The sequence below is a fragment of the Rutidosis leptorrhynchoides genome, chromosome 3, assembly GCF_046630445.1.
Source record: "Rutidosis leptorrhynchoides isolate AG116_Rl617_1_P2 chromosome 3, CSIRO_AGI_Rlap_v1, whole genome shotgun sequence".
NCBI lineage: Eukaryota > Viridiplantae > Streptophyta > Magnoliopsida > Asterales > Asteraceae > Rutidosis > Rutidosis leptorrhynchoides.
This window is the reverse complement of record NC_092335.1, coordinates 469675001-469735000: the sequence shown is the minus strand read 5'-3', so window position 1 is coordinate 469735000 and position 60000 is coordinate 469675001. Positions and strand designations below refer to the sequence as shown.

At 34.0% G+C, this 60000-nt stretch overlaps 1 protein-coding gene across 1 annotated transcript; it reads left to right on the top strand.

The window, feature by feature from the left end:
* Nucleotides 1–1360: 1360 nt before the first annotated feature.
* On the top strand, nucleotides 1361–25280 carry LOC139901652 (uncharacterized). The gene is made up of 3 exons (XM_071884342.1): nucleotides 1361–2340; nucleotides 24340–24406; nucleotides 24498–25280. The coding sequence occupies exons 1-3, from the start codon at nucleotides 1361–1363 to the stop codon at nucleotides 25278–25280; spliced, it is 1830 nt and encodes a 609-aa protein (XP_071740443.1).
* Nucleotides 25281–60000: the final 34720 nt, after the last annotated feature.

Sequence of the window (60000 nt, the reverse complement as noted above, 5' to 3'; positions counted from 1 at the left end):
CTTATATATATATATGTATACTTATATATATATACTTATATATATGTATATATACTTATATATATATATACTTATATATATGTATACATATATATATATATATATATATGTATACATATATATATATATATATATATATATATATATACATATACATATATATATATATATATATATATATATATATATATATATATATATATATATATATATATATATATATATATATATATATATAAGTATAAGTATTATGTTTGATTATGTTTATTGTTGTAAAAATGTTATTATGTTTATTATTGTTGTATAAATTAGTATAAGTATTATGTTTGACATTTGGTTATTTAGTGGTTAATTTCGTATTAGTAATACCTTAGGTTCGAAATTAACCAATCCTATAGAATACCGGTCCAAGGTTAATTTATTAGAAATTAACTTTGAAAGGTCCCCTTTTTGGGACTGCTTTTTGCGTGTTTTGTCTCTTTTAGGATGTGGATGTGTATAATGAATTTACTAGTTACGAAAAATTTGATAAACATTTTCCCTTTACTCCTACAAATATGCGTTTAATACGACATATTTGGGGAGTTTAGGGGAAATGCTGCCGAATTTTTGGTAACTAGTAAATTCATTATACGCATCCATAGTTGAGACAAAACATTCAAAGAGTGGGTTAGGTTGCCTTCCATAGTTGGACTACCCGACCTTAATTATATATATAACAAGTTATTGTACTATAAAAGTTTTTTGTTGTTGTAAACTTGATTTAATTAGGTAATATCTATGACGATTGATAAGAGTTGGATTACTATACGACATCAATTTGACCCTGCATTCCGTGTTGGTCTCGAAGCCTTTATTGAGAGGTGTAAAAACCATTTGAATCATGAGGGTAAGTGTAGTTGCCCGTGTAAACATTGTGGTAATACGAGAATACATAAACTTAAAGAAATAAAAAAACATATAATGCAACATGGGTTTGAACCCTCTTATAAAATATGGTGGCATCATGGTGAACAACCACAACCGCCAGAAGTACACAACACACCAGACCCTCTCAGAAATTTTTTGCACGATATTCAGGGGGAAGAACCCCCTAGTGTTGATCCGGAGGAAGGACCGGATGACGATAAGACTATGAATGACACGACCGCTACTGATCTGGAGGATTTAATTGATGCCACCCAAACCGAGCTATATGCTGGTAGCAAGATGTCCTCGTTCGAGTTTTTAGCCAAGTTAACACACATTAAGGTCTTGAATAAATGGACAAATACTTCATTTGACCAATTGTTAGAATTACTCAAACAATCACATCCTGAAGATAACACAATTCCCATCATATTACGAAACTAAGAAGTGGATGAAAAAGATCGGTTTAGGGTATGAAGCGATACATGCTTGTAAGAATGATTGTTGTTTGTTTTATAAGGAATACCAAGATTTAGAAAATTGTCCAATATGTAAGGAGAGTAGATGCAAAGCTGAACGCACAACGGGGAAGAAAGTTCCTAATAAAGTTTTGCGTTATTTTCCTATAACTCCACGACTAAAACATTTGTACAGTTCCAGATACACTGCAAAGGATATGACATGGCATACTACTGGACGGTGCACGGAAGAGGGTAAGATGCGTCATCAGGTAGATGGTCGAGCGTGGAAAGAAATTGACAAAAGATATCCGGATTTTGCACGTGAACCCAGAAACGTTCGACTAGGGTTGGCTGCTGATGGTTTTAATCCACACGGCAACTTGTCTACTGCTTACAGCATGTGGCCAGTAATATTGACAGTGTACAATACGACGTCGTGGATATGTATGAAAGAAAGTTCTTTCATGTTGACTTTGTTAATTCCTGGTCCAAAATCACCAGGAAAAGATATTGATGTTTACTTGAGGCCTTTAGTTGATGAATTGAAGAGTTTATGGTTCGTAGGAGTTATTACGAGAAACTCAGTTACAAACACATATTTTCAAATGAAAGCAATGCTTATTTGGACCATAAACGATTATCCTGCACGTAGTAGTTTGTCTGGTTGGAGTGGCCAAGGTTATAAAGCATGCCCTACATGTAACGAGGACACTCCTTCAATGCGTGTTCAAAACAAAATTTCTTATTTCGGCGCTAGACAGAACCTAGAAATGGATCACCCTTACAGAGAAAACACTCAATTCAATGGTAAGGTTGATCATACCCCTAAACCTAGAAAGTTCAACTGGAAAATGATTGAAAGCCAACTTAAAGATATACTGCCAGTTGGTAATCCCGGGAAAAATCATAAGAATACTGGTGAAAAAAAAAATATCCCTCTAATTATAAGTCTCCTCACAACTGGACTAAAGTTTCCATTTTTCGAGAACTTGAATATTGGAAACATCTTTGTAACACCGGCCATTTTTTTTTAAAACACAGCGGAAGACTTTAATAATAAACACAATATAAGTCACGACATTACTTTAAACCGTATAATTAAGTTTAAACTTACACAACAGTGTTACGTTATTACAAAACATTATTTAAACAAAAGTTCACATCAGAGTAGGGTTGTCAAACATGTCTTCTGCATCCATACCCATCACGACTAGCAGTACCTAAACCTGCAAAGGGGGAAACATGTGGGGGATTAGCGTACCGCTAAGTGAATGGAATCTATCTAACAGATATAGCTTAAGCCACACACAAGCTATATACTAACAACAACACTTGCTAACTACCAACTAGCATACAATCAGACAATACGAGGATCGGCGGCTTGTACGAGCACACGACTCTCAGCTGATCGGGCCTGAGTCTACCGATAGTCCCTGCTAATCAATTCACATTATAGTTATCCAGATGCAGGGGATGCATCGTTCACACTATACTCCACAATCAGTAGCCTATGGACCCAACCTCCCCTAGGCACGGTTGACCTCATACGGACTCTAACCTCTCCTAGGCACGGTCTTGAGTCTCCAGTCTCCCTAGGCCTGACTGGTGCCATTCACACAGTGTACACATAATTCACATACAACATCAGGCAAACGATATTATTCCATCATAGCAATTCCTACACTATGCATGGTAAAAGAGTCAACCCCAGTAGCATGATATGCTACTTAAACTCTATCTGTAGATAGACCCACTCACCAATTACCAGCAACTGGTCAGTTATTATTTCTGAGCTTCCTCCTTGTCCTTATCTCATGAGAACAGCAAAAACCAAGTTAGAATAGTGTTCCTATCAAGATTAGACACACTGATAGCGAATTATAGCAAATTAGTAAAAAAATGCGTCCGCTAAAATTTTCATGCTTAACACTTTATGCACTTTCAAAATTTACATCCTGAACACCAAAATACAAACGGGCAGCATAACGGCTAGAAAAAGGCACTTTGGTAAAATATTCTGCCCTGGACACACAGTCGGTCAACTGACACTGACAGTCGGTCGACTGTCGACACAACCGGTTTACTGACCTTACCAGTCGGTCGATTCACTTGGTATTACATCAATCGGCCGAGGGTAAATCTCAGTCGGTCGGTTCACTCAACAATCGGTCGGTTCACCCTCAGTCGGTCGACTGTCGACCGATAGTCGGCCGACTGTGTTCATCTTCCTCAGAAACTGAACAAAGGCTACGGGCTTCACGATGAAATCCTCAAATCTCGATCTAGAGCTCGTTTTAAACACCAAAATCGACCACAACTTGTTCACTGCTTGTTATAGACTCAAAACCCACAACAATTTGACCATAACAACACTTAAATCACTTATTTTGACCCAAATTCAAGATTTTAACAAAACTCACACAAAACCATGAATTTAACAACGAATTAAACACAAAAACACATGTTACTTACCTTGATAGACTCAGTAAACGATAACAAACACGATTCTAACACCAATTTGAGCTCAAGATCAATGTTTAAGGATTAGGGTTTGGTTAGGCGGGAGGGATGAAGGTACGGTGTTTTAGTGAATTTTCTAGAAATGGGAAGAAAAAGAAGTACACTAGTCACTTAATTGGGTTTAATTCCCACACTGTGCAACACACGGGTATTTACCAGTTATCTGATATCTTTCGCACAAGATTAGGTAACCCAAACGAGGTCCAATTGAAATAAACAAACCTGTTCTGGGACCCTTGTCATAAACTGGTCACAACACAATTGTATTAAAACACTAATAAAATAATTAAAAATAAAAAGCACTTAAGACTAAGCACAAACCCTAAGGGCAATTAGCCCGGGTTTCAGTCTGTTACAAATCCACCCCATTAAGGAGATTCCGTCCTCGGAATCTGGTCTTGGTCAAACAAATGAGAGTAGCGGTTTCTCATCAACTCTTCCGTTTCCCACGTAAGATTAGAACCCAAACTATGTTTCCACTCGATCAATATCATCGGTATCTCTTTATTTCTCAACTTAGTCACTTTTCGGTCAACTACATGGACGGGCTCTTCCACCAAATTCTTATTCAAATCGACCCTTAAATCTTCTAAAGGAAGGAGTTGCGTTTCATCATTGACTTTACACTTACGAAGATAACACACGTTAAATGTATTATGAATACCGGCTAACTCTGGCGGAAGATCTAACACCACAGTTTGATCATTCAACACTTCACTGATCTGAAATGGACCAATAAATCTTGGTGCTAACTTACCACGTTTACCGAATCTGATAACCCCTTTCCACGGCGAAACTTTTAGATACACTCGTTCACCCACATTAAAGGTTACCGGACGTCTACGCGGATCAGCATACATTTTCTGCCTATCTCTAGCGGCTTTCAACTTTTCTCTCGCAATTGCTACTTTTTCAGTTGTCATTTGAACAATTTCGGGACCTGCAAACTGTTTCTCCCCCGCTTCTAACCAACAAGTCGGAGTTTTGCAACGAAGACCGTACAACGTTTCATAGGGCGGCATCCCTATACTCAAATGATATGAATTATTATACGTGAATTCGACCAACGGCAAATGCGTATCCCACGAACCACCGTATTCTAATACACAAGCCCTTAACATATCCTCCAAAGTCTGTATCGTTCTTTCACTCTGACCGTCTGTCTGAGGATGATAAGATGTACTTAAATGCACACGTGTACCCAGATTCTGTTGAAGACTATTCCAAAAGTTTGACACAAATCTGGAATCTCTGTCTGAAACGATCGATAATGGCACACCATGTCGACTAACTATTTCTTTCACATACAAATCGGCTAACTCACTTAACGAAGCTATCTCACGAGTAGCAAGAAAATGAGCACTTTTAGTTAGACGATCCACTATTACCCAAATCATATCGTGTCGTTTCTGAGTTCTTGGTAGTTTGGTCACAAAATCCATCGTTATATGTTCCCATTTCCACTCTGGAATCTGTAACTGACGTAATGAACCATAAGGTTTCTGATGTTCTGCCTTCACTTGAGCACAAATATGACACTTTTAGACATATTGAGCGATATCTGTTTTCATTGTTGGCCACCAATACACTGTTTTCAAATCATGATACATCTTATTACTACCCGGATGTACTGTCAAGCTGGATTTGTGAGCTTCTGTCATAATAAAATCCCTCAAATCTCCAAGCTTAGGAACCCAAACACGATTGTTTAAGGTCTTAAGTCCACGTGAGTCATCAATTAAGTCCATTTTTCGTTTGGTCATTTGTTCAGATTTAATATGTTCATCCTCCAAAGCACAGGCCTGAACGGTTCTTAAGTTGTTAATCAAATCTGAAGTTATATTCAAACGAAGGAATTTCACATTTTCACTTGACCTTTTATGACTTAGCGCATCTGCAACTACATTTGCCTTACCCGGATGGTATTTAATTTCACAATCATAATCTTTGATCAACTCCTACCACCGTCTTTGTCGCATATTCAATTCTTTCTATGAGAAGATATACTGCAAACTCTTGTGATCTGTACAAATAACACAATGGGTTCCATACAAATAGTGTCTCCAAAGTTTCAAAGAAAACACTACTGCAGCCATTTCAAGATCATGCACTGGATAATTCTTCTCATGAACTTTCAACTGTCGCGAGGCATAAGCGATTACTTTACCTTTTTGCATTAATACACAACCCAACCCAGCATATGACGCATCACAGTATACCACAAAGTCGTCTGAACCCTCTAGTAAAGCTAACACTGGTGCCTGACAGAGTTGCTGTTTCAAAATCTAAAAAGCCTTCTCCTGTTCATCAGTCCATCGAAAGGCTACATCTTTACGAGTCAACTTAGTCAACGGACCCGCTATTTTAGAAAAATCTTTGATAAACCTGCGATATAAACCAGCCAATCCCAGAAAACTCTTAATCTCAGTCGGAGTCTTCGGAGAATTCCAATTCATTACCGCTTCTATCTTTATAGGATCAACTTTCATACCTTCGGCACAAATTACATGACCCAAAAATTGCACTTCACGTAACCAAAATTCACACTTTGAAAATTTTGCAAATAGTTGCTCATGTTTCAACAAGTTCAAAACCTGTCTCAGGTGTTCAGCATGTTCACTCTCTGTCTTTGAATACACTAGTATATCATCTATGAACACAATCACAAACTTATCAAAGAACGGACGACACACTCTATTCATTAAATCCATGAAGACTGCTGGCGCATTCGTCAACCCAAACGGCATGACAAGAAATTCATAATGACCATACCTAGTTCCGAATGCTGTTTTCAGTATATCTGATTCAGCAACACGAACCTGATGATACCCGGATCGTAAATCTATCTTGGAAAAGAATGAAGCACCCTGTAACTGATCGAACAAATCGTCTATTCGAGGTAATGGATACTTATTTTTCACCGTTCTTTTGTTCAATTCACGATAATCAATACACATACGCATTGACCCATCTTTCTTTTTAACAAACAATACCGGAGCACCCCACGGTGAAGAACTCGATCGAATAAACCCACGATCTAATAACTCTTGAATCTGTGACATCATTTCATGGATTTCAGACAGTGCTAATCGGTATGGAGCTTTTGCAACTGGAGTTGTTCCAGAAATCAACTCAATCTTATATTCGACTTCCCTTACCGGTGGCAGACCTGGTAACTCATCTGGGAACACTTCGGAAATTCTGATACTACTGGAATATCGGCCACTGTTCTCTTTTCTTTCTTCGCATCAATCACATAAGAAAGAAACGAATCACAACCCTTTGCCATCGACTTTTTCGCTTTCATCATGGTTATCAACGGAAAATTATACCCGCCTCGCTCCCCTCGGGCCACTACACGGGTTCCATCAGTCGAACGAAAGGTAATCATTTTCCTATCGCACTTAATATTAGCCCTAAGCGAGCTCAGCCAATCCATTCCTAATACTACATCAAAGCTAGGAATAGGTAACACTAAACAAGTCACCGGGAAAGACTTTCCTTCGATCTCTATACAAACCTCAGACACATATGTTATGACGGGTGTGATCTTACCATCAGCTACTTCTACACTAACCGGCTTGGGTAACACAGTAATTGGTAATTTCGACTTAGCACAGAAATCTAGGGACATAAAACATCTATTGGCACCACAATCAAACAATACGCGAGCAGGTATTGAGTTGATTAGAAACATACCGGTGATCACTTCGTCGGTTACCACAGCATTTTCAACCGACATCTGAAAATCTCTAGCCTCTGCTGTTGGAGGGTTCTTCCTCTTCTGCCCACTCGAGGCAGTTGACCGTACGGCTGATTGAAACAACCCAACCCGTACTCCGTATGATATTTTTTTTTAAATTGATACACATTTACGTGCCAATTAAATATGTAAGCCATTCCACACACTTCATTAAAAACATACTACGAGTTTAATGTTTACAAAAAGGCGCAAAGGCCATTAACGAATATGATACAAGTTTGACCAACTACAATGATAGTTTATAATCCAAACGACCCCTTGAGCATGGTTTAGGAATAAACTACCCAAAACGTAGGTCAACTTCCAAAAGCTTCATCGTATCATCAACAAGGACACCTAGTACCCAATAACCCCCTTGCCCTTGTCCACACCTGCATCTAAAAAGATAAACAACGAGAGGGGTAAGCTAATGCTTAGTGAGTGCAACAATTATACGTTTACATATACAACCTACTTACTTGCAATCACTTACGCATTTACCGCATACATGCTAGCATTATAAGTATTCATACCATCACAAGTATAACACTAAACCTTCCACCATACGAGCTAGCATAACAATAGCATATAGTTTAAACAATATAATATGCTACAATCCACACACACAACATGGTTAACCAAACGATCGAGGGAACGGTGTTTAGAAACCGTCGGAGTTCATAACAACCATTAGTGCACTTAACACTTCGTACACTAACCCCACGGGTGGCATCTTAACACGTCGATACTTCACCCCGGGTGGTGCCTTAACACTTCGGCACTTCACCCCGAGTGGTGTCTTAGCACATCGACACTTCACTCGTTACATCTCTCGGAGTGGCATTTAACACATCGATACTTCACTCCCGAGTGGTGTCTTAACACATTGACACTTCACTCGCCACGTGAGGAGTGGTGTCTTAACACGTCGACACTTCACAACTCAACTACATAAATAAATACATCATATATGCACGCATATAATTATTCCACTCACCTTAGCACTTCGGTGGTGATTATGCACTTCCGAGCTTCAAAGCAAAGTACCTAATACATTAAGTACACATTCAATTACACAACTAGTGGAATTAACCACATTACACCTACTTGAGCATTTAATGACCCAATTCGCATTAAATGACTCAAACACACCACAACCGCCCTTAAATAGCCAAGACTCGACTTTAGTCACTTACAGCTAGTGAATTAAAGTCTACTAACTTCAACTAACACCAACTTAGGGTAATTTATACCCATTTCGCCCAAACTAGGTCAACTAGCCCATTTTGGATCCATTTAACACTTTCACTACCAAACTTGTCAAACATGACCCAATTAACATCTCTTTCAACTTTAACAAGTGTGTTAGTGATTAAAAAAATGCCATTTAACATTTATAACCCCAAATCATAAGACCAAACCCTAGGTTATGGCCATTTGGGCTTACTTTCACCAATCAAACCCAAAACCCACCCATCAAATCCTCAAATGGGTCATACAAGACCTTCATTAGCAAAACCCTAGCTTAGAACCAATTAAAACTCAAAACTTAGAGTTAGAACTTACCGAGTCTATCAACGTGTAGCTAGAGACACAAGGAACAACTTTAATTCTTGCTCTAAAGATCAACCCTCAATCCTTCACTCACAAATCTCACTTTCAATCTAAATGGGTGTTGAGTTTTTTGGGAGAGAAAATGAAAGAAAAGATAAAAGAAATTAAATGAAATGGGTGTGTGGTTGAGATTTAATGCTCCCACCAGATTTATACACCAAATTACCAATTTTCCCCTTGAGTTCATTTAATTTGAGCTAGAACCATATTCTGTCCAGCAGGACTGCCGCGGCGCAGCCAATTCGTCGCGGCGCGACGTAACAAAGGAAAATCGACCCTTCTTAAGTCCCTTTCTGATCCTGGTTTGCTCTATATGTCGCGTCGCGGCCCAGATTTTCGCGGCGTGACATTTGCCTTTGCCTGAACACTTCGACAACACTTAAGCCAAAGATCATTTTACACGACTTACAATTCGTTCATGCTTCCGATATATGTCTAAACATAGTATCTAAGCTTCACAAGACTTAACGCTAACCAAAACTCATATACAAACTTATATACGCACACATTAACAAGTACACACACACACACACACACACACACACATATATATATATATATATATATATATATATATATATATATATATATATATATATATATATATATATATATATATATATATATATACACAATTACGCCTAAATGACGAGTTACAAATGTACAAACGATTAAGTATGTACCTTTCGATACGTACGGGAAAAACGGGATGTTACAACTCTCCCCCACTTGAATCGGAGCGCGTCCTCGCGATCCAAGCCGCATGACAAGCCGGAAGATAAACCAAAACAAACTCTTCGGATTCCCATGTAAACTCGGAACCCCTTCGATGTCGCCATTGCACCTTGAAAGTTCTAACTTCCTTGTTCCGCAACATCTTAACCTTCTTATCAAGGATTGCAACCGGTTCTTCCGCATACTCTAGCTTGTTATTCAACGTAATTTCATCTAAAGGCACCCAAGTCGAGTCATCCGCAAGACACTTACGAAGATGGGAAACATGAAATGTGTTATGGATTCCCGCAAGTTCTTCGGGTAACTCTAGCCGATAAGCAACCTCACCAACACGTGCCAAAACCTTGAAAGGACCAATAAACCGAGGAGCTAACTTTCCTCTCTTTCGAAACCGAATAACACCCTTCCATGGAGAAACCTTAAGCATTGAAATGTCCCGTTCTTATTGATTAAAAACGTTCCATATTAATTGATTTCGTTGCGAGGTTTTGACCTCTATATGAGACGTTTTTCAAAGACTGCATTCATTTTAAAACAAACCATAACTTTTATTTCATCAATAAAGGTTTAAAAAGCTTTACGTAGATTATCAAATAATGATAATCTAAAATATCCTGTTTACACAAGACCATTACATAATGGTTTACAATACAAATATGTTACAACAAAATAAGTTTCTTGAATGCAGTTTTTACAAAATATCATACAAGCATGGACTCCAAATCTCATCCTTATTTAAGTATGCGACAGCGGAAGCTCTTAATAATCACCTGAGAATAAACATGCTTAAAACGTCAACAAAAATGTTGGTGAGTTATAGGTTTAACCTATATATATCAAATCATAATAATAGACCACAAGATTTCATATTTCAATACACATCCCATACATAGAGATAAAAATCATTCATATGGTGAACACCTGGTAATCGACATTAACAAGATGCATACATAAGAATATCCCCATCATTCCGGGACACCCTTCGGATATGATATAAATTTCGAAGTACTAAAGAATCCGGTACTTTGGATGGGGTTTGTTAGGCCCGATAGATCTATCTTTAGGATTCGCGTCAATTAGGGTGTCTGTTCCCTAATTCTTAGATTACCAGACTTAATAAAAAGGGGCATATTCGATTTCGATAATTCAACCATAGAATGTAGTTTCACGTACTTGTGTCTATTTTGTAAATCATTTATAAAACCTGCATGTATTCTCATCCCAAAAATATTAGATTTTAAAAGTGAGACTATAACTCACTTTCACAGATTTTTACTTCGTCGGGAAGTAAGACTTGGCCACTGGTTGATTCACGAACCTATAACAATATATACATATATATCAAAGTATGTTCAAAATATATTTACAACACTTTTAATATATTTTGATGTTTTAAGTTTATTAACTCAGCTGTCCTCGTTAGTAACCTACAACTAGTTGTCCACAGTTAGATGTACAGAAATAAATGATAAATATTATCTTGAATCAATCCACGACCCAGTGTATATGTATCTCAGTATTGATCACAACTCAAACTATATATATTTTGGAATTAACCTCAACCCTGTATAGCTAACTCCAACATTCACATATAGAGTGTCTATGGTTGTTCCGAAATATATATAGATGTGTCGACATGATAGGTCGAAACATTGTATACGTGTCTATGGTATCTCAAGATTACATAATATACAATACAAGTTGATTAAGTTATGGTTGGAATAGATTTGTTACCAATTTTCACGTAGCTAAAATGAGAAAAATTATCCAATCTTGTTTTACCCATAACTTCTACATTTTAAATCCGTTTTGAGTGAATAAAATTGCTATGGTTTCATATTGAACTCTATTTTATGAATCTAAACAGAAAAAGTATAGGTTTATAGTCGGAAAAATAAGTTACAAGTCGTTTTTGTAAAGGTAGTCATTTCAGTCGAAAGAACGACGTCTAGATGACCATTTTAGAAAACATACTTCCACTTTGAGTTTAACCATAATTTTTGGATATAGTTTCATGTTCATAATAAAAATCATTTTCTCAGAATAACAAATTTTAAATCAAAGTTTATCATAGTTTTTAATTAACTAACCCAAAACAGCCCGCGGTGTTACTACGACGGCGTAAATCCGGTTTTACGGTGTTTTTCGTGTTTCCAGGTTTTAAATCATTAAGTTAGCATATCATATAGATATAGAACATGTGTTTAGTTGATTTTAAAAGTCAAGTTAGAAGGATTAACTTTTGTTTGCGAACAAGTTTAGAATTAACTAAACTATGTTCTAGTGATTATAAGTTTAAACCTTCGAATAAGATAGCTTTATATGTATGAATCGAATGATGTTATGAACATCATTACTACCTTAAGTTCCTTGGATAAACCTACTGGAAAAGAGAAAAATGGATCTAGCTTCAACGGATCCTTGGATGGCTCGAAGTTCTTGAAGCAGAATCATGACACGAAAACAAGTTCAAGTAAGATCATCACTTGAAATAAGATTGTTATAGTTATAGAAATTGAACTAAAGTTTGAATATGATTATTACCTTGTATTAGAATGATAACCTACTGTAATAACAAAGATTTCTTGAGGTTGGATGATCACCTTACAAGATTGGAAGTGAGCTAGCAAACTTGAAAGTATTCTTGATTTTATGTAACTAGAACTTGTAGAATTTATGAAGAACACTTAGAACTTGAAGATAGAACTTGAGAGAGATCAATTAGATGAAGAAAATTGAAGAATGAAAGTGTTTGTAGGTGTTTTTGGTCGTTGGTGTATGGATTAGATATAAAGGATATGTAATTTTGTTTTCATGTAAATAAGTCATGAATGATTACTCATATTTTTGTAATTTTATGAGATATTTCATGCTAGTTGCCAAATGATGGTTCCCACATGTGTTAGGTGACTCACATGGGCTGCTAAGAGCTGATCATTGGAGTGTATATACCAATAGTACATACATCTAAAAGCTGTGTATTGTACGAGTACGAATACGGGTGCATACGAGTAGAATTGTTGATGAAACTGAACGAGGATGTAATTGTAAGCATTTTTGTTAAGTAGAAGTATTTTGATAAGTGTATTGAAGTCTTTCAAAAGTGTATAAATACATATTAAAACACTACATGTATATACATTTTAACTGAGTCGTTAAGTCATCGTTAGTCGTTACATGTAAGTGTTGTTTTGAAACCTTTAGTTTAACGATCTTGTTAAATGTTGTTAACCCAATGTTTATAATATCAAATGAGATTTTAAATTATTATATTATCATGATATTATCTTGTATGAATATCTCTTAATATGATATATATACATTAAATGTCTTTACAACGATAATCGTTACATATATGTCTCGTTTAAAAATCATTAAGTTAGTAGTCTTGTTTTTACATATGTAGTTCATTGTTAATATACTTAATGATATGTTTACTTATCATAGTATCATGTTAACTATATATATATATATCCATATATATGTCATCATATAGTTTTTACAAGTTTTAACGTTCGTGAATCACCGGTCAACTTGGGTGGTCAATTGTCTATATGAAACATATTTCAATTAATCAAGTCTTAACAAGTTTGATTGCTTAACATGTTGGAAACATTTAATCATGTAAATATCAATCTCAATTAATATATATAAACATGGAAAAGTTCGGGTCACTACAGTACCTACCCGTTAAATAAATTTCGTCCCGAAATTTTAAGCTGTTGAAGGTGTTGACGAATCTTCTGGAAATAGATGCGGGTATTTCTTCTTCATCTGATCTTCATGCTCCCAGGTGAACTCGGGTCCTCTACGAGCATTCCATCGAACCTTAACAATTGGTATCTTGTTTTGCTTAAGTCTTTTAACCTCACGATCCATTATTTCGACGGGTTCTTCGATGAATTGGAGATTTTCGTTGATTTGGATTTCATCTAACGGAATAGTGAGATCTTCTTTAGCAAAACATTTCTTCAAATTCGAGACGTGGAAAGTGTTATGTACAGCCGCGAGTTGTTGAGGTAACTCAAGTCGGTAAGCTACTGGTCTGACACGATCAATAATCTTGAATGGTCCAATATACCTTGGATTTAATTTCCCTCGTTTACCAAATCGAACAACGCCTTTCCAAGGTGCAACTTTAAGCATGACCATCTCTCCAATTTCAAATTCTATATCTTTTCTTTTAATGTCAGCGTAGCTCTTTTGTCGACTTTGGGCGGTTTTCAACCGTTGTTGAATTTGGATGATCTTCTCGGTAGTTTCTTGTATAATCTCCGGACCTGTAATATGTCTATCCCCCACTTCACTCCAACAAATCGGAGACCTGCACTTTCTACCATAAAGTGCTTCAAACGGCGCCCTCTCAATGCTTGAATGGTAGCTGTTATTGTAGGAAAATTCTGCTAACGGTAGATATCGATCCCAACTGTTTCCGAAATCAATAACACATGCTCGTAGCATGTCTTTAAGCGTTTGTATCGTCCTTTCACTCTGCCCATCAGTTTGTGGATGATAGGCAGTACTCATGTCTAGACGAGTTCCTAATGCTTGCTGTAATGTCTGCCAGAATCTTGAAATAAATCTGCCATCCCTATCAGAGATAATAGAGATTGGTATTCCATATCTGGAGACGACTTCCTTCAAATACAGTCGTGCTAACTTCTCCATCTTGTCATCTTCTCTTATTGGTAGGAAGTGTGCTGATTTGGTGAGACGATCAACTATTACCCAAATAGTATCAAAACCACTTGCAGTCCTTGGCAATTTAGTGATGAAATCCATGGTAATATTTTCCCATTTCCATTCCGGGATTTTGGGTTGTTGAAGTAGACCTGATGGTTTCTGATGCTTAGCTTTGACCTTAGAACACGTCAAACATTCCCCTACGTATTTAGCAACATCGGCTTTCATACCTGGCCACCAAAAATGTTTCTTGAGATCCTTGTACATCTTCCCCGTTCCAGGATGTATTGAGTATCTGGTTTTATGAGCTTCTCTAAGTACCATTTCTCTCATATCTCCAAATTTTGGTACCCAAATCCTTTCAGCCCTATACCGGGTTCCGTCTTCCCGAATATTAAGATGCTTCTCCGATCCTTTGGGTATTTCATCCTTTAAATTTCCCTCTTTTAAAACTCCTTGTTGCGCCTCCTTTATTTGAGTAGTAAGGTTATTATGAATCATTATATTCATAGATTTTACTCGAATGGGTTCTCTGTCCTTCCTGCTCAAGGCATCGGCTACCACATTTGCCTTCCCCGGGTGGTAACGAATCTCAAAGTCGTAATCATTCAACAATTCAATCCACCTACGCTGCCTCATATTCAGTTGTTTCTGATTAAATATGTGTTGAAGACTTTTGTGGTCGGTATATATAATACTTTTGACCCCATATAAGTAGTGCCTCCAAGTCTTTAATGCAAAAACAATCGCGCCTAATTCCAAATCATGCGTCGTATAATTTTGTTCGTGAATCTTCAATTGTCTAGACGCATAAGCAATCACCTTCGTTCGTTGCATTAATACACAACCGAGACCTTGCTTTGATGCGTCACAATAAATCACAAAATCATCATTCCCTTCAGGCAATGACAATATAGGTGCCGTAGTTAGCTTTTTCTTCAATAACTGAAACGCTTTCTCTTGTTCATCATTCCATTCAAATTTCTTCCCTTTATACGTTAATGCAGTCAAGGGTTTTGCTATTCTGGAAAAGTCTTGGATGAACCTTCTGTAGTAACCAACTAGTCCTAAAAACTGGCGTATGTGTTTCGGAGTTTTCGGGGTTTCCCACTTTTCAACAGTTTCTATCTTTGCCGGATCCACTTTAATGCCTTCTTTGTTCACTATGTGACCGAGGAATTGAACTTCTTCCAACCAAAATGCACACTTTGAAAACTTAGCGTACAATTCTTCCTTCCTCAATACTTCTAACACCTTTCTCAAATGTTCACCGTGTTCTTGGTCATTCTTTGAGTAAATAAGTATGTCATCAATGAAAACAATGACAAACTTGTCAAGGTATGGTCCACACACTCGGTTCATAAGGTCCATGAACACAGCTGGTGCATTAGTTAAACCAAAAAGCATGACCATAAACTCGTAATGACCGTAACGTGTTCTGAAAGCAGTCTTTGGAATATCATCTTCTTTCACCCGCATTTGATGATACCCGGAACGTAAGTCAATCTTTGAATAAACAGACGAGCCTTGTAGTTGATCAAATAAGTCGTCGATTCTCGGTAGTGGGTAGCGGTTCTTGATGGTAAGCTTGTTCAACTCTCGGTAGTCGATACACAACCTAAATGTACCATCTTTCTTCTTGACAAACAAAACAGGAGCTCCCCACGGTGATGTGCTTGGTCGAATGAAACCACGCTCTAAAAGTTCTTGTAATTGGCTTTGCAGTTCTTTCATCTCACTGGGTGTGAGTCTGTAAGGAGCACGAGCTATTGGTGCAGCTCCTGGTACAAGATCTATTTGAAATTCAACGGATCGATGTGGGGGTAATCCCGGTAATTCTTTCGAAAATACATCGGGAAATTCTTTTGCAATGGGAACATCATTGATGCTCTTTTCTTCAGTTTGTACTTTCTCGACATGTGCTAGAACAGCATAGCAACCTTTTCTTATTAGTTTTTGTGCCTTCAAATTACTAATAAGATGTAGCTTCGTGTTGCCCTTTTCTCCGTACACCATTAAGGGTTTTCCTTTTTCTCGTATAATACGAATTGTATTTTTGTAACAAACGATCTCTGCTTTCACATCTTTCAACCAGTCCATACCGATTATCACATCAAAACTCCCTAACTCTACTGGTATCAAATCAATCTTAAATGTTTCGCTAACCAGTTTAATTTCTCGATTCCGACATATATTATCTGCTGAAATTAATTTACCATTTGCTAATTCGAGTAAAAATTTACTATCCAAAGGTGTCAATGGACAACTTAATTTAGCACAAAAATCTCTACTCATATAGCTTCTATCCGCACCCGAATCAAATAAAACGTAAGTAGATTTATTGTCAATAAGAAACGTACCCGTAGCAAGCTTCGGGTCTTCCTGTGCCTCTGCCGCATTAATATTGAAAACTCTTCCGCGGCCTTGTCCATTCGTGTTCTCCTGGTTCGGGCAATTTCTAATAATGTGGCCTGGTTTTCCACATTTATAACAAACTACATTGGCATAACTTGCTCCGACACTACTTGCTCCACCATTACTCGTTCCGACACAATTTGTTCCTTTCGTTCTATTAACCCCTGGTCCGTAGACCTCACACTTCGCCGCGCTATGACCATTTCTTTTACACTTGTTGCAAAATTTGGTGCAGAACCCCGAGTGATACTTTTCACACCTTTGGCATAGCTGCTTCTGATTGTTGTTGTTGTTGCGGTTATTATTGTTGTTGGGATGATTGTTGTAGTTGCTATTGTTGTTGTTGTTGTTGTTGTTGTTGTTGTTGGGCCGTTTGTTGTAGTTGCGATTGATGTTGCGATTGTTGGGATAATTGTTGCGATTATTGTTGTAATTGCTGTTGTTGTTGTATTGGTGATTCTTATCACCGTTTTCCTCCCACTTTCTTTTGACTTGCTTGACATTGGCCTCTTCAGCAGTCTGTTCTTTAATTCTTTCTTCAATCTGGTTCACTAGTTTATGAGCCATTCTACATGCCTGTTGTATGGAGGCGGGCTCGTGTGAACTTATATCTTCTTGGATTCTTTCCGGTAATCCTTTCACAAATGCGTCGATCTTCTCTTCCTCATCTTCGTATGCTCCCGGACACAATAGGCATAATTCTGTGAATCGTCTTTCGTACGTGGTAATATCAAATCCTTTGGTTCGTAACCCTCTAAGTTCTGTCTTGAGCTTATTGACCTCGGTTCTGGGACGGTACTTCTCGTTCATCAAGTGCTTGAATGCTGACCATGGTAGTGCGTACGCATCGTCTTGTCCCACTTGCTCTAGATAGGTATTCCACCATGTTAACGCAGAACCTGTGAAGATATGCGTAGCGTACTTCACTTTGTCCTCTTCAGTACACTTACTTATGGCAAACACCGATTCGACCTTCTCGGTCCACCGTTTCAATCCGATCGGTCCTTCGGTTCCATCAAATTCCAAAGGTTTGCAGGCAGTGAATTCTTTGTAGGTACATCCTACACGATTTCCTGTACTGCTAGATCCAAGGTTATTGTTGGTATGTAGCGCAGCCTGTACTGCAGCTATGTTTGAAGCTAGAAAAGTACGGAATTCCTCTTCATTCATATTCACAGTGTGTCGAGTAGTCGGTGCCATTTCCTTCAAAATAGTCAAATGGAACAAGTTAATCATACAGAATATTAAGAGTAGTTAATAGTATTTCGTAGCATAATATGAACTCATTTATAAAAGCTTTTTCTTCATATTAGCGTTTTATAAGTTTAAATTCGGGTAGTACCTACCCGTTAAGTTCATACTTAGTAGCTAATATACAATTCAACTACTACAATTCTATATGAAAAACTGATTATAATAATATTTCGCGTTCAAACTTTTACACAATATTTTATAAACTTACAATACCGCTTATTTTACATATAGCATGAAATATAGCACACAATAAATTTGATACAAGATGGTTGTGAAGATAATTCTAGTTAGTACACAAGTCGTTCAGCAAAGGCAATAAAGACACGTAATTCATACGTCCAGAAACAAGTCATGCATTCTGGTTTTACTAGGATTACTTCCCATCCTTGTTCTTGTGGAACATAACCGTTATGGCTGTTGATAAGACAGCGTGTTGTAACATCGTCAAAGGGACGAGGGTTACGTAATGTCCAACAGTCCCGTAACAATCTAAAAACCTCATTTCTTACCCCAATTACCGACTCCGTCACTTGTGGGAATGTTTTGTTTAATAGTTGTAGCCCGATGTTCTTGTTCTCACTTTGGTGAGAAGCGAACATTACTAATCCGTAAGCATAACATGCTTCTTTATGTTGCATGTTAGCCGCTTTTTCTAAATCACGAAGTCCAATATTCGAATATATTGAGTCAAAATAATTTCTTAACCAATTGCGTAAAATAGCATTTGGGTTCCCCGCAATATATGCGTCAAAGTAAACACATCGTAACTTATGGATTTCCCAATGTGATATCCCCCATCTTTCGAACGAAAGCCTTTTATAAACCAAGGCATTCTTGGAACGTTCTTCGAATGTCTTACAAACTGATCTCGCCTTAAATAGTTGTGTCGAAGAATTCTGACCGACTCTAGACAAGATTTCATCAATCATGTCTTCGGGTAGGTCTCTTAAAATATTGGGTTGTCTATCCATTTTGTGTTTTTATACTGTAAAATAGACAAGAGTTAGATTCATAAAAAAAATACTTATTAATACAAGCAATTTTTACATATATCATAAAGCATAAGCACACTATATTACATATATTACACCACACGAATACAACTATCTTATTCCGACTCGCTTGTTTCTTCTTTTTCGGTTTTGGTTCGTTTTGCCAAGTTTCTAGGGATATATGATGTTCCCTAATACGAGCCGTCGTTTTCCACATTGGTTTAGAAAAACCTGGTGGTTTAGAGGTTCTCGGGTCATTGTTACAACTTAAGGACTTTGGGGGTTGACGATACATATAAAGTTCATCGGGGTTGGAATTAGATTTCTCTATTTTTATGCCCTTTCCCTTATTATTTTCTTTTGCCTTTTTAAATTCAGTTGGGGTAATTTCTATAACATCATCGGAATTCTCGTCGGAATCTGATTCATCGGAGAATTGGTAATCCTCCCAATATTTTGCTTCCTTGGCGGAAACACCATTGACCATAATTAACCTTGGTCGGTTGATTGAGGATTTTCTTTTACTTAACCGTTTTATTATTTCCCCCACCGGTTCTATTTCTTCATCCGGTTCCGATTCTTCTTCCGGTTCCGACTCTTCTTCCGGTTCCTCTTCGGGAACTTGTGAATCAGTCCACGAATCATTCCAATTTACATTTGACTCTTCATTATTATTAGGTGAGTCAATGGGACTTGTTCTAGAGGTAGACATCTATCACATAATATCAAACGCGTTAAGAGATTAATATATCACATAATATTCACATGTTAAAAATATATAGTTTCCAACAAAATTTGTTAAGCAATCATTTTTCAAGTAAACACGGTCGAAGTCCAGACTCACTAATGCATCCTAACAAACTCGATAAGACACACTAATGCAAAATTCTGGTTCTCTAAGACCAACGCTCGGATACCAACTGAAATGTCCCGTTCTTATTGATTAAAAACGTTCCATATTAATTGATTTCGTTGCGAGGTTTTGACCTCTATATGAGACGTTTTTCAAAGACTGCATTCATTTTAAAACAAACCATAACTTTTATTTCATCAATAAAGGTTTAAAAAGCTTTACGTAGATTATCAAATAATGATAATCTAAAATATCCTGTTTATACACGACCATTACATAATGGTTTACAATACAAATATGTTACAACAAAATAAGTTTCTTGAATGCAGTTTTTACACAATATCATACAAGCATGGACTCCAAATCTCATCCTTATTTAAGTATGCGACAGCGGAAGCTCTTAATAATCACCTGAGAATAAACATGCTTAAAACGTCAACAAAAATGTTGGTGAGTTATAGGTTTAACCTATATATATCAAATCATAATAATAGACCACAAGATTTCATATTTCAATACACATCCCATACATAGAGATAAAAATCATTCATATAGTGAACACCTGGTAACCGACATTAACAAGATGCATATATAAGAATATCCCCATCATTCCGGGACACCCTTCGGATATGATATAAATTTCGAAGTACTAAAGCATCCGGTACTTTGGATGGGGTTTGTTAGGCCCGATAGATCTATCTTTAGGATTCGCGTCAATTAGGGTGTCTGTTCCCTAATTCTTAGATTACCAGACTTAATAAAAAGGGGCATATTCGATTTCGATAATTCAACCATAGAATGTAGTTTCACGTACTTGTGTCTATTTTTGTAAATCATTTATAAAACCTGCATGTATTCTCATCCCAAAAATATTAGATTTTAAAAGTGAGACTATAACTCACTTTCACAGATTTTTACTTCGTCGGGAAGTAAGACTTGGCCACTGGTTGATTCACGAACCTATAACAATATATACATATATATCAAAGTATGTTCAAAATATATTTACAACACTTTTAATATATTTTGATGCTTTAAGTTTATTAAGTCAGCTGTCCTCGTTAGTAACCTACAACTAGTTGTCCACAGTTAGATGTACAGAAATAAATTTATAAATATTATCTTGAATCAATCTACGACCCAGTGTATACGTATCTCAGTATTGATCACAACTCAAACTATATATATTTTGGAATCAACCTCAACCCTGTATAGCTAACTCCAACATTCACATATAGAGTGTCTATGGTTGTTCCGAAATATATATAGATGTGTCGACATGATAGGTCGAAACATTGTATACGTGTCTATGGTATCTTGAGATTACATAATATACAATACAAGTTGATTAAGTTATGGTTGGAATAGATTTGTTACCAATTTTCACGTAGCTAAAATGAGAAAAATTATCCAATCTTGTTTTACCCATAACTTCTTCATTTTAAATCCGTTTTGAGTGAATCAAATTGCTATAGTTTCATATTGAACTCTATTTTATGAATCTAAACAGAAAAAGTATAGGTTTATAGTCAGAAAAATAAGTTACAAGTCGTTTTTGTAAAGGTAGTCATTTCAGTCGAAAGAACGACGTCTAGATGACCATTTTAGAAAACATACTTCCACTTTGAGTTTAACCATAATTTTTGGATATAGTTTCATGTTCATAATAAAAATAATTTTCTCAGAATAACAACTTTTAAATCAAAGTTTATCATAGTTTTTAATTAACTAACCCAAAACAGCCCGCGGTGTTACTACGACATCGTAAATCCGGTTTTACGGTGTTTTTCGTGTTTCCAGGTTTTAAATCATTAAGTTAGCATATCATATAGATATAGAACATGTGTTTAGTTGATTTTAAAAGTCAAGTTAAGAGGATTAACTTTTGTTTGCGAACAAGTTTAGAATTAACTAAACTATGTTCTAGTGATTACAAGTTTAAACCTTCGAATAAGATAGCTTTATATGTATGAATCGAATGATGTTATGAACATCATTACTACCTTAAGTTCCTTGGATAAACCTACCGGAAAAGAGAAAAATGGATCTAGCTTCAACGGATCCTTGGATGGCTCGAAGTTCTTGAAGCAGAATCATGACACAAAAACAAGTTCAAGTAAGATCATCACTTGAAATAAGATTGTTATAGTTATAGAAATTGAACTAAAGTTTGAATATGATTATTACCTTGTATTAGAATGATAACCTACTGTAAGAAACAAAGATTTCTTGAGGTTGGATGATCACCTTACAAGATTGGAAGTGAGCTAGCAAACTTGAAAGTATTCTTGATTTTATGTAACTAGAACTTGTAGAATTTATGAAGAACACTTAGAACTTGAAGATAGAACTTGAGAGAGGTCAATTAGATGAAGAAAATTGAAGAATGAAAGTGTTTGTAGGTGTTTTTGGTCGTTGGTGTATGGATTAGATATAAAGGATATGTAATTTTGTTTTCATGTAAATAAGTCATGAATGATTACTCATATTTTTGTAATTTTATGAGAATTTCATGCTACTTGCCAAATGATGGTTCCCACATGTGTTAGGTGACTCACATGGGCTGCTAAGAGCTGATCATTGGAGTGTATATACCAATAGTACATACATCTAAAAGCTGTGTATTGTACGAGTACGAATACGGGTGCATACAAGTAGAATTGTTGATGAAACTGAACGAGGATGTAATTGTAAGCATTTTTGTTAAGTAGAAGTATTTTGATAAGTGTATTGAAGTCTTTCAAAAGTGTATAAATACATATTAAAACACTACATGTATATACATTTTAACTGAGTCGTTAAGTCATCGTTAGTCGTTACATGTAAGTGTTGTTTTGAAACCTTTAGGTTAACGATCTTGTTAAATGTTGTTAACCCAATGTTTATAATATCAAATGAGATTTTAAATTATTATATTATCATGATATTATCATGTATGAATATCTCTTAATATGATATATATACATTAAATGTCTTTACAACGATAATCGTTACATATATGTCTCGTTTAAAAATCATTAAGTTAGTAGTCTTGTTTTTACATATGTAGTTCATTGTTAATATACTTAATGATATGTTTACTTATCATAGTATCATGTTAACTATATATATATCCATATATATGTCATCATATAGTTTTTACAAGTTTTAACGTTCGTGAATCACCGGTCAACTTGGGTGGTCAATTGTCTATATGAAACATATTTCAATTAATCAAGTCTTAACAAGTTTGATTGCTTAACATGTTGGAAACATTTAATCATGTAAATATCAATCTCAATTAATATATATAAACATGGAAAAGTTCGGGTCACTACAAGCATCACCATGTCACCTTCTTTAAACTCAATCGTTCTCCTACCTTTATCTGCATAAGACTTTTGTCTATCTTGTGCCGCTTTAAGTCGAGCCCGAATCATTTCAATCTTACTATTCATCTCCAAGACCAAATCGGAACTCCCGATTTCCTTTTGTCCCACTTCACCCCAACAAATCAGGGTTCGACACCTACGCCCATAAAGCATCTCATATGGCGGCATCCCGATACTAGTATGATAACTATTATTGTACGAGAATTCCACCAAAGGCAAATGCTCATCCCAACTACCACCGAAATCAATAATGCACGCTCGTAACATATCTTTCAAAGTTTGATTCGTACGTTCGGTTTGACCGTCCGTGTGAGGATGATACGCCGTGCTCATTTTTAATTGAGTACCCATATCTTCTTGAAACTTGTTCCAAAACTGGGACGTAAACGAGTATCTCAATTCGAAATAATAGTTATAGGAACCCCATGTCTCGATATCACCTCCTTGATAAACAACTTGGATAAAGTGTCCGATGATATTGTTTCCCGAATGGGAAGAAACAAAGCACTTTTCGTCAATCGATCAACTATCACCCAAATCGTATCATATTGGGTTCTCGCCGTCCTCGGTAACTTAGTAATGAAGTCCATGGTAATGTTCTCCCATTTCCATTTCGGGACTTCCAAGGGTTGTAACTTACCGTACGGCTTTTGGTGTTCGGCTTTAACTTGCAAACACGTGTCGCATTGTTCAACATACTTAACTATAAGTCATTTATCTATAAAGTATGTTATAATGACTAAACTGTGTAAACGTTGATCATATTAACAATTCTTTTGTACATTTACAGTCAGTTTGAAGCAGAGAATACCGGTGTTGACATGAAAACACATTTTTCTTGTTGGTTGACCAAGAAGGTAAACTCATTGTATATGTACATATACATATATAATTTACATTTGATAACTATTTTTTTTCAAACTTTTAATTTTTATATTTTTATAATAGGTACGTGAACTACGGTTAGTTGACCCGTCGAAGGTTAGCGATGAATTGTTCTCTCTAGCTGAAGGACCGTTGGGTACCTCTAACCATTACAGTGCCTGCAATGTGAACGGTGTCAGGTTTGTGGTTTGCAGTCGTGATGATCGACGCACAACACAAAATAGTGGAATTGCAACACCCGCAGAAAATAAAACTATGTATTATGGCCTGTTGGAAGATATTGTTGAGCTGCATTATGGTGGTGCATATAGTGTCGTGTTATTTAGATGTCAGTGGTTCAAGACTGAGAGCACCCGAAAACAAAAACGTAAAATTAAAGTAAATAACATAACTAGTATTGACACGAAAGATGAGTGGTACAAAGATGATCAATACATTTTGTTAACACAAGCTCAACAAGTCTTTTACATTGACGATCCTTCTAAAAATTATACCTGGAAGGTCGTTCATGAGGTAAATCATCGAAAACTCTGGGACAGAGACATTATCGAAGACACCACACAGCGTGATGTTGTACACGACATCAATTCATCCGAACTTAGTCTTGATGCGAATTTGGATAATATGACTTATACAAGTATGAGTGTACCTGGAGAATCAACATCAATTCATTTTAATCTACCTACAGAAGTAGTTAATGATGATGATGATTTCATTCGTGATCTAGATCCTATTATCCTTCCTCATGATATCAGTGATGATCCGGACGATGTGGTGGCCGACGATGAGCTCGATCCCCAAATTCCTGAAAATGGAGCTTACTCTAGCGATGAAGCAGCTTATTGATATGTAATTGTTGTCTTTATAAAAAAATGCTAGTTGTTGTAATCAAATGATTAATATTTCAATGAATATGTTTATGTATATCTATATATGTATATATAAGTATATGTATATATATATATATGTATATGTATATGTATATCTATATCTATATCTATGTATATCTATGTATATGTATACTTATATCTATATCTATGTATATGTATATCTAGTTGTTAAAAAAAATTATGTGCTGTTATATATATATATATATATATATATATATATATATATATATATATATATATATATATATATATATATATAGTTGCTAAAAAAGAAAAAAAACTGTTGTTGCTGTTTTATAAAAAAAACTGCTGCTGCACTAGCAGTTATATATATATATATATATATATATATATATATATATATATATATATATATATAGTTGCTGAAAAAAATTAAAAAACTGCTGCTGCTATTTAAAAAAACTGTTAAAAAATTGTTGCTGTTATATATATATATATATATATATATATATATATATATATATATATATATATATATATATATATATATATATATATATATATATATGTTCACTTTACTTGTGTTTATTTACTTGTGTTTATGCAGATGTATTTGTTTTGTCTCCTTGTTCTTATGGTCGGTGCGGGGGGCGGTGCGAGGGGTAGTGGGAAACGGGGACCATCGATAAACGCGGGGTTAAGGAAAAAGCGTGATGCGCTGGGCAAGACTTTAGATATTGATTTTGATATTAAATATAATACGGCTACTGCGATAGGCCCAAATTGTGCGATGTTTAATCGTTTGATAGCGAGTGTTGTTAGGAACCCGAAGTTTCCGAAACATTACGAGGCATGGTCGGAAGTACCTTCGGCGGATAAAGATTTGATTTGGCTTGAAATTCGAGTAAGTTTAATTAATTATATACTTATATATATATATATATATATATATATATATATATATATATATATATATATATATATATATATATATATATATATATTGATGTGTGCGAGGTGGTGTACAAAATAGTTATATTTTTATTACAAAATACTATTAAATATGATACAATTTTACACAAGATATTTATTTATTTATAGAATGGATATACCTAAACCTTGCTAGAACACTTATAGGCAGTGTACCTAATCGTACAGTAGTGTAGTTTTTAGTAAGTCCGGTTCGTCCTCAGGGAACTCGCCAAGTTTAACGCTATATATTTTTAACTTATAATTGTAAAAATACAAAAATATATATAAGTAGTATTATTATTATAAAAGGGGGTTTTTACCATTTAATGACCGGTTTGTCGATTTTAAAACTTAAGTTGCAGTTAAAACCTAATGTAAAATATTAAAAATAAATATAACTTAATTTAAAACGTAAAATAAATGACAATAATTAAAATGCGATAAATAAAATAACGGTAAATAAAATTGCGATAATTAAAAGTGCAATAAAATAAAATTGCGATAATTAAAGAGTACGATAATTAAAAGTGCAATTAAATATGAAATAAAGGAAATTAAATATGAAATAAATGAATTATGCTTATTTAAACTTCCGTAATCATGATGTTTGACGTGTTATTTTTAGTTTAGTACCATGGGTTAATTGTTCTTTGTCCTGGATTATTCGATATATCCATACGGATTTGTCCATAATAGTCCATCAGTCATAAATATAAAGTGCGAGAGTCTTCGTCAAATTATCCTTATACCCGAAGTCAAATATTCCAACTAATTGGGAATTCGAATTGTAACAAGGTCTTAATACTTTATTTAATGAATACACCAGGTTATCGACTGCGTGTAGTCCAAGGTTTTACTACTTTGTTAACAATTACACCAATTACCCTTGAATGTAATCCACCCCTATTTCAACAAGTCTATTAACTATTAATCCAGTTCCGTGTTCGGTAAAATGAACAATTATTGGTATTTATAGATATCCCGCCCACCGTAACCAGTCAAGCGTATGTGGTTATATATAAATACGTCAAATTATAAGTCTATATATTAAATTAACAAGGTATCGTTTAGTTAATATAAAGCCCATTAATAGCCCATAGTCTAATTTCCACAAGTGTCGTTCTTTTATCCAAACCCCAATTATGGTCCAAAACCCAATTACCCAATTTTAATATTTAGTCCAACATCACGATTACTTCGGCATTAAATAAGCATAATAATAACTTAGCTACAAGTCATTAATTTAAAAAGGTTGAACATAACTTACAATGATTAAAAATAGCGTAGCGTTACACGGACAGAATTTCGACTTACACCCTTACAACATTCACTAACATACCCTTATTATTAGAATTTAAAATTAAAATTAAAATTAAAATTAAAATTAAAATTAAAATTAAAATTACAATATATATATATATATATATATATATATATATATATATATATATATATATATATATATATATATATGTATACGTGAGAGAGATAGAGAAAAAGATATATAAATTCGTCCGAAAATGCTGAAATTTATAGATGTGGCCAGGTAACTGGTGCCATGCGATTGCATGGATTCTTCTCTTCCAGGCCATGCGATCGCATGGCTTGCTTTTCCAGGTCACATGTCTTTTTTTGCTAGTTTACCGACGGTTTAATAAATAAATATAATATATAAATAATTTTAAGAATTATTTAAATATTATATTATATTTATGTGCATAGTTGACTTGTAATTTTTAGTCCGTTGTGTCGAGCGTTGAGAGTTGACTCTGGTCCCGGTTTCGGATTTTTGAACGTCCTTGCGTACAATTTAATATCTTGTATTTTGCGTTTTTTGGCTTGTACTCTTGTAATTTTGAGACGTTTCTCACCAATAATTTGAACCTCTTGGATTGTACTTTGTACTTTTGAGCTTTTTGGTCATTTGCGTCTTCAATTCGTCGAATCTGTCTTTTGTCTTCACCTTTTATTATTTAAACGAATATCACTTGTAAATAGAACAATTGCAACTAAAAGCTTTTCTTTCTTGAGGGATAATGCTATGAAATATATGTTCGTTTTTAGCATTATCAAATATTCCCACACTTGAGCGTTGCTTGTCCTCAAGCAATATAGTCTTGAAATAAAAATACTAGAATCACTTCTTTATTCTTCACACTTTGTACATTAGTGATTTCTATACGGCGGTATAAACAATGATAGTAACGTTGTGGTTTACAGTCCCACATGACTATGAAAATTTAGACCCTTAAGGAAATTGGATCTTTATGAAAACATTTGATCTTTTGAAAATTCAATCTAGCTTTTACCCTAGATAAGTTTTCTGGAATAACCCTTCACCGGTGTTTGCAAAATGTTTTTGTGGGTTTGGTGGGTTTCAGATTTGAAAATTTTAGCTCAAAACTTATGGTTTTGTGTCACCCACTTGCTAACCTTGTATTGGGAAAGCAATACGTCTAGTTTACTTGCTTCGTATATTACCTTTCGGTAAACTACCGTCCGGTTGTAAAGGAAAGCGTTGAACAAGTAACTGTTAAGGCAAAGTCCCATGACATGCTTTTAATTATGGTCTATAACGTGTCGGATGCAATTACTATCCTTTGTAGGAGCAATAGTAAAGATCACCCTATAGTTTTTCGGTCTGGCACAAGGTCCTGTCTTTGACCATGCTATGCAACCACCGTTCTTACGGTTGACACCCGATTTGGTTCAGGTAACCTAATGAATTCCAGGTGAATTTCTAGGATTTTACGTTCAATGGTAATGAACGCATTGAAAATAGGGTTTTCAGAAAACAAATCGGTTTGTAATTTTGATCAAAATATTTTCTCGTTCAAGCCAGAGTTTAGATATCATCGAATTTCATGAGTTTGTAATTCTCAATCTTTAAAGTCAATCTCAAGGATTGAGTAATATCAGTCTTAAAAGCTGATTTTTGATCTTTAAGGAGATTATCCTTTCTGGAGATCTGATTCATTAGTCTTATCAAGCTAATTTGCACGACTCTCTCCCCATTTTACGAGACAGATTCTCTCATGGTTAGGATAAGTCTGACCACTTGGCGACCCTGTTTGATGCTGAGGTCCGTGGATTTCCAGCTGATTTTTGAGAAAACGTTTCAAGATTTTTCGTAGACTCTACAACTGGTCTGGACGACAACTTCCTGACCTAAATCAAGAAGCGCGTTTCTTTTTCGAAAGACTTTACTTCCTTTTAATGATGGAATTGATTCATCGTGTAGATCCATATTTCTTTCAAATATCTTACAATTTACCAGGTAAAACGGTTAATTTTGTCCAAAACAAAAGTATCTTCAATTATTTGTACAAAAATATGTGATATATGTTTTAAATAACTTGGTAAATTTTTGCCACACTTGGCTTTTATTTTCCTTTCTTTGCCTTTTTATTGTCCTCTATTCGATTTTAAATGAATTCTAACATTTTGGGTTGTTTCTCAATTTATGTCTTTTCCGAGGTAACAATAATTTCGGTGTTAACACCTAATTTTATTGTTCATAAATATGTATAAACATGATTTTGAATTCATTTATTTGAAAATTTTGAAAAATTTTACTAGAATTGGGTAGTCAGTATATAAGACTATGGCTGTTCTTTATTATCAGAGAGCACTAGATTCTAATACAACTACTGCGTTACTAGTATTTTTAATGGTAACCAAGTGTATAAGTTAAAATTTTTAAAATCCGAAAGAATTTAATCCTTTCCCACACTTAAGATCTTGCAATGCCCTCATTTGCAAGAAATTAGTAACAATTTAAATTATTGAGGGTGATTAGCGTAGAAAAATGATTAAATTTTACCAAAGTTTCCAAACATATTGGTGTTTGTTTGCTGAATGATAAATGGTGCACATCATTTGTTCATACCGTTTTGTTGTTACATCACATTTGTTTTTTGTTTTGTCGTCAAAATTAGTAGCTTTTGTTGAACTTAATGCCAGTCTTTGAAAATGCGCTGTTTTACCCTGTTGTTTATATGAAATAAAATACATACAATACAAATAATAACATGCATGGTAATATGAAATGGGACTTAACATCCCACTTTCAAATCAAATATGAAATATTAGTACAAAATAATAAAAATATTAAACAATACATTAATGTATCACAATATCATATGTTTAAACATAAATAAAAGGTCGAAAAATAATAAAAAGATAAAAATCATAAAAATCACCAACGGGAACTATATCAATCTGGATAGGGGTTCCAGTTCATATCGTCGGTCGGGTTCCATGGTTGGTGATAGGTGTACTGGTAGGCCTGGTTAGGGTCGTAGAGAGTATATGGTGGTCTCATCTCGGGCTGGTGTGGAGGATAGTAAGTGGGTCGGGTCGGTACGTAGTGATCCTGAGGTGATAGCCGACTCATGATCTGACGCTGATGATAGTCCCATCTATCATGCTGTCGTTGCCTAGAATGCTCGTACTCATTCCGGGCTTGCCACTGCTCGTATCGATTATGTCTATCCTGGTTTGTCATTTCTACCTCATCTATACACTGGTAGACGTCAGTCATAGCCTCCCTAATGACATCCCTAATGTCATCCGCTTCCTCCATTTCATCATCTGAACCTCTCTCTACCTGTGGATGATGACCAACATAGGGTACTGCCTGATTGCGTCTGCTCTTCAATACCTTAGCACCCTGATAGACCTTCAATCCTAAAGTATCATCCTGTTCCCTACAAACCAAGAGTTGACCCCCTTGATCCCTATCTACACCCAAATACTCTCCAATGAGAGTAACAAAAATACCTCCTCCTATTATTCCCCCTTCCTGTATTCCTTCCACTATCTTAGACAAATAAAAACCAACACAGTATGGGATATTAACAAAGCCTCTTGGGTCTCGAATACAGTTAAGGTAGAATAAATCATGTAAGGTCATTTTCTCCTTGTTATGACCTCTCTGTGTAATCGAGTTAGCCAGAAATCTATGAATTATACGAAGCTCGGCTCTGTGAATATGTAAGTAGGTATGTGTTCCTGTGTGACAACCTGGAAATTTCCAATCAAATTTAAACTTTATCTTTATATTATTCCGACACGATAAGCAAAGTTTGTTAAGTTAAATCTCAAGAATTTTAAACTGTGTTCATACATTCATTATAACCTCGACCAAATTTCGACGATTCATGAACCGTTATATATAAATAGATATGTATATATATGTATATATATATATATATATATATATATATATATATATATATATATATATATATATATATTATAACTTGAGAATATTAATAAAGTATTAAACGTATATTACTTTACACGAACGCATTTGTTTCAATATGTTTATCGATGGAATTAGAAGATAATATCAAATGATTGATTTATCAGATACATTGTGATATGATTACGGGTCTATGTTATGAGGTCCACTGTGATTTAAGAAATCTATTCTTTTTGACAACATTCGGAAAATGGTAAAGTGATTTATAAGTAAGAACGTGGAGTGTAAATAACTTAGATGTTGGATATCGACAAGTTAAGTAACTCGACATTTTTCATACGTTTATTTAACCTTTGGACTTTATCCCATGCTTCACCAACAGACCGTAATTTAAAAACTTGAAACCTATTATGAATATATATGATTCTACTTTTCTAAAACGTTTTATGATATAACGATTTCCATTATTTTAACCTTTTAACAAAATGATTCTTAAATATATTTAGTTTTGGAAAACAAAATTATCATATTTATTTGATTTATTTTCAAACGTACAAAAACGTTTTTAGTTTAAAAAGAACTTTATTATTAAAACGTATATAACTTTTATAAATATCTAGAACCACTTTTGACAACTCATTACTTAACCAGTATGATAAAGATAACGATATTTATATTTTGTTTTATTAAATATAAATAATGATTTAAATTAATTTTATATATATTTATACGCGTATTATACGTACATAGTTTTATACTTTTACTATACTTTAACTTTACCTTTACTTTACTTTTACTTTACTTTAACTTTAATAATTTACTTTAATAATTCATACTTTAATAATTCACTTTAATAATTCATACTTTAATAATTCACTTTAATAATTCATACAATAATAATTCACTTTAATAATTCATATTTTAATAATTCACTTTAATAATTCAAAAATCTATTATAAATAGAATTCAATAGGTTTCATTATTTCATAGAAACTTGAAATATATTTCTCTAAACTCTCTCAATCGACTTACATATATATATTTACTCAGTATTATTTCAAGATATTATTAGTATACATAAAATACTACGACGAGGTCATGAGCGTATTATTTCAAAATGGATTTTTCGAGCGGGATAGAGCTAAGGAAAACATGGGTTATAGCTATGGAGGTGATGGGTATGGTTCATGGGTATGCTTGTGAGGTCAATCTAGTGTTTATCGTCTCCGTTGCGTCTACGTACCTTTCCTGCAATATTGAATCTCAATATTGATACGTGAGTACTCGTAAATTATTTTTACATATTAATAGTGTATCCCTGACTAGTGCTCGAGAATATAGGATTATGCATGCTTGTACTTTTGATATTGCCCTTAGATAGGTTATGTTGAATCCTGAATTAGTTACACTTGCGGTTGAGATAAGGTATAAGATATGCATGTCCTTGGAAGGCTAGCAAAAAATTGAGAACTTTTCATTTAGATATCGAATGGGTTCGATGAACGGATTAGAAGTTATAGTCAATTGAATTTTTATAAAAATGATTATTATTATCGTCGTTATTATCGTCGTTCTAGTTTTATCTTATTATTATCATTATTAATAAAAGGAATTATCATTAAAAATTGTTATTTTTATTATTATTACTATTGTTATCATCGTTAAAGTTATAATTAGTATTATTATTATTATTATTATTATTATTATTATTATTATTATTATTATTATCTTATTATTATTATTATTATTATTATCATTATTAATATATATATCACTATTTAAAAATGGTTATTGTTATTGTTATTATTATTATTATTATTATCATTAAAATAGTTATTAGTATTATTAATAATATCATAGTAATTATCATTATTAGTATTATTGTAATTAAAACTAATATTAGTAACACCTAATTCTTTTTAGTACTATTATTATTAGTATTATAAACACAATATAAAAGACGATTAAAAGCTATTAAACGAAACGATTAGGAAATAATGAGTATGAGTATCATGATGAAATTAAAATATTATAAGATATTGATCTAGATAAAATTATCATTCTTATTATTTTTATCATTACTATTATTATTAAAAGTATCGTTAGTATTAAAACTATCATTTTAACAAAAAATATCATTTTAATAGAAATGTCATTGTTATTATAAAATATCATTATTATTATCATTTTAAATAGAATTATTATTTTAAAGTTAATATTAAAAAGTATCATAAATATTAAAGTTATCATAATTAGAATTATCGTTTTATTATAATATCATTATTAGTAAATATAAATATTGATATTTTTAAAAGAATAATAATAATTATTATTGCAAAATAATACAACTTTTACTTATTATTATTATCAATGTTATTTTATCAAATAAATATGTAATACAAATAATATAATTACCTTAATAAAACCTATCATAATATTTTTTTTTAAATTAACTTTATAAATTTTATTACTTAAGATATATAAAAGTATATTTTTATATAAAATTTTATTTATTAATAAATGAATTATATTATTTACTCTATTAAATCTTTTAAAAATATTTAAAAATATAAAACGACGATATTTAAACTATATAATAATCATGTATAAATTTTGGAAATCATTTTGAGTCAAATTAACTTTTGTTGATCTTTGCATATTAGTCTCGAGCATTAGGATTGTGGTACACTATGACTTGACCTAATTTGTTAGACAAATATTGACCAGCACATATATATACATAATTAATTTAGGTTCGTGAATCCGAGGCCAACCTTGCACTTGTTCAATGACGTTATATGTATTTTTACTACGAAATACAGTATGGTGAGTTTCATTTGCCTTTTTACCCTTTATATTTTTGGGCTGAGAATACATGCGCAATTTTTATAAATGATTTACAAAATAGACACAAGTACGTGAAACTACATTCTATGGTTGAATTATCGAAATCGAATATGCCCCTTTTTATTAAGTCTGGTAATCTAAGAATTAGGGAACAGACACCCTAATTGACGCGAATCCTAAAGATAGATCTATTGGGCCTAACAAACCACATCCAAAGTACCGGATGCTTTAGTACTTCAAAATTTATATCATGTCCGAAGGAGGATCCCGGAATGATGGGGATATTCTTATATGCATATTGTTAATGTCGGTTACCAGGTGTTCAATCCATATGAATGATTATTTTTGTCTCTATGCATGGGACGTATATTTATGAGAACTGGAAATGAAATTCTTGTGGTCTATTAAAATGATGGAAATGAATGATTATGATAAACTAATGAACTCACCAACCTTTTGGTTGACACTTTAAAGCATGTTTATTCTCAGGTATAAAAGAAATCTTCCGCTGTGCATTTGCTTGTTTTAAAGATATTACTTGGAGTATTTCATCGCATATTTCGAAGAACGTTGCATTCGAGTCATTGAGTTCATCAAAGATTACTATTAAGTTAATTTATAATTGGATAGTGGATATTATGAAATGGTATGCATGCCTGTTAATTTTCGATGTAAAGAAAGTTTGTGTTTTAAAAACGAATGCAATGTTTGTAATATGTATCATATAGAGGTCAAATACCTCGCGATGTAATCAACTATTGTGAATCGTTTATAATGTATATGAACGGGTCCTTTCATCCTGCCCGCCCAAAAACATTATAATCTGACATACGCCTCCAGACGGCGTTAGCATCAAAATTCCTATCTACCCTTTCACCATGATAAATCAAATTCATACAATCGGGTAGTAGTAATTCAGCGGGCGTATATATCTGTAAAGCCCTGGCCATGTCCAGCATGGACATCCTGTACATCCTACGGCCAAGTATAAATCTAAGAAAACTTCTATCATCTAACCTAACTACATCCGCATTAAGTGAAATAGTACTCATAAGCTCAACGCACCATTCCTTATATACAGGCCTACGAATGGTGAATAAACGTTCCCAATCGGGAAAAGAAGAGCTGCCATACTTTTGGATCAAATGCTGTCTAACTGAGTTAGCTAGTTGGACCCTTTCCAAAGGCTCCCAATTAATTACCCTCGACACTTCTACATTTTTAGTTACCAGTTTGAATTTGTTACTTTGATATGTCGGGTAATCTCTCCAACTTCGATCAAACCTTAGATTAGGATGCAACTGTTCTTCATGAATCGTTAGGTGTTGTACTATCGGATGCATCAGAAATACTATGTAGGCATCAATATATTCTAGTTGCGGATCATAATATGGAACGTGTTGATCAGGTTGTTGTTGTTGTTCCTGTTGTTGCTCCGGTTCATATTGCATTTCCGGTTCAGGTTCTGGAGCAGGTTGTCTAGATGATGATGATGCACCATCAGTATTAGTAAATCTCTATAAAACACATTAAATACAAATTTTGTGCATCCAAATATGTATTAGTGTTAGCAAAATAACAACTTAAAACAATTACAATAACATGTTCAATCAAAATTAAACTTATACACATTTTCACAATTTTAACATTTCTACATTTTTTCAAATAAGCATTTATGAAAATGTTTACAAAGTTCATAAGCATTCAACTTAAATAACATGTTAAAATAACCATTACTAGCAATTAAATAAGTTTCAAATGGCATTTACATCAATTTAATCAAGTTCATGAATTTTATACCTAAAAAGTCCACTTTAATTCTCAAAAATCATGTTTAGGATCAAAGTTTGGATCATTTAGCTACCTAAACATGTTACACTACTTAATTTAGCAATAATTCATGACAAAAATCGGCCATAACCTGTTTATATCAAAAAGCCCCAAATTGCTCAAGAACACAAACCCTAGATTCCTAAAATTTTTGAAGTTTTTGGCTTCAAATCATGTTAAATAGCATCAATTTGGGTTATACATGCATAAAATACTAACAATTTAACACTAATTACACTAGAAATTAACAAAATCAAATTAGGTAAAATATAGCTCAAGAACACTAAAAATCAAATTTAAAGTGGTTTAGGGGTGTAATTGTTACCCTTCTTGATAAACTTCGTATCAAATTCATGATTAGAGCGGATTATAGCAAGAAATTTGGTTGATTTTGATGAAAAATTGGCGATTTTAGGGGTGATTTTGTGAGATGGTTCGTGTATGTGTGTGTTGAAAGTGAGGAGCAGTAGCAGCTCGCTGCCCTTTTTGTTTCTGACCTGATTTCGGTCCCCATGCGATCGCATGGTTTTTTTTAAAGAAATCCCATGCGATCGCATGGGGTCTCGCATTTTTATTTTTTTATTTTTTTTAGAAACCTTTAACTTAAAAACAAATAAATTAATTTTAAAATTTTGTTTTCCTTTTTCTTTAGGATGAGGTCGTTTCAGTGCGATGTCCTAGTCCGTCCCTCAACAAAATTTCAAAATTTGTCATTTTTAAGCGCCGTTTTAAAAGCAAAGATTTTTGAGTTTTTAATGTTTTTGGCATACTTTAATTCAATAAGATTAAAAATAATGATAATAAAAGTTCTCGTCCCTCCCTTGGGTAGAGCAATTTCGATTCAACGACCTAGTTTTCAACTCACGACGAATTTTAAAAATCATATTTTTAACTTAGTGAAATAAAGTAAATTTTTGTTTTTAAATTCACACCAAACTTAAATTTAAAATGAATAAAATTAAAAATTCATATTATTAATATTTTTATACATACAAACTTTATATTAAAAATAGTAATTTTTTTCAAATATTCACAAACTTAAATATATTGATTTTAAAAAAAATTTACAATAATAATTTAATTTAATTTTAATTTTAAAAACAAAGTAAAAATAAAATTAAAAATCTTTTTGGTCTTTTATCCCACTTTAATCAATCAAATATTATCAAAAATATACGCCCCTCTCTTCGGTAAATTAATTTCGGCTATATTACCTAGTTTTACTCCTGACGAATTTCTGAAATATTTTGGGTTGATTGATTGATGATATTTATACCTTAAGAATAAACGGTAAATTTTGCAGTGATGTAATAAATTTTTGTATGATATCAATAATTTCGGTTACGCATACCTAATTTTATTGAATACCAATTTAATACTTTATAGCGAACGATTCAGCGTTTATTATCAAAAGGTTAAAAGCAATAAAATAAAAATAAAAAATGTACATACTTACCTGTGAGATAGAATTCTCAGTGACCTGCTTTAGCCCACTCATAAGATAGTCGGACTAATTGGTTTTCCATAGCTACATAGGCATAACCTCGAGCATTCAACGATTTTTCTTCGAAACATATGAACGGTTATTCTCTGCATAAAGTAACGAACTCGGTATTGGAATATGTTTGATTCGTTGAGCATTTTCCTTCGTGTGACCATTTTTCGCATTTGTGACATCTTTCAAGGTGTCGTGCTCTTCTTTTCGCTGCGGATTTTGATTTTCCTTTACCAAAATGTAACTTATTATGATCGTTCCTGAGTTTTTTTCTTACTCCGTCCATTTTTTCTCTTATGAATGATACCAGTTCACTCGGGAGTGTGTCATTATTACGTTTAGTGATCAAAGCGTGTAGCATTAGACCATGGTTTAGTTCACAGGAATTCTTCATCTCGTAAAACCTAAAAAAAATAAAAATTCAGAATGGGGGGAGAAGACTAGTTCTTTAGGGTCTGCTAGGGAAAGACCATTCGGATTCCATTCTTGAAAACTACACGAAAACAGAAAATCTAACTCTAACAGAAATATATATTACCCTAAAAAGATTCGAACCTTCCCACACTTAGTTAGATGTGGTGTCGAAATTATGATTGACTTCATTGTCAACTTCCATCAGACCATGTATGTAATGTTTAACTCTGTGACCATTAACTTTAAATTCAATCCCATTTAAATTTATTAATTCTACTGTTCCATATGGGAAAACTCTTTTGACTAAGAATGGTCCAGACCATCTTGATTTCAATTTTCCAGGAAATAGCTTGAATCGTGAATTGAAAAGAAGAACTTTATCTCCTTCCTTAAATTCTTTTGAACTTCGAATTCTTTTATCATGCCATTTCTGAAATGTCCCGTTCTTATTGATTAAAAACGTTCCATATTAATTGATTTCGTTGCGAGGTTTTGACCTCTATATGAGACGTTTTTCAAAGACTGCATTCATTTTTAAAACAAACCATAACCTTTATTTCATAAATAAAGGTTTAAAAAGCTTTACGTAGATTATCAAATAATGATAATCTAAAATATCCTGTTTACACACGACCATTACATAATGGTTTACAATACAAATATGTTACATCGAAATAAGTTTCTTGAATGCAGTTTTTACACAATATCATACAAACATGGACTCCAAATCTTGTCCTTATTTTAGTATGCAACAGCGGAAGCTCTTAATATTCACCTGAGAATAAACATGCTTTAAACGTCAACAAAAATGTTGGTGAGTTATAGGTTTAACCTATATATATCAAATCGTAACAATAGACCACAAGATTTCATATTTCAATACACATCCCATACATAGAGATAAAAATCATTCATATGGTGAACACCTGGTAACCGACAATAACAAGATGCATATATAAGAATATCCCCATCATTCCGGGACACCCTTCGGATATGATATAAATTTCGAAGTACTAAAGCATCCGGTACTTTGGATGGGGTTTGTTAGGCCCAATAGATCTATCTTTAGGATTCGCGTCAATTAGGGTGTCTGTTCCCTAATTCTTAGATTACCAGACTTAATAAAAAGGGGCATATTCGATTTCGATAATTCAACCATAGAATGTAGTTTCATGTACTTGTGTCTATTTTGTAAATCATTTATAAAACCTGCATGTATTCTCATCCCAAAAATATTAGATTTTAAAAGTGGGACTATAACTCACTTTCACAGATTTTTACTTCGTCGGGAAGTAAGACTTGGCCACTGGTTGATTCACGAACCTATAACAATATATACATATATATCAAAGTATGTTCAAAATATATTTACAACACTTTTAATATATTTTGATGTTTTAAGTTTATTAAGTCAGCTGTCCTCGTTAGTAACCTACAACTAGTTGTCCACAGTTAGATGTACAGAAATAAATCGATAAATATTATCTTGAATCAATCCACGACCCAGTGTATACGTATCTCAGTATTGATCACAACTCAAACTATATATATTTTGGAATCAACCTCAACCCTGTATAGCTAACTCCAACATTCACATATAGAGTGTCTATGGTTGTTCCGAAATATATATAGATGTGTCGACATGATAGGTCGAAACGTTGTATACGTGTCTATGGTATCTCAAGATTACATAATATACAATACAAGTTGATTAAGTTATGGTTGGAATAGATTTGTTACCAATTTTCACGTAGCTAAAATGAGAAAAATTATACAATCTTGTTTTACCCATAACTTCTTCATTTTAAATCCGTTTTGAGTGAATCAAATTGCTATGGTTTCATATTGAACTCTATTTTATGAATCTAAACAAAAAAAGTATAGGTTTCTAGTCGGAAAAATAAGTTACAAGTCGTTTTTGTAAAGGTAGTCATTTCAGTCGAAAGAACGACGTCTAGATGACCATTTTAGAAAACATACTTCCACTTTGAGTTTAACCATAATTTTTGGATATAGTTTCATGTTCATAATAAAAATCATTTTCTCAGAATAACAACTTTTAAATCAAAGTTTATCATAGTTTTTAATTAACTAACCCAAAACAGCCCGCGGTGTTACTACGACGGCGTAAATCCGGTTTTACGGTGTTTTTCGTGTTTCCAGGTTTTAAATCATTAAGTTAGCATATCATATAGATATAGAACATGTGTTTAGTTGATTTTAAAAGTCAAGTTAGAAGGATTAACTTTTGTTTGCGAACAAGTTTAGAATTAACTAAACTATGTTCTAGTGATTACAAGTTTAAACCTTCGAATAAGATAGCTTTATATGTATGAATCGAATGATGTTATGAACATCATTACTACCTTAAGTTCCTTGGATGAACCTACTGGAAAAGAGAAAAATGGATCTAGCTTCAATGGATCCTTGGATGGCTCAAAGTTCTTGAAGCAAAATCATGACACGAAAACAAGTTCAAGTAAGATCATCACTTGAAATAAGATTGTTATAGTTATAGAAATTGAACCAAAGTTTGAATATGATTATTACCTTGTATTAGAATGATAACCTACTGTAAGAAACAAAGATTTCTTGAGGTTGGATGATCACCTTACAAGATTGGAAGTGAGCTAGCAAACTTGAAAGTATTCTTGATTTTATGAAACTAGAACTTTTGGAATTTATGAAGAACACTTAGAACTTGAAGATAGAACTTGAGAGAGTTCAATTAGATGAAGAAAATTGAAGAATGAAAGTGTTTGTAGGTGTTTTTGGTCGTTGGTGTATGGATTAGATATAAAGGATATGTAATTTTGTTTTCATGTAAATAAGTCATGAATGATTACTCATATTTTTGTAATCTTATGAGATATTTCATGCTAGTTGCCAAATGATGGTTCCCACATGTGTTAGGTGACTCACATGGGCTGCTAAGAGCTGATCATTGGAGTGTATATACCAATAGTACATACATCTAAAAGCTGTGTATTGTACGAGTACGAATACGGGTGCATACGAGTAGAATTGTTGATGAAACTGAACGAGAATGTAATTGTAAGCATTTTTGTTAAGTAGAAGTATTTTGATAAGTGTATTGAAGTCTTTCAAAAGTGTATAAATACATATTAAAACACTACATGTATATACATTTTAACTGAGTCGTTAAGTCATCGTTAGTCGTTACATGTAAGTGTTGTTTTGAAACCTTTAGGTTAACGATCTTGTTAAATGTTGTTAACCCAATGTTTATAATAACAAAAGAGATTTTAAATTATTATATTATCATGATATTATGATGTACGAATATCTCTTAATATGATATATATACATTAAATGTCGTTACAACGATAAACGTTACATATATGTCTCGTTTCAAAATCATTAAGTTAGTAGTCTTGTTTTTACATATGTAGTTCATTGTTAATATAATTAATGATATGTTTACTTATCATAATATCATGTTAACTATATATATAACCATATATATGTCATCATATAGTTTTTTTACAAGTTTTAACGTTCGTGAATCACCGGTCAACTTGGGTGGTCAATTGTCTATATGAAACCTATTTCAATTAATCAAGTCTTAACAAGTTTGATTGCTTAATATGTTGGAAACATTTAATCATGTAAACATCAATCTCAATTAATATATATATAAACATGGAAAAGTTCGGGTCACTACAGTACCTACCCGTTAAATAAATTTCGTCCCGAAATTTTAAGCTGTTGAAGGTGTTGACGAATCTTCTGGAAATAGATGCGGGTATTTCTTCTTCATCTGATCTTCACGCTCCCAGGTGAACTCGGGTCCTCTACGAGCATTCCATCGAACCTTAACAATTGGTATCTTGTTTTGCTTAAGTCTTTTAACCTCACGATCCATTATTTCGACGGGTTCTTCGATGAATTGGAGTTTTTCGTTGATTTGGATTTCATCTAACGGAATAGTGAGATCTTCTTTAGCAAAACATTTCTTCAAATTCGAGACGTGGAAAGTGTTATGTACAGCCGCGAGTTGTTGAGGTAACTCCAGTCGGTAAGCTACTGGTCCGACACGATCAATAATCTTGAATGGTCCAATATACCTTGGATTTAATTTCCCTCGTTTACCAAATCGAACAACGCCTTTCCAAGGTGAAACTTTAAGCATGACCATCTCTCCAATTTCAAATTCTATATCTTTTCTTTTAATGTCAGCGTAGCTCTTTTGTCGACTTTGGGCGGTTTTCAACCGTTGTTGAATTTGGATGATCTTCTCGGTAGTTTCTTGTATAATCTCCGGACCCGTAATCTGTCTATCCCCCTCCTCACTCCAACAAATTGGAGACCTGCACTTTCTACCATAAAGTGCTTCAAACGGCGCCATCTCAATGCTTGAATGGTAGCTGTTGTTGTAGGAAAATTCTGCTAACGGTAGATGTCGATCCCAACTGTTTCCGAAATCAATAACACATGCTCGTAGCATGTCTTCAAGCGTTTGTATCGTCCTTTCGCTCTGCCCATCAGTTTGTGGATGATAGGCAGTACTCATGTCTAGACGAGTTCCTAATGCTTGCTGTAATGTCTGCCAGAATCTTGAAATAAATCTGCCATCCCTATCAGAGATAATAGAGATTGGTATTCCATGTCTGGAGACGACTTCCTTCAAATACAGTCGTGCTAACTTCTCCATCTTGTCATCTTCTCTTATTGGTAGGAAGTGTGCTGATTTGGTGAGACGATCAACTATTACCCAAATAGTATCAAAACCACTTGCAGTCCTTGGCAATTTAGTGATGAAATCCATGGTAATGTTTTCCCATTTCCATTCCGGGATTTCGGGTTGTTGAAGTAGACCTGATGGTTTCTGATGCTCAGCTTTGACCTTAGAACACGTCAAACATTCTCCTACGTATTTAGCAACATCGGCTTTCATACCCGGCCACCAAAAATGTTTCTTGAGATCCTTGTACATCTTCCCCGTTCCAGGATGTATTGAGTATCTGGTTTTATGAGCTTCTCTAAGTACCATTTCTCTCATATCTCCAAATTTTGGTACCCAAATCCTTTCAGCCCTATACCGGGTTCCGTCTTCCCGAATATTAAGATGTTTCTCCGATCCTTTGGGTATTTCATCCTTTAAATTTCCCTCTTTTAAAACTCCTTGTTGCGCCTCCTTTATTTGAGTAGTAATGTTATTATGAATCATTATATTCATAGATTTTACTCGAATGGGTTCTCTATCCTTCCTGCTCAAGGCATCGGCTACCACATTTGCCTTCCCCGGGTGGTAACGAATCTCAAAATCGTAATCATTCAATAATTCAATCCACCTACGCTGCCTCATATTCAGTTGTTTCTGATTAAATATGTGTTGAAGACTTTTGTGGTCGGTATATATAATACTTTTGACCCCATATAAGTAGTGCCTCCAAGTCTTTAATGCAAAAACAACCGCGCCTAATTCCAAATCATGCGTCGTATAATTTTGTTCGTGAATCTTCAATTGTCTAGACGCATAAGCAATCACCTTCGTTCGTTGCATTAATACACAACCGAGACCTTGCTTTGATGCGTCACAATAAATCACAAAATCATCATTCCCTTCAGGCAATGACAATATAGGTGCCGTAGTTAGCTTTTTCTTCAATAACTGAAACGCTTTCTCTTGTTCATCATTCCATTCAAATTTCTTCCCTTTATGCGTTAATGCAGTCAAGGGTTTTGCTATTCTGGAAAAGTCTTGGATGAACCTTCTGTAGTAACCAGCTAGTCCTAAAAACTGGCGTATGTGTTTCGGAGTTTTCGGGGTTTCCCACTTTTCAACAGTTTCTATCTTTGCCGGATCCACCTTAATACCTTCTTTGTTCACTATGTGACCGAGGAATTGAACTTCTTCCAACCAAAATGCACACTTTGAAAACTTAGCGTACAATTCTTCCTTCCTCAATACTTCTAACACTTTTCTCAAATGTTCACCGTGTTCTTGGTCATTCTTTGAGTAAATAAGTATGTCATCAATGAAAACAATGACAAACTTGTCAAGGTATGGTCCACACACTCGGTTCATAAGGTCCATGAACACAGCTGGTGCATTAGTTAAACCAAACGGCATGACCATAAACTCGTAATGACCGTAACGTGTTCTGAAAGCAGTCTTTGGAATATCATCTTCTTTCACCCGCATTTGATGATACCCGGAACGTAAGTCAATCTTTGAATAAACAGACGAGCCTTGTAGTTGATCAAATAAGTCGTCGATTCTCGGTAGTGGGTAGCGGTTCTTGATGGTAAGTTTGTTCAACTCTCGGTAGTCGATACACAACCTGAATGTACCATCTTTCTTCTTGACAAACAAAACAGGAGCTCCCCACGGTGATGTGCTTGGTCGAATGAAACCACGCTCTAAAAGTTCTTGTAATTGGCTTTGTAGTTCTTTCATCTCGCTGGGTGCGAGTCTGTAAGGAGCACGAGCTATTGGTGCAGCTCCTGGTACAAGATCTATTTGAAATTCAACGGATCGATGTGGGGGTAATCCCGGTAATTCTTTCGGAAATACATCGGGAAATTCTTTTGCAATGGGAACATCATTGATGCTCTTTTCTTCAGTTTGTACTTTCTCGACGTGTGCTAGAACAGCATAGCAACCTTTTCTTATTAGTTTTTGTGCCTTCAAATTACTAATAAGATGTAGCTTCGTGTTGCCCTTTTCTCCGTACACCATTAAGGGTTTTCCTTTTTCTCGTATAATGCGAATTGCATTTTTGTAACAAACGATCTCCGCTTTCACTTCTTTCAACCAGTCCATACCGATTATCACATCAAAACTCCCTAACTCTACTGGTATCAAATCAATCTTAAATGTTTCGCTAACCAGTTTAATTTCTCGATTCCGACATATATTATCTGCTGAAATTAATTTACCATTTGCTAATTCGAGTAAAAATTTACTATCCAAAGGCGTCAATGGACAACTTAATTTAGCACAAAAATCTCTACTCATATAGCTTCTATCCGCACCCGAATCAAATAAAACGTAAGCAGATTTATTGTCAATAAGAAACGTACCCGTAACAAGCTCCGGGTCTTCCTGTGCCTCTACCGCATTAATATTGAAAACTCTTCCACGGCCTTGTCCATTCGTGTTCTCCTGGTTCGGGCAATTTCTAATAATGTGGCCTGGTTTTCCACATTTATAACAAACTACATTGGCATAACTTGCTCCGACACTACTTGCTCCGCCATTACTCGTTCCGACACCATTTGTTCCTTTCGTTCTATTAACCCCTGGTCCGTAGACCTCACACTTCGCCGCGCTATGACCATTTCTTTTACACTTGTTGCAAAATTTGGTGCAGAACCCCGAGTGATTCTTTTCACACCTTTGGCATAGTTGCTTCTGATTGTTGTTGTTGTTGCGGTTATTATTGTTGTTGGGATGATTGTTGTAGTTGCTGTTGTTGTTGTTGTTGTTGTTGTTGTTGTTGTTGTTGGGCCGTTTGTTGTAGTTGCGATTGATGTTGCGATTGTTGGGATAATTGTTGCGATTATTGTTGTAATTGCTGTTGTTGTTGTATTGGTGATTCTTATCACCGTTTTCCTCCCACTTTCTTTTGACTTGCTTCACATTGGCCTCTTCAGCAGTCTGTTCTTTAATTCTTTCTTCAATCTGGTTCACTAGTTTGTGAGCCATTCTACATGCCTGTTGTATGGAGGCGGGCTCGTGTGAACTTATATCTTCTTGGATTCTTTCCGGTAATCCTTTCACAAACGCGTCGATCTTCTCTTCCTCATCTTCGAATGCTCCCGGACACAATAGGCACAATTCTGTGAATCGTCTTTCGTACGTGGTAATATCAAATCCTTGGGTTCGTAACCCTCTAAGTTCTGTCTTGAGCTTATTGACCTCGGTTCTGGGACGGTACTTCTCGTTCATCAAGTGCTTGAATGCTGACCACGGTAGTGCGTACGCATCATCTTGTCCCACTTGCTCTAGATAGGTATTCCACCATGTTAACGCAGAACCTGTGAAGGTATGCGTAGCGTACTTCACTTTGTCCTCTTCAGTACACTTACTTATGGCAAACACCGATTCAACCTTCTCGGTCCACCGTTTCAATCCGATCGGTCCTTCGGTTCCATCAAATTCCAAAGGTTTGCAGGCAGTGAATTCTTTGTAGGTGCATCCTACACGATTTCCTGTACTGCTAGATCCAAGGTTATTGTTGGTATGTAGCGCAGCCTGTACTGCGGCTATGTTTGAAGCTAGAAAAGTACGGAACTCCTCTTCATTCATATTCACGGTGTGTCGAGTAGTCGGTGCCATTTCCTTCAAAATAGTTAAATGGAACAAGTTAATCATACAGAATATTAAGAGTAGTTAATAGTATTTCGTAGCATAATATGAACTCATTTATAAAAGCTTTTTCTTCATATTAGCGTTTTATAAGTTTAAATTCGGGTAGTACCTACCCGTTAAGTTCATACTTAGTAGCTAATATACAATTCAACTACTACAATTCTATATGAAAAACTGATTATAATAATATTTCGCGTTCAAACTTTTATACAATATTTTACAAACTTACAATACCGCTTATTTTACATAAAGCATGAAATATAGCACACAATAACTTTGATACAAGATAGTTGTGAAGACAATTCTAGCTAGTACACAAGTCGTTCAGCAAAGGCAATAAATACACGTAATTCATACGTCCAGAAACAAGTCATGCATTCTGGTTTTACTAGGACTACTTCCCATCCTTGGTCTTGTGCAACATAACCGTTATGGCCGTTGATAAGACAGCGTGTTGTAACGTCATCAAAGGGACGAGGGTTACGTAATGTCCAACAGTCCCGTAATAATCTAAAAACCTCATTTCTTACCCCAATTACCGACTCCGTCACTTGTGGAAACGTTTTGTTTAATAGTTGTAGCCCGATGTTCTTGTTCTCACTTTGGTGAGAAGCGAACATTACTAATCCGTAAGCATAACATGCTTCTTTATGTTGCATGTTAGCCGCTTTTTCTAAATCACGAAGTCCAATATTCGGATATATTGAGTCAAAATAATTTCTTAACCCGTTGCGTAAAATAGCATTTGGGTTCCCCGCAATATATGCGTCAAAGTAAACACATCGTAACTTATGGGTTTCCCAATGTGATATCCCCCATCTTTCAAACGAAAGTCTCTTATAAACCAAGACATTCTTGGAACGTTCTTCGAATGTCTTACAAACTGATCTCGCCTTAAATAGTTGTGCCGAAGAATTCTGGCCGACTCTAGACAAGATTTCATCAATCATGTCTCCGGGTAGGTCTCTTAAAATATTGGGTTGTCTATCCATTTTGTATTTTTAAACTGTAAAATAGACAAGAGTTAGATTCATAAAGAAAATACTTATTAATACAAGCAATTTTTACATATATCATAAAGCATAAGAACACTATATTCCATATATTACACCACACGAATACAACTATCTTATTCCGACTCGCTCGTTTCTTCTTCTTCGGTTTTGGTTCGTTTTGCCAAGTTTCTAGTGATATATGATGTTCCCCTAATACGAACCGTCGTTGTCCACATTGGTTTAGAAAAACCTGGTGGTTTAGAGGTTCCCGGGTCATTGTTACAACTTAAGGACTTCGGGGGTTGACGATACATATAAAGTTCATCGGGGTTGGAATTAGATTTCTCTATTTTTATGCCCTTTCCCTTATTATTTTCTTTTGCCTTTTTAAATTCAGTTGGGGTAATTTCTATAACATCATCGGAATTCTCGTCGGAATCCGATTCATCGGAGAATTGGTAATCCTCCCAATATTTTGCTTCCTTGGCGGAAACACCATTGACCATAATTAACTTTGGTCGGTTGGTTGAGGATTTTCTTTTACTTAACCGTTTTATTATTTCCCCCACCGGTTCTATTTCTTCATCCGGTTCCGATTCTTCTTCCGGTTCCGATTCTTCTTCCGATTCCGACTCTTCTTCCGGTTCCTCTTCGGGAACTTGTGAATCAGTCCACAAATTATTCCAATTTACATTTGACTCTTCATTATTATTAGGTGAGTCAATGGGACTTGTTCTAGAGGTAGACATCTATCACATAATATCAAACACGTTAAGAGATTAATATATCACATAATATTCATATGTTAAAAATATATAGTTTCCAACAAAAATGTTAAGCAATCATTTTTAAAGAAAACACGGTCGAAGTCCAGACTCACTAATGCATCCTAACAAACTCGATAAGACACACTAATGCAAATTTTCTGGTTCTCTAAGACCAACGCTCGGATACCAACTGAAATGTCCCGTTCTTATTGATTAAAAACGTTCCATATTAATTGATTTCGTTGCGAGGTTTTGACCTCTATATGAGACGTTTTTCAAAGACTGCATTCATTTTTAAAACAAACCATAACCTTTATTTCATAAATAAAGGTTTAAAAAGCTTTACGTAGATTATCAAATAATGATAATCTAAAATATCCTGTTTACACACGACCATTACATAATGGTTTACAATACAAATATGTTACATCGAAATAAGTTTCTTGAATGCAGTTTTTACACAATATCATACAAACATGGACTCCAAATCTTGTCCTTATTTTAGTATGCAACAGCGGAAGCTCTTAATATTCACCTGAGAATAAACATGCTTTAAACGTCAACAAAAATGTTGGTGAGTTATAGGTTTAACCTATATATATCAAATCGTAACAATAGACCACAAGATTTCATATTTCAATACACATCCCATACATAGAGATAAAAATCATTCATATGGTGAACACCTGGTAACCGACAATAACAAGATGCATATATAAGAATATCCCCATCATTCCGGGACACCCTTCGGATATGATATAAATTTCGAAGTACTAAAGCATCCGGTACTTTGGATGGGGTTTGTTAGGCCCAATAGATCTATCTTTAGGATTCGCGTCAATTAGGGTGTCTGTTCCCTAATTCTTAGATTACCAGACTTAATAAAAAGGGGCATATTCGATTTCGATAATTCAACCATAGAATGTAGTTTCATGTACTTGTGTCTATTTTGTAAATCATTTATAAAACCTGCATGTATTCTCATCCCAAAAATATTAGATTTTAAAAGTGGGACTATAACTCACTTTCACAGATTTTTACTTCGTCGGGAAGTAAGACTTGGCCACTGGTTGATTCACGAACCTATAACAATATATACATATATATCAAAGTATGTTCAAAATATATTTACAACACTTTTAATATATTTTGATGTTTTAAGTTTATTAAGTCAGCTGTCCTCGTTAGTAACCTACAACTAGTTGTCCACAGTTAGATGTACAGAAATAAATCGATAAATATTATCTTGAATCAATCCACGACCCAGTGTATACGTATCTCAGTATTGATCACAACTCAAACTATATATATTTTGGAATCAACCTCAACCCTGTATAGCTAACTCCAACATTCACATATAGAGTGTCTATGGTTGTTCCGAAATATATATAGATGTGTCGACATGATAGGTCGAAACGTTGTATACGTGTCTATGGTATCTCAAGATTACATAATATACAATACAAGTTGATTAAGTTATGGTTGGAATAGATTTGTTACCAATTTTCACGTAGCTAAAATGAGAAAAATTATACAATCTTGTTTTACCCATAACTTCTTCATTTTAAATCCGTTTTGAGTGAATCAAATTGCTATGGTTTCATATTGAACTCTATTTTATGAATCTAAACAAAAAAAGTATAGGTTTCTAGTCGGAAAAATAAGTTACAAGTCGTTTTTGTAAAGGTAGTCATTTCAGTCGAAAGAACGACGTCTAGATGACCATTTTAGAAAACATACTTCCACTTTGAGTTTAACCATAATTTTTGGATATAGTTTCATGTTCATAATAAAAATCATTTTCTCAGAATAACAACTTTTAAATCAAAGTTTATCATAGTTTTTAATTAACTAACCCAAAACAGCCCGCGGTGTTACTACGACGGCGTAAATCCGGTTTTACGGTGTTTTTCGTGTTTCCAGGTTTTAAATCATTAAGTTAGCATATCATATAGATATAGAACATGTGTTTAGTTGATTTTAAAAGTCAAGTTAGAAGGATTAACTTTTGTTTGCGAACAAGTTTAGAATTAACTAAACTATGTTCTAGTGATTACAAGTTTAAACCTTCGAATAAGATAGCTTTATATGTATGAATCGAATGATGTTATGAACATCATTACTACCTTAAGTTCCTTGGATGAACCTACTGGAAAAGAGAAAAATGGATCTAGCTTCAATGGATCCTTGGATGGCTCAAAGTTCTTGAAGCAAAATCATGACACGAAAACAAGTTCAAGTAAGATCATCACTTGAAATAAGATTGTTATAGTTATAGAAATTGAACCAAAGTTTGAATATGATTATTACCTTGTATTAGAATGATAACCTACTGTAAGAAACAAAGATTTCTTGAGGTTGGATGATCACCTTACAAGATTGGAAGTGAGCTAGCAAACTTGAAAGTATTCTTGATTTTATGAAACTAGAACTTTTGGAATTTATGAAGAACACTTAGAACTTGAAGATAGAACTTGAGAGAGTTCAATTAGATGAAGAAAATTGAAGAATGAAAGTGTTTGTAGGTGTTTTTGGTCGTTGGTGTATGGATTAGATATAAAGGATATGTAATTTTGTTTTCATGTAAATAAGTCATGAATGATTACTCATATTTTTGTAATCTTATGAGATATTTCATGCTAGTTGCCAAATGATGGTTCCCACATGTGTTAGGTGACTCACATGGGCTGCTAAGAGCTGATCATTGGAGTGTATATACCAATAGTACATACATCTAAAAGCTGTGTATTGTACGAGTACGAATACGGGTGCATACGAGTAGAATTGTTGATGAAACTGAACGAGAATGTAATTGTAAGCATTTTTGTTAAGTAGAAGTATTTTGATAAGTGTATTGAAGTCTTTCAAAAGTGTATAAATACATATTAAAACACTACATGTATATACATTTTAACTGAGTCGTTAAGTCATCGTTAGTCGTTACATGTAAGTGTTGTTTTGAAACCTTTAGGTTAACGATCTTGTTAAATGTTGTTAACCCAATGTTTATAATAACAAAAGAGATTTTAAATTATTATATTATCATGATATTATGATGTACGAATATCTCTTAATATGATATATATACATTAAATGTCGTTACAACGATAAACGTTACATATATGTCTCGTTTCAAAATCATTAAGTTAGTAGTCTTGTTTTTACATATGTAGTTCATTGTTAATATAATTAATGATATGTTTACTTATCATAATATCATGTTAACTATATATATAACCATATATATGTCATCATATAGTTTTTTTACAAGTTTTAACGTTCGTGAATCACCGGTCAACTTGGGTGGTCAATTGTCTATATGAAACCTATTTCAATTAATCAAGTCTTAACAAGTTTGATTGCTTAACATGTTGGAAACATTTAATCATGTAAACATCAATCTCAATTAATATATATATAAACATGGAAAAGTTCGGGTCACTACAATTTCTTTGTCTTTTCTTTATAGATTAATGAATTTTCATATGCTTCATGTCTTAATTCTTCTAATTCATTTAGCTGACTTAATCGTAGATGTCCGGCTTCATGTAAATCAAGATTACATGTCTTCAAAGCCTAAAATGCTTTGTGTTCAATTTCTACTGGAAGATGACATGCTTTTCTGTAAACGAGTCTAAAAGGTGTGGTTCCAATTGGAGTTTTGTAGGCTGTTCTAAAAGCCCAGAGTGCATCCTCCAATTTCATGGACCATTCCTTCGGATTTGATCCTACGGTTTTCTCTAGAATACGTTTTAAAGCTCGGTTGATATTTTCAACTTGTCCACTTGTTTGTGGATGATAAGCGGTTGAGATTTTATGAGTTACTCCATATCTTTTGAGAATTTCTCAAGTTGATTATTACAAAAATGAGTACCCCGATCACTTATTAAAGCTTTCAGTGTTCCAAACCTAGCAAAAATACGTTTTAAAAAGTTGACTACAACTCGTGCATCGTTAGTCGGGAGAGCTTGTGCTTTCGCCTATTTAGATACATAATCAATGGCAACGAGAATGTAGAGATTATTATGAGATTTTAGAAATGGACCCATAAAGTCAATACCCCAAATGTCAAATACTTCACATACTTGAATGACATTTTGTGGCATTTCATCACGTTGACTTATTTTTCCGGCCCTTTGACAAGCATCACATGATTTACAAAGAAGGTGTGCGTCTTTGAAAATTGTAGGCCAATAGAATCCAGCATCGTAAACTTTTCTTGCTGTGAGCGGAGGCCTATAATGCCCTCCTGTTGGTCCTGTGTGACAATAGTTTAAGATTTTACTAGCTTCATCTCCGAATACACATCAGCATATTATTCTATCGGGACAACTTTTAAACAAATGTGGATCTTCCTAGAAATAGTGTTTTATATCCCTAAAGAATTTCTTTCGTTTTTGGTACGATAATCCTTTTTCAAGGAATCCACATACTTAGTAGTTTGCATAGTCTGCAAACCATGGAATTTCATTATAATCTATCTTCAATAGATATTCATCAGGAAAGTTGTCTTGTATGGCTGATTCATTTAGAACTTCTAATTCAGGATTTTCAAGAAGAGAAAGATGATCAGCTGCAAGATTTTTTGCTCCCTTTTTATCTCGGATTTCAATATCGAACTCTTGTAAGAGTAAGATCCAACGAATTAATCGTGGTTTGGCATCTTGTTTCGAAAATAGGTATCTAAGAGCAGAATGATCGGTATAGACCACCGTTTTAGCTAGAACGAGATATGAACGAAATTTGTCAAAAGCAAAGACAATAGCAAGGAGTTCTTTTTCAGTAGTTGTGTAATTCGTTTGTGCTCCTTGTAACGTCTTACTAGCATAATATATAGGTTGAAATCGTTTTTCAATCCTTTGTCCTAAAACGGCTCCCATTGCAAAATCACTCGCATCGCACATGAGTTCAAACGGTAGATTCCAATTTGGAGTTATCATAATCAGCGCATTAGTGAGTTTTTCTTTAAGAATATTAAAAGATTTGATGCATTCATCTGAAAAGATGAATGGAGCATCCTTTTCTAGGAGTTTATTCATAGGAGTGGCAATTTTAGAAAAATCTTTTATGAAACGTCGGTAAAAACTGGCATGCCCTAGAAAACTCCTAACTCCTCTAACATTGGTGGGATGTGGAAGTTTAGCAATTACATCTACTTTAGCTCTATCCACTTCAATTCCTTCCTTTGAAATTTTATGACCAAGAACGATGCCTTCTTTAACCATGAAATGGCATTTCTCCCAATTAAGTACTAGATTTGATTGTTCACATCTAATAAGCATTCGTTCAAGATTAACTAAACATGATTCAAATGTATCACCAAAGACTGAAAAGTCATCCATGAAAACTTCCATGCATTCTTCTATCATGTCGTGAAAAATCGCCATCATGCACCTTTGAAAGGTTGCAGGGGCGTTGCAAAGTCCAAATGGCATGCGTTTGTAAGCAAAAGTACCATAAGAGCACGTAAACGTGGTTTTTTCTTGATCTTCGGGTGCTATTGGAATTTGAAAGTATCCGGAAAAACCGTCAAGAAAACAATAGTAACTGTTTTCGGCTAATCTTTCCAACATTTGATCAATGAAAGGTAAGGAAAAATGATCTTTTCTAGTGGCGTCATTTAATTTTCTATAATCAATACAAACACGCCATCCTGTTACAGTCCTAGTAGGAATAAGCTCATTTTTCTCATTTGTGATGACAGTCATACCACCCTTCTTAGGTACGCATTGAACTGGGCTTACCCATGGACTATCAGAGATTGGATAAATTAAACCTGCATCAAGCAGTTTAATAATTTCTTTCTTAACAACATCTTGCATATTTGGATTTAGTTTTCGTTGGCGTTGCACATACGTTTTATGACCTTCTTCCATAAGGATTTTATGTGTGCAATATGAAGTACTTATTCCTTTAATATCATGAATCTTCCATGCAATAGCTGGTTTATGAGCTTTTAGCACAGTAATTAGTTGAGATTTTTCATTTTCAATAAGAGAAGACGATATTATTACAGGTAATTCAGATTCACCATGTAAATAAGCATATTCCAAATGATTTGGAAGTGGCTTTAACTCTAATGTCGGTGGTTCTTCTATCGATGATTTATATCGATATCTGTCTTCTTCTTTTAGTATTTGAATTTCTTCCGTTGTTGGTTCATATCCATTAGCCATAAGTGTAGCTAACATTTCAGTTTCATCAATTAGTTCAGTTCATTCTCCTAAAGAACATTCTCCTGTTCCTTGTAATTCTGGAAATTCTTCTAACAATTCTGCATGTGAATCTATAGTTTGAATATAATAACATGTATCATCTGCAGATTGCGGTTGTTGCATTGCTCTATCAACTGAAAAGGTAACACTCTCGTCCTCTATACTTAGGGTCAATTTTTTACCGAACACGTCTGTTATTGCTTTAGCCGTGTTTAAGAATGGTCTTCCTAATATGAGAGGAACTCGAGAATCTTCTTCCATATCTAGAATAACAAAATCTACTGGAAATACTAAAGTACCAACTTTAACTAGCATGTTTCCATTATCCCTCTAGGATATTTTACTGATCGATCGACTAATTGTATGCTTATTCGTATTGGTTTCAATTCTCCAAGGTCTGGTTTAGCGTATAGTGAATATGGCATTAAATTTATACTAGCACCTAAGTCTGCCAATGCTTCTATTGAACTAAGACTACCCAGAAAACATGGAATTGTGAAACATCCTGGATCAGAGAGTTTTTCTGGTATATTATTCAACAGTACTGCAGAACAATTAGCATTCATTGTAACAGCCGAGAGTTCTTCCATTTTCTTTCTATTTGTGATTAGATCTTTCAAGAATTTAGCATATCTAGGCATTTCTGATATCACATCAATGAAAGGAAGATTTACATTTATTTGTTTAAACATATCCAAGAATTTGGATTGCTCGGCTTCAAGTCTCTCTTTTCTCATTTTACTCGGGTAAGGAAGTGGTGGTGGGTATGGTTTAACATAAGGTTTAGCCTTAACTGTGTTATCTTCATTAACCTTTTCAACTACCGGTTCTGTTTCTTTATCTTGCTCAGGTTGTGGTGTCTGTGGAATAGGAATAGCGTCATCAGAAATTACAGGTATTTTAGGTGGTTTAAGTGTAATACCACTTCTTGTGGTAATGGCTTTAGCTGTTTCATTCCGAGGGTTAGCATTTGTATCACTAGGCAGACTTCCGGGTTTTCTTTCACCTATCAACCTTGCTAGGTTGCTTACTTCTTGTTCCAAATTTTGAATAGAAGCTTGTTGATTTTTAAATGCTTGAGCATTTTGTTCATTGGTTTATTTCTGAGATGTGAAAAATTGCGTTTGAGATTCAACTAGCTTCGACATCATATCTTCTGAATTTGGCTTTTTATCATCGGTTTGTGGTGGTTTGTTTTGAAAAATAGGTCTTTGCTAATTGTAAGTATTGTTAGATACTTGTTGATTGCTAGGACCATGTTGATTGTTGTATGGAACATTTCGGTTATAATTCTGATTTTGATTGTAGATTGGTCTTGGCGGTTGATAATTATTCTGATAATTATTTCCAGGCCTTTGGTTTATGTAGGAAATATTCTCTCTTTGTTCCATTGTTTGTTCAATACTGAGACAATCTTTTGTTAAATGTGGTCCTCCACACTGCTCACAACTAATTATTATTGAGTGGATATCTTTAGTCATCTTTTTCATTCGTCTCTCGACAGCATCTATCTTTGCAGAAATTGAATCAAAGTCATGGTTAGAATTGGCTCTAGCTGCTTTAGATGATCTAATGATATCTTTTTCTTGATGCCACTCATGTGAGTGGGAAGCAGTATTATCAATAATTTTGTAAGCATCAGTTGCTGTTTTCTTCATAATGGAACCACCAGCTGCTATATCGATGTCTTTTCTTGTAGTGATGTCGCATCCTTGGTAGAATATTTGTACTATTTGACAAGTGTCTAAACCATGTTGCGGACATCCTCTTAATAACTTTCCAAATCTGGTCCACGCCTCATATAGAGTTTCATTTGGCTTTTGTGTGAACGTAACAATTTCTCCTTGAAGTCTCACGGCTTTAGATGCCGGAAAGAATTGTTTAAGAAAATTTTCAACTAAAACGTCCCATGTATCAATCGCCCCTTCAGGTAACGATTCTAACCAATATTTGGCTTCTCCCTTTAAAGTCCAGGAAAATAACATGAGATATATCTGTTCATCCTCCACTTTTCGGATTTTAAATAAAGTACAGATCCTATTAAAGGTACGAAGATGTTCATTTGGATCTTCCTTCGGCGCACCACTAAATTGGCATTGATTAGTTACCATATGTAGGATTTGTCCTTTAATTTCATAATCTGGCGCATTAATGTCAAGTTGAGTAATTGCGTAACCTTGGCCAGTGCGTTTAGCTCGCATTCGGTCTTGCATACTTAGAGGTTCCAGATTCTCCATGATTGAATTTGTTGAATCTGAATCACTAGAGGATTCTGATTTAATGGGTTGTTCCTCGACAATCTCCGTTTGAATGATTGGTGGTTCCGGAGGAAAGATTAATGGTTCAGGATCTCTGAATTGTCCCTGAATATCCTCCGAATTCTCAATTGTGAGGTCGGGTTCAAAAAATGGATTATCGGAAATTTGAATTGGAGTACTTGGTCGACTTGATGACGATTCTAAAGAAAAATCAACGGCGACAATATTGGCTAGATGTCTTGATCGAGTTACAGGTGGTGAACGTATGAAAGGTGGTGAACGTTTTGCTCGGTGCATTCACTGAATATCCTATTAGTTATAAAAGATAAAAATTATATAAATTATCAAATTAATAGACTTTTCTGCTTTTGCCCACGTTTCGAATAGCCAAAAGATGTAGCAGGAAGTCAGAACCCTTCAAATCGGAAGCTCACAACTCAGCCACTAACAAATCCAACTATTACTACGAAGTAGAAAATTTGGATGTCTATCAATTTAACCACTTAAAATAATTTTTAGTTGAAATTTAAAGAAATTTTAGAGAAGAAATAGAAAATTCTATGTCCTAAAAATTTAGAGCGTCGAGAAATAAGAAAGAAAAAGAGCGCGTCGAAAAACGTCGAAAAATAAAAGGTCGAAAAATAATAAAAAGAACGTAGTGCGTCGAAACTTAAAAGTCTAAAAACTAAGAATTAAAAGTTGCGTCTAAAAAAAATTAAAGCTTAGAGAAATTCTAAATCCAAGACGGCAATAACTTAAAAAGTACTAAAATTTATAAAACGGCGTCGCAAAATTCTAAAGCACCTAAATCTTAGTCTAAAGAAAAAGCACTTAAAGGATTTTACGACAAAGCCTAAAAATCTAGAAATAAAAATAACTATGGCAAAAACTATGACTTAAAACTAAATACGAACGAAAAATACAAAAATTAATCTAAAACAAATAAAAAGATACAAAATATAAAAATAAACTTAAAGTTGTAAAAAGTACAATTTTTATAAAAATATTATTTTTATATTAATATTTTATAAAAGTAATAAGTTTATATATTTAATAAAACTAAAATTAAACTAAAAATACAAATTAACTAAAACTAAAAAATAAATAAACTAAACCCTAATTATTATTAATTATATATTATTAATTAAATTAACCCTAATCCTGTCGGCTGAGGTTACCAGGCCTGTCTTTTCAAGCCATGCGATCGCATGGCTTCGAAGTTATATTTCCATGCGATCGCACGGGCTAGGGTTTTGGGCCAGAATCTGGGCTGTTACAGTACCAGGCCGAGTGTTTTATTATTTTTTTTCTTTCTGTTTTTAGATTATATAAAATATATATATAACTTAAATAAAAATTTAATTTTAAAAACTAAAATAAAAATACTTTTTAACTTTATATATATTTAACAACTCTTATAAACAAATATATAGATTTTTTTTATGTTTTCTTTTTATATTTTTTGTTTTTTTTAATAATTAAAATGTATTTTTACAAAAGTAAACTAAGAATCTTTTTTTATAGCGTTGCGCTTTCGGCGTTTTAGTTTCCCCGGCGGCGGCGCCAAAAATACTTGATGTGTGCGAGGTGGTGTACAAAATAGTTATATTTTTATTACAAAATACTATTAAATACGATACAATTTTACACAAGATATTTATTTATTTATAGAATGGATATACCTAAACCTTGCTACAACACTTATAGGCAGTGTACCTAATCGTACAGTAGTGTAGTTTTTAGTAAGTCCGGTTCGTCCTCAGGGAACTCGCCAAGTTTAACGCTATATTTTTTTTAACTTATAATTGTAAAAATACAAAAATATATATAAGTAGTATTATTATTATAAAAGGGGGTTTTTACCATTTAATGACCGGTTTGTCGATTTTAAAACTTAAGTCGCAGTTAAAACCTAATGTAAAATATTAAAAATAAATATAACTTAATTTAAAGCGTAAAGTAAATGACAATAATTAAAATGCGATAAATAAAATAATGGTAAATAAAATTGCGATAATTAAAAGTCCAATAAAATAAAATTGCGATAATTAAAGAGTACGATAATTAAAAGTGCAATTAAATATGAAATAAAGGAAATTAAATATGAAATAAAGGAATTACGCTTATTTAAACTTCCGTAATCATGATGTTTGACGTGTTGTTTTTAGTTTAGTACCATGGGTTAATTATTCTTTGTCCTGGATTATTCGATATGTCCATACGGACTTGTCCATAATAGTCCATCAGTCATAAATATAAAGTGCGAGAGTCTTCGTCAAATTATCCTTATACCAGAAGTCAAATATTCCAACTAATTGGGGATTCGAATTGTAACAAGGTCTTAATACTTTGTTTAATGAATACACCAGGTTATCGACTGCGTGTAGTCCAAGGTTTTACTACTTTGTTAACAATTACACCAATTACCCTTGAATGTAATCCACCCCTGTTTCAACAAGTCTATTAACTATTAATCCAGTTTCGTGTCCGGTAAAATGAACAATTATTGGTATTTATAGATATCCCGCTCACCGTACCCAGTCAAGCGTATGTGGTTATATATAAATACGTCAAATTATAAGTCTATATATTAAATTAATGAGGTATCGTTTAGTTAATATAAAGCCCATTAATAGCCCATAGTCTAATTTTTACAAGTGTCGTTCTTTTATCCAAAACCCAATTATGGTCCAAAACCCAATTACCCAATTTTAATATTTAGTCCAACATCACGATTACTTCGGCATTAAATAAGCATAATAATAACTTAGCTACAAGACATTAATTTAAAAAGGTTGAACATAACTTACAATGATTAAAAATAGCGTAGCGTTACACGGACAGAATTTCGACTTACACCCTTACAACATTCGCTAACATACCCTTATTATTAGAATTTAAAATTAAAATTAAAATTAAAATTATAATATATATATATGTATGCGTGAGAGAGATAGAGAAAAAGATATATAAATTCGTCCGAAAATGCTGAAATTTATAGATGTGGCCAGGTAACTGGTGCCATGCGATCGCATGGATTCTTCTCTTCCAGGCCATGCGATCGCATGGCCTGCTTTTCCAGGTAACATGTCTTTGTTTGCTAGTTTGCCGACGGTTTAATAAATAAATATAATATATAAATAATTTTAAGAATTATTTAAATATTATTTTATATTTATGTGCATAGTTGACTTGTAATTTTTAGTCCGTTGTGTCGAGCGTTAAGAGTTGACTCTGCTCCCGGTTCTGGATTTTTGAACGTCCTTGCGTACAATTTAATATCTTGTATTTTGCATTTTTCGGCTTGTACTCTTGTAATTTTGAGACGTTTCTCACCAATAATTTGAACCTCTTGGATTGTACTTTGTACTTTTG

Coding starts and splice junctions, on each gene's coding strand:
- LOC139901652 (XM_071884342.1), top strand. CDS start 1,361: ATGAAAAAGATCGGTTTAGGGTATGAAGCGATACATGCTTGTAAGAAT. Junction 2,341..24,339: donor CTCCTCACAACTGGACTAAA/GTTTCCATTTTT, acceptor GTACATTTACAG/TCAGTTTGAAGCAGAGAATA. Junction 24,407..24,497: donor CTTGTTGGTTGACCAAGAAG/GTAAACTCATTG, acceptor TTTTTATAATAG/GTACGTGAACTACGGTTAGT.